This window comes from Capricornis sumatraensis, chromosome X (genome assembly GCF_032405125.1).
Source record: "Capricornis sumatraensis isolate serow.1 chromosome X, serow.2, whole genome shotgun sequence".
Taxonomy (NCBI): domain Eukaryota; kingdom Metazoa; phylum Chordata; class Mammalia; order Artiodactyla; family Bovidae; genus Capricornis; species Capricornis sumatraensis.
The window spans coordinates 13,131,269-13,203,357 of record NC_091092.1 but is presented as its reverse complement, the minus strand read 5'-3'; the positions used below and the strand labels follow the sequence as shown (position 1 = coordinate 13,203,357).

General features: G+C 39.7%; 2 protein-coding genes and 1 non-coding gene across 6 annotated transcripts; all 3 read left to right on the top strand.

Annotated features, from left to right (window-relative positions):
* Positions 1-1,850: 1,850 nt before the first annotated feature.
* On the top strand, positions 1,851-1,922 carry TRNAC-GCA (transfer RNA cysteine (anticodon GCA)). The gene has a single exon. It is a non-coding gene; the product is annotated as a tRNA-Cys (tRNA).
* Positions 1,923-30,471: 28,549 nt separating this feature from the next.
* On the top strand, positions 30,472-33,377 carry TCEAL4 (transcription elongation factor A like 4). Of its 4 annotated transcripts, none has more exons than XM_068962395.1 (3): positions 30,472-30,546; positions 31,418-31,490; positions 31,842-33,377. In XM_068962395.1, the coding sequence occupies exon 3, from the start codon at positions 31,863-31,865 to the stop codon at positions 32,616-32,618; it is 756 nt and encodes a 251-aa protein (XP_068818496.1). In that variant the 5' UTR covers positions 30,472-30,546; positions 31,418-31,490; positions 31,842-31,862; the 3' UTR covers positions 32,619-33,377. The 4 variants fall into 4 exon arrangements, with proteins under 4 accessions (XP_068818496.1, XP_068818494.1, XP_068818495.1 ...); XM_068962393.1 differs by having other exon boundaries at positions 30,475-30,546; positions 31,837-33,377; XM_068962394.1 differs by lacking the exon at positions 30,472-30,546 and adding an exon at positions 30,736-30,836.
* A 9,453-nt stretch (positions 33,378-42,830) lies between these two features.
* On the top strand, positions 42,831-44,174 carry TCEAL3 (transcription elongation factor A like 3). Its single transcript, XM_068962524.1, is given in 5 exon segments — positions 42,831-42,907; positions 43,543-43,925; positions 43,928-43,973; positions 43,975-44,041; positions 44,043-44,174. Coding segments are annotated over 5 exon segments (705 nt in total).
* Positions 44,175-72,089: the final 27,915 nt, after the last annotated feature.

The window sequence follows — 72,089 nt, the reverse complement described above, 5'->3', positions numbered from 1 at the left end:
TTTCTACAAGGATAATGGTGAGGGATTACATAATTTTAAAAATTCAACTGCAAAAACCTTGGGATAGCTGGCTCTGTCTGTACTATAGGAGAATGAAAGAACCTCTCTGGGCCTCAGTTTTCTCCTTTAAGAACTGTCTTTACCTCATGGGTTGTTGCTTTGAGAATTAATTAATACACGCAAATACTTAAGAGTGGTATGAGGCACACAATATCAGCTCAATAAATGGTACAATTTTCATAAGGACATTTGAGTTTTGATATTTTTACGAAAAGTTTCCATTTGTCGGTAATCAAGCTTGTCATTTGGACTCAACTCGAATATCACATCCTAAGAAAGAGCTTCACTGACAACTGTGTCTACAACGATCCCTGTCCTTGTAATTTTCTACTAATGGATTTTATTTTGTTGCAAGCATTTATTCCCATACAAATTAGTCCAGCTTATTGATTTGTTTCCTTGCTTATTGCCAGTTTCTCAAACTAGAGTCAAAGCTCTAGGGATACTGCCCTTTCTTATTCACTGCGTCAGAACTAGTTTCAGTGAGTGTGATGGGTTGAAATGTCAACCCAAAAAGATATGTTGAAGTCTTAATTCCCAGTGCCCCTGAACATAACCTTACTTGGAACTATGGCTGCTGCAGATGTAGTTAGTTAAGATGAGGTCATACTGGAGTAGGGTGGTCCCTAAAACAATGTGAGTAGTGTCCTTATAAGACAGCCCCATGGAGACAGAAGAACAGGGATAACACCATATGATGATGCAAGCAGAGGTTGGAGTTATACAGCGCCAAGCCAAGAAATGCAAAGATTGCCATCAGAAGCTAGGAAGAAGCTTAGACAGATTCCCCAACTGGTTTCAGAGGATGCATGGCCCTTTTAACACATTGATTTCAGGCTTCTCACCTCCAGAACTGTGAGACGATACATTTCTATTGTTTAAGCCACCCAGCTTGCGGAACTTTGTCATGGCAGCCTTGGGAAACTACTGCAGTCCCTCCCATATAAAATGCTGAATAAGCATTACTGAAAAGAAAGAAGTGTTTCCATTTTTACCCTTGTTGTTGTTCAGTTGCTCCATCATGTCCAACTCTTTGTGACCCCACGGACTGCAGCACACCAGGCTTCCCTGTCCTTCACCATCTCCAGAGTTTGCTCAAACTCATGTCCATTGAGTCGATGATGCCATCCAACCATTTTCATCCTCTGTCGCCTCTTTCTCCCCCTGACCTCAGTCTTTCCCAGCATCAGGGTCTTTTCCAATGAATCAGCTGTTTGCACCAGGTGGCCAGAGTATTGGAGCTTCAACTTCAGCATCAGTCTTTCCAATAAATATTCAGGGTTACTTTCCTTTAGGATTGACTGGTTTGATCTCTTTGCTGTCCAAGGGACTCTCAAGAGTATTATCCAGCACCACAGTTCAAAAGCATCAATTCTTCAGCACTCAGCCGTCTCACATCCATACATGACTATCGGAAAAACCATAGCTTTGAATATATGGACCTTTGTCGGACTTTTCTACCTACCAGGATCAAATGCAGATATTTAAATTTGAGTTGTAGGAGGGAGAAGTTGACACCAAAATTATACATTAAAGGATTAAAACTTGTAAAACCACCTTCTTGCAAAGCCACAGCAGTGCTTTGCCAACTTGAATATCACAACCAACAGGAGAAATTATTCAACACATACACACCCTCCCAATCCACCTCCTTAATTTAGATACAGCAGACCCAAGGTGAGCCTAGAAATTGGCTGTTTCAACAGGCACCCCTGAACAGTTTTGATGAAGTTGTCTATGGACCACCCTTGGAAAAATCCTGACCTACACATCTGACATTAGTGTACTATTCCCTGGTGGCTCAGAGGATAAAGCATCTGCCTGCAATGCAGGAGACCCAGGTTCGATCCCTGGGTTGGGAAGATCCCCTGGAGAAGGAAATGGCAACCCACTCCAGTATTCTTGTCTGGGGAATCCCATGGACAGAGGAGCCTGGTGAGCTACAGTCCACGGGGCCGCAAAGAGTCGGACATGACTGAGCGAATTCACTTCATACAAAGGTCTCTCATAGCTGGTGTGTCTCTGTTAATGTAATTGCTCAAAAAATACACTGGTCCTCCCTTCCCACCTGCAACCACAGACTGCTTTCCCACATGGGTTCACAATTAAGCTCCTTTGGATTTTTTTCTTCCTTTTGGCCATGCTGCCATGTGACTCGTGAGATTTTAGTTCCCTGACCAGGGATTGAACGTAGGCCCTCAGCAGTCAAAGTGCAGAGTCCTAACCCTGGACTGCGAGGGAATCCCCTGCTTTGGACTCCATCTACAACATCAGCTCCTCATGACTTACCAGCAGACTACCTCCAGACTTCAACTAAAACTCTTTCCTGAGTTTCCCCCATCAGACTCCGCAAACTAATGTCTCCTTAAAATAAATCTCTCTATATATATATCCTATTGGTTCTCTTTGAGAACTCTGACTAATACAGGTATTAAAAATCAAGTATCTTTTCCATCCTAGTGTAACTTGTGCTTTCAACCAAAAAGATTTCCCAGCAATAGTCAGCTACTGACACATTCAGTGAAAATGTAATACCTGGAAATTATAATAAAAAATATTCCCATGACAATATCATCAAAAAGTATTATCTACATAAAGATAACCTATATCGTACATCTGTGTCCACAAATGTGCAAGGCCTAAACTCTGAACACTATAAAACATTGCTGAGAAAATTAAAGTGGACCTAAATAAATCAAGGGATATGTCATCCTCCTGGGTCAGAGGACTCAGTATTGTGAAGATGTCTATTCTTCCCAAACTGATCTATAGATTCCTTGTAACCCCAATAAAAATCAAAGTGTTCATTTTTTTAAAAAGAAATTGACAAGATTATTCTAAATAGTAATTGAAATGCAAAGGGCTTAGTCTACAAAAAGGAACTTTGAAAACAAAAGGCTGGAGGATAAGCACTATCTTATTTCAAAACTCATAAATCTATAGTCATCAAGGCATTGTGGTATTGGGATGAAGGTAGGAATGTGTATCAAAGGAATAAAATTAAAATTCTAGAAATAGACCCATATATATATGGGCAACTGATTTTCAACAAAGCTACAAAGGCAATTCAGTAGAAAAAGGAGTCTTTTCAACAAATGGTACTGGGACAAGTATATAGCCATATGCACCATAAACTGTGATCGATGGGGCTTCCCAGGTGGCAGTAGTGGTGAAGAATCCACCTGCCAATGCAGGAGATGCAAGAGACGCGGGATAGATCCCTGTGTAGGAAAGATTCCCTGAGAGGGAAATTGGCACCCCACTCCATATCCTTGCCTGGGAAATCCCATGAACAGAGGAGCCTGGCAGGCTATGGTCCATTGGGGTCACAAAGAGATGGACATGACTGAGCATCTGAGTGTGAACTTTGATCCATATAATGCACTACATACAAAAGTTAACTCAAAAAGAATGACTGATGTAAACATTAAAGCTAAAGCTATTTTAAAACTCTAGAAAAATTACAGTAGAAAATTCTTGTGACCTTAGGTTTTGTAAAGATTTCTTATATATGACATCAAAAGCAAGTTCAAAACCATAAATGAACAAATTGATGCACTGAATTTCCACAAAATTAAAACTTATGTTCTTCTAAGAACACTGTTGAGAGAATAAAAAGACAAGCCATTGAGTGAATGAGAGAAAATATTTGTAATTCACAGATCTGTTATTCAGAATTAAAAATCTCACAGAGGTCAGTAAAAAACAGACACTTCAATAAATAAGTGGACAAAATATTTGAACAGATACTTCACCTAAGATATACACCTGTCAAACAAGCACATGAAAAGATGCTCATATCATTAGTCATTAGGAAAATATAAATGAAAACTATGAGAAATCACTATACCCCTCTGTGAAAGTCCAATCCAAAATTTAAAAGAACGACCATACCAAATACTGGTAAGGTTGTGGAGGATGGAACTCTCATATCTCATACACTGCTGGTGGCAATGAAAAATGCTCTGACTACTCAGGAAAAAAGTTTAGCAGTTTCTTATATATTTAATTTTACAACTACCATATGACCCAACCATTGCTCTTATAAGTATTTATATAGAAAGAGAAAATACATGTCCTGGGAAAGAATTATATACAAATGTTCATAGAAGGTTTATTTCCAAGAGCCCCAAATTGGAAACAACCTAAATATCCATTAACAGGTGAATGGACAGAACAAATTGTTATATATCCAAATAATGGGATAGTTCCAAATTATAGGAAAGGAAAACTAATCTACAGTGACAAAAGTCAGTGGAAGCCTATGAATGAGGTAGGTTGAAGTAGGGAGAAAGGCAGAGGAGAGCTTGGTGGGCAAGTTACCTAAGAGCACAAGAAAGCTTTTTGAGATGATAGATATGTTTATTATCTTGACTGTAGTATTAGATTCACAGGTACATGCATATATCAAAACTTAGACCATATACTTTAAATATGCACAGTATATTGCATGTTGACCATACCTCAATAAAATATTTGAAATATATTTATATATTCATAATTCTGATGCAATTAAATAAATCAGGTGAAAAATTCTTACAATTAGGCTCTTGTAGTATTAACAGATCCACATTATATCTTATCAAATTGGTCATGTTCCATATAACTAAGATAATCATGTGCAATAAAATATACCCAAATATTAGGGTAAACTAAATGTTCATTTCTTTCTGAAGTACAGAAATAAAAATAGTACATCCCAGGGAAATCATAATGATATTTAACAGGAATTGGTTATTTCAGGGAATGTGGCTGAGTATTATTATGTTAGGACAAACTCTAAAGTAAAAGTGCTTGTTTTTAAATAATAAATTCTATGGCTGACATTTTAAACTAGCACTTGGAAATTGTCTGTTTTTCTAAAAGACACGTCATTATAAAAAGGAAAAAAAAACCTATCTGCAGCAGAGAACAATCTACATTTCAATGTCAGATTATTAGAAAGTCCTAACTACTGCATATTTGCATACTGATATGAGAGACACAGGGAATCACTGATTATTGTTATTTATAATGTATATGTATTTCTTTAACTCTATTTACTACAAATGAATGGTAAAGACCAACTGCCTTCCCAGTTGGACAAACAATTGCTTTAAAGCACAAAAAAGAAAAAAAGGCTTCTCTCAGATGGGCCTCAAGGGTGACTGAAAAGCATGTAGCAGCTGATAGAATGTATTCCCACTTTCCAACTCTTTCCCATGAGATCAAAGTAGCTACTTTTAGGCTAGTTTGTGAACCTTACAGAGATATCCCACAACATACTTTTATCATAGGTATGAACTCATTTGAATCAGGTGTCATATCCAACTGAAGATGTGAAATGTTGGGGTCTCCGGAGGACCGGCTGGCCTTTAACCTGCAGTAGAAGTTTCATCAGCCACCAGGAAACTGATCTTCAGAAGCTGTCTCCTTCAGACACTTAATATCAGCAAGGCGATCAGCATGAGGGCTGCACAGGGAAGACACATCCAGCAGTCACCATGGTTTACTGGTGTAACTGTGTGCTCCTCACCATGCTAGGCACGTGCTAGGTTATGACAATGACACTGAAACCATTGGGTAGTGATCATAACAACCAGATGTTACGAGTTTCCCACCACGGACTTTTCTTCTCCTTTTCTCATCTATCCCTTAACAACAAAGTGGAAACGGAATAAAAAGTGGCCAGAATTCATAAAGACGTCCATGATCCCACAACCAGAGGGCCATCGGCTTACTCATGCGTTATCACTGAACGTTCTCAGCGATCCTGTGGGGAAAACATTCTTATCCCCATGTTACAGAGGGGAAAGCTGAGGCTCAGAGAGAGTCGCTACCTGTATCACCTCCCGCGCTCCTGCATTTAGGAGGAAAGTGGCTCCAGGACACCCCTGGCGCAGGACACCGCACTCACTGGGGCCGGGCGGGACCCCAGTGCTTTACCTATGAGACAGCGGGGCCCCGAGACCCAAAGTGGAAAGCGGCCACTTGAGTGTGGATCCCTTTGTTTCCCACACCCCGAGGCGGTCCAGCGCCCACCACAGGAACTCACTCTCCCAAATCAGTTCCAAACAACTGAAGGCGAAACCTGCTCTCCTCGCCAGGCGCTTCTGTCTCCATTAAAAAGTCGTCAAGGTCGCCTTGCTGACGTCACGTTTCTATGGTAACCGCCAGGCGCAGGGAGATCCTCCACCACCTTAAATACCAATACCCTCCCACCCTCCTGCACCCCCTTATCTTTAGCTTAAAGTAAAACGCCTCAGCTCTTCAGGCTGCAACCGAGAAAACATACTCATTAGGGCCACTAGACTGCGACCCCGGCAACTAACAAAAATCTGTCCAGTTTGGAGGGACAAAATATGTGCTTGTGGTTAGAAACTGCGTTTGCTTTAAAGAGACTGTTGCGGTTGTCCGTCTAGTTATGGTTTTTTCAGTAGTCATGTATGGATGTGAAAGTTGGACTATTAAAAAAAAAAAAAAAAAACTGAGCGCCGAAGAATTGATGCTTTTGAGCTGTGGTGTTGGAGAAGACTCTTGAGAGTCCCTTGGACTGCAAGGAGATCCAACCGGTCAATCCTAAAGGATATCAGTCCTGAATATTCATTGGAAGGGCTGATGCTGAAGCTGAAACTCCAATTCTTTGGCCACCTAATGCGAAGAACTGGCTCATTTGAAAAGACCCTGCTGCTGGGAAAGATTGGAGGCGGGAGGAGAACGGGACGACAGAGGATAAGATGGTTGAATGCCATCACCGACTCAATGGACATGAGTTTGAGCAAGTTCCGGGAGATGGTGTTGGACTGGGAGGCCTGGCGTGCTGCAGTCCATGGGATCACAAAGAGTCGGTTAAGACTGAGCGACTTAACTGAATGGAACTAAAGAGGCAGTAGGGGATTCCCTGGTGGCTCAGAAGGTAAAGAGTCGGCCCGCAATGCGAGAGACCTGGGTTCGATCCCTAGGTTGGGAAGATCCCTCGGAGAAGGAAATGGCAACCCACTCCAGTATTCTTGCCTGGGAAATCCCACGGACAGAGGAACCTGGCAGGCTACAGTCCATGGGGTCGCAAAGAATCGGAAAAGACTGAGCGACTTCAATTTCACTCTCTGCTACGATTCATGGGGTCGCAAAGAGTCTGACACGACTGAGCGACTGAACTGAACTGAACTGAAAGAGACAGTACAGGGCTTCCCAGGTGGTACAAGAATCTGCCTGCAATGTAGGAGAGAGGTGGAGGGTCTCGATTCCTGTGTCAGGAAGATCCCCTGGAGATGGACATCTACTCCAGTATTCTAGCATGGGAAATCCATGGACAAAGGAGCCTTTGGACAAATCCATGGACAAAGACAGGCTACAGACAATGGGGTCGCAAGAGTCGGATAGGACTTAGTGACTAAACCACCACCAGGGACGTATTATCAGAACAGAGAGACCCAGGAAAGTACCCTAGGGGTCTGGGAGATGAGTTACCCTCCCTCTGAGGGTGAACGTGTACTATCACAGTCCATGCTAAGCAGTTAGCCATCTGCAAAGAAATAACCTGTCTCTGGTCATGTGACTGAATGATGTAGACACATACAGAACATTTAATAGGCAGAAAACTAAGTCATTTAAACCATACATTTGTTTTTCTTGGCGAATTTTTATCCTCCATTCCTGATATTTTCTTTCACCATAGAGGAACAGGCCAGACCAAACCCATGTGACCTCTCCATACATTCACTCCTCTACCTAGAGAATCATTTCCCTGATTAGTGAGGTTGTATGAACAAACAAGTTGCACAGCGGAGGCCCTCTCCCATCAAAGCTCTTGAAGCAAGCTGCGCTTATAGAGCACATGTTTGCTCTGCCCTCAGGAGTGGCTGCTAAGTCACTTCAGTCGTGTCCAACTCTGTGTGACCCCGTAGATAGCAGCCCACCAGGCTCCCCCATCCCTGGGATTCTCCAGGCAAGAACACTGGAGTGGGTTGCCATTTCCTTCTCCAGTGCATGAAAGTAAAAAGTCAAAGTGAAGTTGCTCAGTTGTGTCCAACTCTTCGAGACCCCATGGACTACAGCCAACCAGGCTCCTCCATCCCTGGGATTTTCCAGGCAAGAGTACTGGAGTGGGGTGCTATCGCCTTCTCCATCTACAAACAAATCCACAGCTCTTCTCCTCTTTTCTGTCTCACTGACTCCCAAACTATTCCTACGATTTTGCTCCAAAATGGTTGAGTTTTTAAGAGGCCCTGAAGATACACTCTTTCATGTCTTGACTCTAAACCAATTAGGAAATATGAAAAATAAGAAAAGTACATCAACTTTGTTCCTTATAAAGCTGATAGTGTAGAATGTGCCTTAGATTTCACACAAGGCAAGTGGGCTTCATATTCATGAACCCCAGAACTGCACAGATTTATCTACCCTGCACTGATGTACCAGGACAGTCCTAAAGGACCAGGACTGCAATGCATATCTCTCTGCATTCTAGTAAAGGCATCCTATGTGTACTCAAGAAGAGTGGCTTCCTTGCAAGTCTATCCTTGTAGCAGGAGAAAGTGTTTCAGGACACCATCTTTGAGAAACTCTTCTCAAAATGGGTAAACACTGCTTGCTCTGACTGTGTACTCACAAAGCCATCTTCTGAGGACATGGCTTTCTATGCATCTCAGGGAGCAGTTTGCAACAATACCCTCTTCTTCCTTTCACAAACAGCAAAGACTTGTCTGGGCAACGGGGTTGAAAAGAATTTCTAAAATTCCAAGAGTATGATGAAAATCATACATCATGAAAATTTATCCTGGGAATCCAAAAAGGAATTGAGGAAATGTTCAAAACCTATCCCCACATATAAACCCACACACAGGCTATAGCCAAAATTATGAAATCCTACCAAACCTTCAAAGATCAGCAAATCCCTGTCTTATCCAATGGTTACAAACTGGAGAAAAAGAGAAATCACCAAAACCATATGGTTTAGATATCCATTTCTGTTTGACAAACACCACCAAAACAATAGCCATATTTGAATCTCTCAGGATACTGTGGGTGGTTTTCTGCTCCATGTGGAGTCTCACCTGCGGCTGTTGTCAGCTGGAGGCTCCACTAGGCTAGTACATCCAAGAAAGCTCATTCACGTGGGTGAGCATTGGTGCTGGCTTCTGCTGGGGACTCAGCTGGTGCTGTTGACAAGAACATCTTGGTTCTCCTCCTGATCACTCCATTTGTAGGGTTACTGGATTATACTTAAACCATTTAAATTTGAATTTGAAATAAATGACAAATATTTTTAGTGTAGATTTTTTGCATGAAATATTTCTTTGTTCATCTGAAGTTCAAGTACAACTGGGCATCCTGTGTGTTTACTTGCTAAATCTGGCAACCCTAGCAAAGGAGTGTGTGAATCTATAAGTTTAAGGACACAGCTTCTGAGGTGACTCTTCCACTGGGACTTGTCTGGGGAAAATGAAGAGATCCTATATGGAAGTAAAGACAAAAGCTGCTAATGACTGATGCTGGTAGAATGAAGGGGAAATGGACAATGCCATACACTATTGGTGCCAAATGGGCATATGTATTTCTTAAGGCCCATGTCATTATGCCTAAATAAGTTGAATGGCTTTTGATACAGAAGCCCTATTTCCACCAACAAGGGAAATTAATATGAGGGTTTAGAAAAAGATGCCCAAGGTGATTCTGACCTGCAATCTGGGTAAGGGACTCTGACTGAAGGGGCAGGTCAGGACCACATAAGTTCTCTAATCAACAAAGGAAAGAGCTACTACTATTTATGAGGCAGATTGTTTAGAGGGGCCCAGATCTGGCTTCTTCATGTTAGTGACTGGATTTCATATCACAACATCACAGGTGTCATTATCATCTCTTCGTGGATGTGTGTAACTTCAAAGCATGTGCTCCTGAGCACAGAGTAAAATGGACAAGAAGTTGCTCCCCATGCAAATTGCCAGAGCCAGGATTGGGACCTGGCAGCCAGGGCACCTTTGGTTGCTGGTGGCAGAGCTTTAGCAAAGGTATCAGGACATGTACTTCCGAATTGGTTAATCTTTGCTCTCCCTGTGTTTACCCTCCCTGCAGCAGGAAACCAGGCCTTGGACTCCTGCCCCCTGCTACATGGGAGATTTATAACAGAGCAGGAAGCAGAAGTTGTCTGAAGCCAGTGTTTCTTCTGTCCTTTGTGAAAATTTATGGAAATGACTGGGCTTCCCTGGTGGCTCAGCCAGTAATGAATCCAACTGCAATGCAAGAGACACAGGAGATGCAGGTTTGATCCCTGGGTCAGGAAGGTCCCCTGGAGGAGGCCATGGCAACCCACTCCAGTATTCTTGCTTGAATAATCCCTTCGATAGAGGAGTCCGGCAGGCTACCTAGTTGGGAGAATGGACATCTCAGGTAATAGAGAAGGAAGTGAGATGTCTCCCAGAGAGGGATGAGGTTGGAGGTCTACAGGTCCCTCCAAGTGTAGGGACTTGAGCATGGCTCCATATCAATGCTTTGAGTGGATCCATGGATGGTCCATCGAGGCCTGGTATCTGATCATGACATTTTTTGAATGTGGATTGTGGGATGGATGTAGAAGGAATGGGATTCCAGCTTTTGCCTTAATCACAATATACCATGCATTCTCAACAGATGACACTATGTCCAAGGGATCAAAGATGGGTTCTTGAGGATCAGATTTCCTAGATATTGCAATGGCTTGTGAGGTGATTCCTTGGAAGTCCAGTGGTTAAGACTTTGCCCTCTTACTGCTGAGGGCCTGGGTTCCATCCCTAGGCAGGGAACTAAAATCCCACAAACCATGTGGTGCAGACCATAAAACAAAACAAAACCCACAACGGTCTGTGAAACTCCAAAGGACCACAGCCACAGCGCACAAACAGATCAACTCCGTCTGGAGTATTAGAAATCTCACATTCTGCTGGGGAGTCGGGCTAGAGGTGATTAGGCAAAAAAAAAAAAAAAAAAGGCTCCTGATAATGGAAGAAAATTGACAAACACTACATATACACAGTGACCTCTTATGTAGGTGATAGGCCACCAGGAGTTAAGGACAGGTCTTTTTTTTTTTCCACTTTATTTATTTATTTTTTTGGAGGCTTATTACTATACAACTTGTATTGGTTTTGTCATACATTGACATGAATCCACCATGGGTGTACATGGAACCCTCCTCCCCCCTCCCTCCCCATCCCATCCCTCTGGGTCACCCCAGTGCACCAGCCCCAAGCACCTTGTATCATGCATCGAACCTGGACTGGTGATCCATTTCACATATGATAATATACAAGTTTCAATGCCATTCTCCCAAACCATCCCACTCTCACCCTCTCCCACAGAGTCCAAAAGACTGTTCTATACATCTGTGTCTCTTTTGCTGTCTCGCATACAGGGTTATCAAAGGACAGGTCATTTAAAATCCCCCATAGGACAACTGCTCTTGGTGATGGTGATGATGATGGTAATGATGATTGATAATGATGAAAGCAATGAAATCCTACCCCTAGGGTCAAGAGAATTGAGTATGGGGATTATGTGAATTAATAACAGATGTTTCCCCTATGAAACACGATATGGAGGGTAAAGAAAATTAATATTTATAAAATTAATGTAGACAAGTGGTACTCTAAATTGTATTTACTTTAAACTTAACACTTATTCAGTTACCTGTTTAATCCTATACTTCAGATAAGGGTAAGAAGTTAGGAGAGGTGAAGTAGACCAGGGAAACTGCTTTGAATGCCTGCACAGTACTTAACTTGAAATAACCCCAAAACTTGTCCCATTATATCCTGAAGCTACCAGGGTTCTAAATACTCTAATCTCGCTGAACACTGGCATTCAGTGCTGCCCAAATTATTGCTTGATTGGACATGAGTTTGAATGAACTCCGGGAGTTGGTGATGGACAGGGAGGCTTAGCGTGCTGCGATTCACAGGGTCACAAAGAGCTGGACATGACTGAGCAACTGAACTGATATTGCTTTTTAATTGAAGTATAGTTGATTTACAATGTGTTAGTTTCTAGTATAGAGCAAAGTGATTCAGTTATACATCAATTCAGCTCAGCTCAGTTGCTCAGTCGTGTCCAACTCTTTGTGACCCCATGAATCACAGTTATACATATATACACATATATCCTTTTTAATATTCTTTTTGATTATGATTTACTATAAGATATTGAATATAGTTCCCTGTGTTATACAGTAGGACCTTGTTGTATAGATGTTAGCGTGTATCTGCTAATTCCCAACTCCTAATTTGTCCCTCTCTGCTCCCCTTTCCCCCATTGGTAACTGTAAGAGTGTTTTCTAACCACGCGAGTCTGTATCTGTTTTGTAAATAAGTTCACTTGTATATTTTAGATTCCACAAATAAGTGATAGCATATGATATTTGCCTTTCTCTTTCTGACTTACTTTGCTTAGTATGATGATCTCTAGGTTCATCTATGCTGCTGCAAATGGCATTAATTTTATTCTTTTTTAAGGCCAAATAATATTCCTATCTATATATAGGAATATTACATATATCCTCTTTATCCATTCATCTGCTGATGGACATTTAGGTTGCTTCCAAGTCTTGGCTACTGTAAAAAGTGTTGCTATGAATATTGGGGTGCATGTATCTTTTCAAATTAGAGTTTTTTTCAGATATATGCCCAGGAGTGGAGTTGCTGAATAATATGACAACTCTATTATTAGTTTTTTAAAGAGATTCCAGTATGTCAGCAAATTTGGAAAACTCAGCAGTGGCCACAGGACTGGAAAATGTCAGTTTTCATTCCAATTCCAAAGAAAGGCAATGCCAAAGAATGTTCAGACTATGGCACAATTTCACTCATTTCACATGCTAGCAAGATAATGCTCAAAATACTTCAGGCTAGGCTTCAACACAACCCACTCCAGTACCCTTGCCTGGAAAATCCCATGGACGGAGGAGCCTGGAAGGTTGCAGTCCATGGGGTCGCTGAGGGTCGGATACGACTGGGCAACTTCACTTTCACTTTTCACTTTCATGCATTGGAGAAGGAAATGGCAACCCACTCCAGTGTTCTTGCCTGGAGAATCCCAGGGACAGGGGAGCCTGGTGGGCTACCATCTATGGGGTTGCACAGAGTCGGACACGACTGAAGTGACGAAGCAGCAGCAGCAGCAGCAGCAGCAGCAGCAGCAGCAGGCTTCATCAGTATGTGAACCAAGAACTTCCAGATGTACAAGCTGGATTTAGAAAAAGCAGATGAACCAGAGATCAAATTGGTAATATCCATTGGATCATAGAAATAGCAAGGGAATCCCCCTCCCCCCCAACACACACACAAACACATCTGCTTCATTGACTATGCTAAAGCCTTTGACTATGTGGCTCACAACAAAATGTGGAAAATTCTTAGAGATGGGAGTACCAGACCCCCTTATCCATCTCTTGAGAAACCTGTGTGCAGGACAAGAAGTAATAGAACCAGATATGGAATAACAGACTGTTTCCAAATTGGGAAAGGAGTACAAAAAGGCGGTATGTTGTCACCCTGCTTATTTCACTTCTATGCAGAATACATCATATGAGATGCCAGGGCTGGATGAAGCTCAAGCTGGGATGAAGATTGCTGTGAGAAATATCAACAGCCTCAGATATGCAGATAATAACACTCTAATGGCAGAAAGTGATAAGGAACTAAAGAGCCTCTTGATGAAGGTGAAAGAGGAGAATGAAAAAGCTGGTTTCAAACTCAACATTCAAAAAACGAAGATGGGACTGGCATCCAGTCCCCTCACTTCATGGCAAATAGATGGGGAAACAATGGAAACAGTGACAGAATTTATCAAAATGACTACAGATGGTGACAACAGCCATGAAATTAGAGATGCTTGCTCCTTGGAAGAAAAGCTATGACAAACCTAGACAGTATATTAAAGAGCAGAGACATCACTTTGTTGACAAAGGTCCATATCATCGAAGCTATACTTTTTTCACTAGTCATGTACGGATGTGTGAGAGTTGGACCCTGAAGTGGAAAACCACAGTGAAATATAATGTTGACTGATGGAGTTTTCAATAAATTAGCTATAGTAGATACCTATGTACATTTCAATATAGATACAATGCATAAGGCAAATATAGCATAAAGGGGGGTGGTAACAGGACATATGAAGGTGAGGTTTCTACATATCAATTGAAGTGGTAACATACTGATTCTAAATAGACTGTGAAAAGTTAAGTAGTAGTTTCTAATCCACAGAGCAACCACAAAAATGTTATACAAAGAGAGATATTCAAAATCAGAGTAAAAAAATTAAAATGAGATACTCAAAGGCATTCAAATAACGCAGAGGAAAGCAAGAAAGGGGAAAGAGGGTAGTGAAAAAGAGAGGACCAACAAAACATGGAAAATCAAGTGGTAGATCTAAATCAAAACATACCACCAATAATTAATGGTCAATGGCCTAACTGCATAACTGTATGAACTAAATTGTCAGAATGGATTTAAAAAACAACAATGTGAAACACAAATAATGCTCCAACTATATATTGTCTACAAGAAACTCACTTCAAATATAATGATAGGTAGCTTAAGAGTAAAACGATGAATAAAAATACACCATGCAAACACTGATCAGAAGAAAGCAGGAGAACCTATAGATTATATTATCAGACAATATCAACTTGAAAACATAGTTACCAGGGATAAAGAGGATCAGTCAATTCACCAGGAAGATACAATAATTATAAATATGTATTATAGCTAACAACAGCCTTAAAATACATGAAGCGAAACTGAAGGAACTGAAAGGGGAATAGACAAATCCACAAGTGTAATTGGGATCTTCAATATTCCTCTCTCACTAATAGTTAGAATTAGTAGGTAAAAAATCAGCAAAGTTATAGATGGACTGAACACCACCATCAACCAACTAGATTTAATTGACATTTATAGAGTGGTCTACCCAAAAACAGCAGAATGCACATTCTTTTCAAATGCATACAGAACACTCAGCAAGACAGACTATATCCTGAGTCAAGAACCAAATCTTAATAAATTAAAAAAAAACTGAAACCAAACAAATTGTGTTATCTGACAATAGTGGAATAAAACTCTAGAAATCAATAATAGAAAGATAACATGAAATCTCCAAGAACTGGGAAACTGAGCAATACATATTTAATTCATGGGTCAAAGAGGAAGTCTCAAGGGAAATGAAAAATACATAGAACATTATTAAAATAAAAATAAAAGCAAAAATCTAAAGCTATAAAAATTGGGGAGTCAGAAAACACATAGGTCATTTTCAGGTTAACTACAAAAAGGCACAGGAGATTTTTTTTTTGGCATAGTGGAACTCTTGTGTATCCTGATTGTGTAGTGGTTATATGATTGTATGTACCTTTCAAGGCTTACAGAACTGGACACTAAAAGGAGTGAATTTTATTTTCTCTAAATTATACCTTAATGAAAACAATTTAAAAGCACGCATCTTGCTAAGTGAAGAATGTGAGTAGCAGATCAGTGTTATTCTGTGGTTCCAATTCATATCTAACAAATTAGTAAATCAGTTGATGAGTAGACCAATGTATCTATTTATGTATGTGTATTTCAATATACATAGAAAATTGTATGCCAAGTACCAATCAAACAGTAGCAGTGGCTACCTTTGGGGAGTGGAATGCAAAGGATTTCACTTTGTCCGGCTGTAAGGCATATTAAACCACACATAAATAATTTATATTGATAATCCATCATGAAACACTATATATGGAAGATATTCTAATAAACAGTGAGAGTACTGAGGAGCATAAAAGTAATATTCAATATATACTTAAAACACATTTGCCTAACTCTTTGATCCCCTGAAATTAATGTGGGAATGATAAGTAGCTCCATATGGTTTGTAATACAAAAAGGCAAAAAATAAAATCAAGTTCAGTGACTACAGCTAAAACTTTAAATAAATGTAATCTGTGTTCCTTTAGAATTATAGTTCATTTCAACCTTGAATATTCATTGGAAGGACTGATGCTGAAGCTGAAGCTCAAATACTTTGGCCACTTGATGAAGAAGAGTGAATCATTAGAAAAGACCCTGATGCTGGGAATGATTGAAGGCAGGAGGAGAAGAGGATGATAGAGGACAAGATGGCTGGATGGCATCACCAACTCAATGAACATGAGTTTGAACATGCCCCCTGACATGGTGAAGGACAGGGAAGCCTGTTGTGCTGCAGACCATGGGGTTGCAAAGAGTGGAACATGACTGAGCAACTGAACCACAACAAATGAAAATAAGTCCTTGTGTAGAGGTAATATTTCATTGGATGAAATGCAGCACAAGAAACCCTGTTACAAAAGCTGACAAAGTTATATGTGCTTGCAATAGTTCCTGGACTATCTCAATCCATCTATTCTTCCCTGTTTTGGAAATAACTTTCTTGCCACCCTTCTGGGCAAAGATAGACTTAGAGGAATGCTCAGTTAAGAAGGACAGACCTTTACAGTATCTTGAAATGAAAAAGTAAGGCAATGGAGATCTATAGGGTCTGTTTATATATGCTGTATTTAAGTAAGGCCTTGCATACAGTTCAGTTCAGTTCAGTTCAGTCGCTCAGTCATATCCGACTCTTGCGACCCCATGAATCGCAGCACGCCAGGCCTCCCTGTCCATCACCATCTCCCGGAGTTCACTCAGACCCACGTCCATCGAGTCCGTGATGCCATCTAGCCATCTCATCCTCGGTCATCCCCTTTTCCTCCTGCCCCCAATCCCTCCCAGCATCAGAGTCTTTTCCAGTGAGTCAACTCTTCACATGAGGTGGCCAAAGTACTGGAGCTTCAGCTTTAGCATCATTCCTTCCAAAGAAATCCCAGGGTTGATCTCCTTCAGAATGGACTGGTTGGATCTCCTTGCAGTCCAAGGGACTCTCAAGAGTCTTCTCCAACACCACAGTTCAAAAACATCAATTCTTCGGTGCTCAAACTTCTTCACAGTCCAACTCTCACATCCATACATGACCACAGGAAAAACCATAGCCTTGCATTACAAGCTACGTCTAATTTCACGCAATGCAAATAAAACTTGTCAAAACGTTCTAGGGAGTTATATGTGCTTGCAATTGTTACTGTGCTATCTCTATTCATCTATCCCTGTCTGTGTTAGAAGTGGCTTTCTTGCCAGCCTTCTGGGCAAAGATAGACAGAGAGGAATGCTCAGCCGGGAAGGACAGAAATTTAGAGAATCTAGGATAGAAAGAGAAAGGCAGTGGCAAGCGTATTTTCCATATTTAATATTGTATGCAAATTAAGCCTTGTGTAAATGCAACATCTGACTGGATGAAATGAAGTACAGAAAACCAAGTCACAAAACCCTAGGGAGTTATCTGTGCTTGCGATATCTACTATACTATCTCTATGTGTTCATCATAGTCTGTTTTCAAAGTGACTTGCCATGCTCTCCTCGAGGGGATCTTCCCAACCCAGGAATCGAACCCAGGTCTCACCAACTGCAGGTGGATTCTTTACCATCTGAACCACCAGGGAAGTTCAAGGTAGCCTCAGACAACAATTTTGTCTTGCTTTTCTTTTTCTTTGGGATGTTTTGGTCACTGTCTCCTGTACAATGTTATGAACTTCCATCCATAGTTCTTTAGGCACTCTGTATCAGATAATCCCTTCAATCTATTTGTCACTTCCACTGTATAATCGTAAGGGATTAGATTTAGATCATAACTGAATGGCCTAGTGTTTTTCCTACTTTCTTCAATTTAAGTCTGAATTTTGCAATAAGGACGGTAAAGAATTTTGCAGCTCAGACGGTAAAGAATCCGCCTGCAATGTGGAAGACCCAGGTTTGATCCCTGGGTCACAAAGATCCCCTAGGGAAGGGAAACTACCCTCTCCAGTATTCTTGCCTGGAGAATTCCATAGACAGAGGAACCAGGGGGGCTACAGTCCATGGGGTCACCAAGAGTCAGAGACAACTGAGCAACTAACATCTGATTGAATGAAATGTAATGCAGGAAACCCTGTCAATAACCTAATGTAGTTATATGTGATAGTGTAGTTCTACCTGGCAAGAGCCAAATGAAAGGTATGGAATAATCAGACTATCTAAAATCTTCTGTAGCCTTCACCTAGCCCTAGAGAGCACTTTGCAGGTGCCATCTACAGCACCTAAGTTGAAAAAAATTCAGTTTCCGGGCTTTGAGAGTCTGACTTCTGTAAACCAGGTCCATAATGCCAGAGGAAGGATGCAGGCCTTGTTTGGGCCATTTGTGCACCAGCTGAGTATTTAAAAGCCTGGCTAAGCAACCCTGGCTTGAACAGTAACTCTCCAACCTAGGGAAGGAGCTCCTGGAAAATGGGACCAGTCTGGCAAGCCACTGCCTCCAATTCTGAACAAAAACCTCAGTGAATTGCAATAAAAAGGAAAACAGCAAAACCAGTTTCCAAATACAAAACACAAACAGAAGTAAACATATTTATAAAAAAGTAAAATATCCTTAAAAGTCAATCAAGATAAATGTTTTTTTCTTGACAATGCTTTAATCCCAGAAAAACAGCCTTAAATATAAACTTGGTGAATAAATATGAGAGCTGTTGCCTGGGGGGAAGAGATTACACATCTGAGTAACCTCCTTAGTGAGAAAAAAGGAATAATACAGAAAGTATTATTCTGTACAAAGGATATTTCTTTCAAGCATTTGTGATGATACATTGAAAAATTTTCTTAATTAATTTAATTTAATTTAATTAATTTAATTTAATTATTTTAATTGGAGAATTTTGAGAAACCGTGTGGCTATGTGGAAAGTATAAATCACAGAAATTAAACCTTCTCCCCTCGCCACAAAAAGACTTAAGGATTAAGGAAATGAAAGAAATTGAGGCCACCAAGGAACTGCCATCCCAAATGGCCAAGTTTCCAAATGTACTTAATGTCAGACCATTTCTTAATGGTCCAATACTTAACAAGTATTTTTGTGGTTAGGTTTCCCTGGTGGCCCACATGGTAAAGAACCACACCGCCCTCCACCACCACCAATGCAGGAGACATAAGAGATGTGGGTTCGATCCCTGGGTTGGGAAGATGCCCTGGAGGAGGGCATGGGAACCTACTCCATATTCTTGCCTGGAGAATCCCCATGGACAGAGGAGACTGGCGGGCTACACTCCGTAGGGTCACAAAGAGGGACACAACTGAAGAGACTTGGCACAGACACAAACACTTTTGTTGTTGTTAATGAAGCAGTGTCAGATAATGAAGAACATTACATTTTTATTTAAAGGAAACAGAATATGAAAGGGGCTTCCCAGGTGGCACTAGTGTTAAAGAATCTGCCTGCTGATGCAGGAAACATAAGAGACATGGGTTCAATCCCTGGGTCGGGAAGATCCCCAGGAGGAGGGCATGGCAACCCACTCCAGTATTCTTGCCTGGAGAATCCCATGGACAGAGGAGCCTGGTGGACTATGGTCCATTAGGGCTGCAAAGAGTTAGACACGACTGAAACAACTTGGCATAGCATACTATGAAAAGAGCACACTAAAAAGAGTTTTGAGTGGTCACATTTATAAATAAGGATATAAAAATTCTGTATAAATGATTAGCAATTATATCTGGTATGGGAAAAGATGAACCAAACAGACAAAATATTTCAAATTGAGTAAAATACAAATGATTCACTTTACAATGTTAAAGGGAAAAAACCTTAATTAATCTCCTTTTCTAACATGATGTTTGTTTCATGGTCAGATACGAAAATTACCATCTTTAGAGACCAGATGCACAAAAATTGACTTTCTCATCAGGAATAATTTATCATTATCTGACATATTAGAAAAACATTAGAAATATTAGAAAAATCTTATTAAAGGACTTGAAAAAAGGATTTTACTGCAAAGACCTAGACAAACTATCGCAAACTCAGCAACAAGTAAATCCACCTGGCAGGGTGGGATGCCATGTGACTGACCTACACATCAAAATAAATTTGGGAAAATGAAGGTTCTTTTCAGAGCTGTGTGTCAGGGAAAGAGCTATGGATATTTTAAAAAAAAAAAATTCACTAAGTCACTTTGTATCATGCTAATTGTTGTTGAGCCAATATTTGTCACTATGCCATATAGATGTTTTCACTAAAGTTATTGTAGCACATTGGTCTCATACATATTGTGTTAGAATGCATTTTGATATATCAAATCCATTAGGACAGTTTTATGTTTTGGCTGTTTTGCACTTGTAAATTCAGGAAATAAACAGAAGCATTAATAAAATAACATTTAAATGCCCGATAATTCAGTTGAGAGTGCAGGGTTGATTGAAACAGGTGAATCTGGTGAATAGAGAGACAAACCTGGCTTGATGTTAAAGACTGAAGGGGAGGGGATAATAAGTACATCTGACTTTTAACCTGATGGGCAAATGAGGAAAAGTCATGCTCTGATGCTGTGTTTTTGGAAAAGGCTAAATAAGGGAAGTGAAGTTGCTCAGTCATGTATGACTCTTTGTGATCCCATTGACTGTAGCCTACCAGGCTCCTCCGCCCATGGAATTTTCCAGGCAAGAGTACTGGAGAGGGTTGCCATTTCCTTCTCCAGGGGATCTTCCTGACTCAGGGATTGAACCCAGGTTTCCCGCATTGCAGGCAGATGCTTTACCCTCAGCCACCAGCTGCAACTACAGTAAATAACATATTGCAAGTGTGAATCAGGGAGAAACAGTGTTAACAGAATAAAAATGCCATAAACTTCTTTTGAATTCATTTTAATAAATAACAGCAACAAAATGCCCAGAAAGAGACAAATCAAATTTTCAAAAAATAATATCTTTGTCAAGTCTCCAAGATTCTGAAATTATATTTCATTCAGATTTGTTTTTGTTCTTTTCTGGCCTATAATCTTTCATTTTTAAAAATATAAGCCTTAATGATCTGCAATTATGTGTCATTCTGAGAATGAGAGCATCCAGTGAGAGTAGTTCATGTCCCATTCTCCACTAGCTCAGCCAGTGAAGGACCTGCCTCTTGATTATATTAATATAATGGTATTAATTATATTAATAGGTGGTAATAGAGCAAGAGAAATATGACTCTCCCCCACCATCTTTTTTGTCAAGCTATCTGAATATTAAAGTTATTTTATTTTTTTCATCACCCAGCATGTATACCTGACAAAATAAAACCCAAAATATTAACTCGACAGGATGAAAACCTCATCCGAAGACAGAGACCAGTAAGATGGGGTTGGCCCTGATTCCTAACCTATCATCGGCCTCCTCCTTTTTGATCATGACCAGTCACTCCTGAATAAGAAGATGAAATGAGTGTTGGGTGGAGGGGAAGAAAGCTTGAAAAAGTGGACATTTATGCTTTCTTCTTAATAAGAAGGACTTTAAAAGCAATCTAGGATTATTGGTGAGCATGAGCGGAGCATGAAGCTCTATAATCCCCTCTAGCAGGTTGTCAATCCAGCCCTTGCCATGCTGCCTAGCGTCCCTCTAGGGGTTGTGACTCGGCCAGTCCTGCTGCTCACCACCTCTGCTGGTGCCCTAGAATTCTTCTGAAATCTGGAAACCTGTCTATGATGTAACTAAGTCTTCCTTAAAAATGTTCCTTACACAGAGGTAAGTGTGAAAAATGTCAGCTCTTGGGAACTGGAGTTAGGTGGGGACCATATAACTGTGGGAAGACATGATGTTTGACCAGCTATTTTGTCATACACTACTGGGAATTTTGTTGTAAGAAATCATAAGACTCATAGTTATTGCTCTTGCTAAAATAATTTGACTGGCATAGTGAATTCTATCCCATTTAGGAACACAATGTCTTTTCCCAGATGGGATCTTCACAGAGAGGTAAAGGGCGTTACCCAAGGTCACATAGCTACTGGGTAAGAACCGACACCAGGACCTAGGTGATCTCCCAAATCTCACTCTAGTGTCTGGTCTATCAGACATGGTATTAGCCTTTGAGTGTTTGGACCTATCAGAAGCTTATAGAAACTGTTTCTCTGCATTAATCTGCTTGACAGGAAATAATTTAAAAGAAAAGCTATTTGTTCAGTCACTAAGTCATTTCCCACTCTTTGTGACCCCATGGACTGCAGCATGCCAGGTTCCTCTGTCTTCCACTATTTCCTGGAGTTTGCTCAAACTCATGTCCATTGCATTGGTGATGCCATCCAACCATCTTATCCTCTGTCACTCCCTTTTCCTTTTGCTTTCAATCTTTCCCAGCATCAGGGTCTTTTCTAATGAGTCAACCCTCCATATCAGGTGGCCAAAGTATTGGACCTTCAGCTTCAGCAACAGTCCTTCCAATGAATATTCAGGGTTGGTTTCCTTTAGGGTTTACTGGTTTGATCTCCTTGCAGTCCAAGGGACTCTCAAGAGTCTTCTCAAGCACCACAATTTGAAAGCGTCAATTCTTCGGTGTTCAGCCTTCTTTATGGTCCAACTTTCACATCTGTACATGACTACTGATGTAGTCTACCATAGATCTGACTATATGGACCTTTGTCGGCAAAGTGATGTCTGTGCTTTTTAATATGCTGTCTAGATTTGCCTTAACTTCCCTTCTAAGGAGCAAGCATCTTTAAATTTCATGGCTGCAGTCACCATCTGCAGTGATTTTGGAGCCCAAGAAAATAAAATCTGCCACTGTTTCCACTTTTCCCCCATCTATTTGCCATGAAGTGATGGGACTGGATGCCATGATCTTAGCTTTTTGAATGTTGAGTTTTGAGCAAGCTGTTCACTCTCCACTTTCGCCTTCATCAAAAGGCTCTTTAGTTCTTAACTTTCTGCCATTAGAGTGGTATCATCTGCATATTTGAGGTTATTGGTATTTCTCCCGGCAATCTTGATTCTAGCTTGTGCTTCATCCAGCCTGGCATTCCATGTGATGTTCTCTGCATAGAATTTAAATAAGCAGGATGACAATACACAGCCTTGTTGTACTCCTTTCCCAATTTGGAATCAGCTCGTTCTTCCAAGTCCAGTTCTAACTGTTGCTTCTTGACCCAAATACAGGTTTCTCAGGAGGCAGGTATGTGGTCTGGTATTCCCATCTCTTCAAGAATTTTCCACAGTTTGTTGTGATCCACACAGTCAAAGGCTTTAGGGTAGTCAAAGAACCAGAAGTAGATGTTTTTCTGGAATTCCTTTGCTTACTCCATGATTCAACAAATAATAAATAAAATAATAAAAATAAATAAAAGCTGATACAGTGTTAATTTCTTTGACCCATCTCAGCCTCCACTTGGGGAATTAATCCAAATTAAAATATATAAGCATAAAATGCATAATGTTTTTCCCTTAATAAACTCCAACAGCTGGGAATGTCACACATCAGGTTGAGTTCCAGGGTCTGCTTCTGCTTTTCCCTCTCCCTAAATTCTTTCTTGTGACCACAAATCTGCCCCCATTTGTGACTCCACTGATAAGTGTTTTTGTAGGCAGGAGAGAGAGAAGGATTTACAATTGAAGTATCAGTGTTATATTTGTGATGTCTACCCCATGTTGTTTGTGTTTGTAGTTTGCTTATTTTCATGTCTGTATTATAACGCATTATAGGATTATAACACTCTTTTTTGCTTGATGGACATTTGCATTGCTATAAGTTTTAAGCTTACTAATCAGTCTTCTTCATATCTTTTGGTGGACACAAGGACATATTTCTGTGGAAATATACCAAGACTGCAACTGCTGAGTCAAAATGTACATGCATGTTTAGCCTTAGTAGATGTTGTTTTCCAAAGTGGCTATATCAATTTATACTTCCACCTAGAGTACATATGTGTTTTTAAAATAATTTATCTATTTTTGGCTGTGCCGGGTCTCTTTTGCTATGAGCATGCTTTCTCCAGTTGTGACGAGCAGGGACCACTCTCTAGTTGCAGTATGAGGGCTTCTCATTGCAGTGGCCCCCCCTTTCTGTGGAAAGGACATGCAGGCTCAGTAGTTGTGGTCCACAGGCTTAGTTGCTCCAAGGTATGTGGGATCTTCCCAGACCAGGGATCAAACCTGCATCCTCTGCACTGGCAGGTGGATTCTTAACACCTAGACCACCAGGGAAGTCCACCGCCGGTCTTTTGACTGCTATCCATTCTCCCATTTGACAGATGGATGGGCAAACCAACTGGGCCTAAAATAAGTTAAATATATATATTTTTTTAAGTTCCAAGTCTGAATTCTAGGCTCTTCCTACTAGGCCATCAACTTTTACTGCATGGGTTTTCAATACTCAAGAATTAGTCATTTCAAAAATACATGGAATGATTTTTTGTAAGATTAAAATTGTGTTAAAGTTACCCTCTTAAATGAATGAAATGTTACCTGAAATTTACCCTGAAATGCATGAATATTAGTATTTAATCAACATCATATCTTAATAGTAATGGTTGTGGTGGTAGTGGAGGTTTAGTTATTCCCTTTGGTCTAGGACCTGGGTTGACAAAATTTCTTTGTAAAGGACCAAATAGTAAATATTTTAAGCTTTGTGCACTATCTATTATCAAACCTAGTATTTTCATATCCTTTATATTGTTCTGGTTACTATTGGTGCATAACAAATTACTCCAAAAATTAAAAGATTAAAATAATCATTTATATTCAGAAAGTATTCAGCTGCTAGGTTCCTTATTATTGTTATTCCACTATTATTTTCTTCCAGTTTTGCTGAGATATAATTGACATATAATACTGTATAAGTTTCAGATGGTAAAGAATCTGCCTGTAACGAAAGAGACCTGGGTTCGATCCCTGGGTCGGAAGGGAAGATCCTCTGTTGAAGGAAATGGCAATCCACTCCAGTATTCCTGCCTGGAGAATCCTGTGGACAGAGGAGCCTGGTGGGCTGCTGTCCATGGGGTCGCACAGAATCAGACACGACTGAAGCAGCTTAGCATAACATGCATCATCTTACGTAGATACAAGATCAAAGAAATAGAAAAAAAAAATTTGTGATGAGAATTCAAGATTTACTCTCTTATTATTCATGTGTAACATATGGCAGTGTTAAATATATTATCTTGTACATTACATCCCTACTACTTATTTATCTTGGGTTTCCCTGGTGGCTCAATAAAGAATTCACCTGCCAATGCAGGAGACAAGAAGCACAGGTTGGATCCCTGGGTCGGGAAGATCCCCTGGAGAAGGAAATGGCAACCCACTCCAGTATTCTTGCCAGGGAAATCCCATGGACAGAGGAGCCTGGTGGGTTACAGTCTGTGGGGTCAAAAAAAAAAAAAAGTCAGACATGACTTAGCGACTAAACAACAACAGCTTACGTATCTTATCATTGAAAGTTGTACCTTTTGTCTGCCTTCATCCAATTCTCTTTTCTTCCCCACTCTGGTAACCACAAATCTGATCTCTTTTTCTTTATTTGTTTTTGAAGTTTAATTGACCTACAACACTAAGTTAGTTCCTGTTACACAACATAGTGCTTTGGACTTTCTAAACATTTCAAAATGACCACTGCAATAAGTCAAGTCACAATATGTCACCATACCAATATATTACATAGTTGTTGATTATATTCCACACTGCATATTTCATACTGGTGACATTTATTTTGCAACATGAAGTTTGTACTTCTTTATCTCTCTCACTTCTTTCTTTCCTCCCCCAACTCCCCTCTCCTTTGGCAACCACCTGTTTGTCCTCTGTGTATGTAACTGTTTCTGTTTTGTTATGTTTATTCATTTGTTTTGGTTTTTAGATTCCACATATAAGTGAAATCATACAGCATTTGTCTTTGATTTATTTAATTCAGCATAATACCATCTAGATCAAATCATGTTGCTATAAATGGTAAGAATTCATTCTTTTTATGGCTAATATTCCATTAAATATCACATCTTCATCCATTCATCCATTGATGGGCACTTTGGTTGCCTCCCTATCTTGCCTATTGTAAAGAATGTTGCAATGAACATATGGGTGCATATATTTTTTCTAATTGATGTTTTTGTTTTCTTCAGATAAATACCCAGAAGTGGAATTGCTGGATCATATGGTAGTTCTATTTTTAATTTTTTGAGGAATCTCTATAGTGTTTTCCACAGTGGATGCATGCTCAGCTGTGTCTGACTCTTTGAGACCTCAGGGACTGTAGCCCACCAGGCTCCTCTGTCCATGGGATTTCCCAGGCAAGAGTACTGGAGGGGGTTGCCATTTCCTCCTTCACGGGATCTTCCTGACCCAGAGACTGAATCCACATCTGCATCTCTTGCATTGGCAGGCAAATTATTTACCACTGAGCCACCTGGGAAGCCCTTTTCATAGTGGCTGCACCAATTTACATCCCCACCAACAGTGCATGAGGGCTCCCTTTTCTTCACACCCTCGCCAACACTTGTTATTTGTTGTCTTTTTAATAATAGCCATTCTGACAGGTGAGATGATACCTCATTGTTGTTTTGACTTGTAATTCTCTGATGATTAGTGAGAGTAAGTATTTTTTCATGTGCCTGTTAGTATGTATCAGCTCTTTATTCCATTTTTACTGAAAAATAGCATTCCATTATTATACCACATTTTTTTAATCCATTCATCAGATCATGAACATTAGGGATATTTCCACTTTTTAATTATTATGAGTAATGCTGCCAAGGACATTTGTATATAAGTTTTTGTGTGATATTTTTCCATTTATCTTGGATCTAGAAGTAGAATTGTCAAATCATATGATAAGTTAATGTTTAACATTTTGAGAAACTGCCAGACAGCCTGTTTTCTACAGTGGTACATCATTTCCCATTCCCACCATCATTTCGTGATGGTTCTAATTTCTCCACGTATTTGCAAATGCTTGTTATTATCTGCCTTTTTATTATATCACTACTAGTGGATATGAAGTGGTATCTCATTGTGGTTTTGATTTGCCTTACCCTGGCATCTGATAATGTTGAACATCATGCTTATTGGTTTTCTATACATTTTCTTTGCTGAAATATCTATTCAGATCTTTAACCATTTTTATTCATTCATTTATTCATTGCACCATGAGGCTTATGGGATCTAAGTTCCAACCAGGGACTGAATCCATGGCCTTGGCAGTGAAAGTGCACACAGTACTAACTACTGGACAACCAGGGAATTCCTTGCCTATTTTTAATTGCATTGTAAGTTCTTTTTGTATATTCTAGATGTAAGTCCCTTATCAGGCATATTACTTTCAAAAATTTTCTCTTCTGTGGGTTGTGTTTTCACTTTATTAATTGTGTTGTTTAAATTTAAAAGTTTTCCATTTTGGTGATGCCCCATTTTTCTATATTTCTTTTATTGCTTGAACTTTTAATGTCATAGTGAAGAAATCATTGCTTAATCCAAGATCATGAAGAATTACACCTTCATTTTCTCCTAAGAGTTTAATAGTTTTAGCTTTTATATTTAGGACTTCATTTAAGTTCTGTATATGGTGTTGTGTGGGAGTCCAAATTCATTTTTTGCATCTGGATATCTAGTTGTCTCACATCATTTGTTAAAAAGACTCTTCTTTAAGCACTAAATTTTCTTGGCATTCTGGTTGAAAACCAATTGATTATAAATCTGAGGCTTTATTTCTGTATTCTCAGTTCTGTTGGTCTGTATGTCCTTCTGCCAGTGCCACACTGTCTTGATTCCTGTAGATCTATGGTAAGTTTTGAAATCTGAAAGTGTGAGACCTCAAACTTTATCCTTCTCTTTCAAGATTATTTTTGTCTATTCTGAGTTCATTGCATTTCTGTATGAATTTTGGGATCAGCTTGTCAAAATCTGCAGAGAAACCATCTGAGATTTTGATAGAGGTTGTGTTGAGTCTGCAGATCAATTTAGGAAATATCGCCCAACTCAATGATATGAAGTCTACCAGTCTATGAAACATAGGATATCTTTCCATTTATTTTCGTATTTTTTAATTTTGTTCAACAATGTTTTATAGTTTTCAGTATACAATTCTTGGACTTTCAAAATTTATCTCTAAGTATTTTATTCTTTTTGATGATATTTTAAATGGAAATGCTACTTTTCTTTCCTCTTTGAATTATTCATTGCTAGCATATAGAAACACACTCAATTTTTGTTTATTGATCTTATATTTCTGCCACATTGCTGAACTCTTTCATTCTCATAGTTCTTTAGCGAATTCCTTGGGATTTTCCATATGTGTGATCATATAATTTGTAAATAGAGATAGTTTTTACTTCTTCCCTTCCAATCTAGAAACTTTTCATTTTATTGTTCTTGCCTACTCTGAAAAGAATTTGCGTGTTTGTCAGAAAATCAGGCTCTTCATTTTCTTTAAATATTTAAATAATCATACAAATTTACTTTCCATAATTACCTATACCTTACTACTGAATAGAAATGCTTCTTTATCTTATACTAAAAACTTTATACTTGGAGATGTTTTATTCCTCTTACTATCTTTATTTCAGTACTACAGTGAGTTAAGCTTGTAGCTTTATAAATCATTCTGCTTCACTGAAGTATGAATTTTTCCATCAAGTATAAATGAAATCCACACCAGATAACATAAGGTAACAAGCACAGTGCCTGGCACATAGGTGGTATTCTCTAGAGCAAGGGTCCCCAACCCTCTGTTAGGAATGAGCCCTTACCACCCGAGTTCCACCTCCAGTTAGGTCAGTGGTGGCTGTAGATTCTCACAGGGGCGCAAACCCTACTGTGAACTGTGCATGAGAGGGATCTAGGTTGTGCCCTCCTTATGAGATTCATCCCCAAACCATCTCCAGTCAGGGTCCATGGAAAAATTATCTTCCACAAAACCAATCCCTGTTGCCAAAAAGGCTGGAGACTGCTGCTCCACAGGTCAATACCACATCCTGTGGTTATCCTTTGGGTCACACCATCCACAGTAACTTCAGGTTATGGATAGTAAATAATTATTTTTACTGCATTTTGAGCACCCAACATAAAAGGATTCTTTTTCTAACCAAATGTCCAAAGATAACCAGAGTAAACAAATATACCAAGAAGCTTATGTAACCCTGGTTTGATTCCTGGGTGGGGAAGATCCCTGGAGAAGGGATAGGCAACTATATCTGTACTGATGGACAATTGTGATGTTCCCTTTTTTCCCATTGTAAACAAAGCCTACAGAATCCCTACTGTAGCCCCAATTCCAGCATAGGACAAATGCATAATAAATAATTGGTATGGGAATTTAAAAACATATTAAAACACAAGATTCTATTTTAGCGTTTTATTATCTCCATGGGTAAATATTTGAGTTGGAATTGCTGAACCAAAATATCAAATATTTTTATTTTTAAACAATTTACAAAATTGCCCTGCAGAAAATTTTTACCAGTACACTCTACAAGAGCAGGGAGGGGTCGGGGTGGGAGGGAAGTGGGAGAGGATAGCAGCAGGAGTTTGGGGTTAGTAGATGCAAACTGATATATATAGACTGGATAAACAAGGTGCTACTGTATAGCACAGGGAACTATATTCAATACCCTGTGATAAACCATAATGGAAAAGAATATGAAGAAGAATGTGTATGTATACGTAAGTGAGTCACTTTGGTGTACAGCAACAATTAACACAACGTTTTAATGCAACTATACTTCAATAAAAAATAAATTTAAAAAAAAGAGCAGGGAGAAATGCATGTGTCCCCCGTCTCTTACGTTTTCATGTAATCAAATCCATCAGTCAAGTTCTTAATTGTTCAACTTTCAGTTATTATGTTTTTAAAGATCTTCTACGAAAAGCTTATGCAGAAGCAGAAGCTAGTTATTCAGAGCTTGTTATAACAAGGGAGTTAGCCACCCTAACTTGTGTTTGGCAGAGACTTAAACAGGCAGAGCAATGGGAAAACTTTAGAGTGAAAAAAAGAAGACCATATTTTCTCTGATTGGAAGTTGTTGGCAGTGAAACGCTGGTGAGCCAGAGGTATTTTATGTGATTGGTTTGGGGAGCATATTTAGATTTCTGTAGTTAGTGGCAGGGCAAAAATAGGAAGGCTGGTAGTCATTGATCAAGTCCAGAAGATTGCTGTAGAGGCTGTGGTTTGGCTTGTGGGGCTGCTTGCTACAGAGGTTGTGGGTTACAATTCTATTGTCATCTGGTCATTGTCCGTTCTGTATTCAGTCTCTCACTTAAAAATAAAAATCATTCTTTCATTTTGTTTCAAATATAAAATCATTTTCAGATCTAAATATTTAATTCATTAGAAAACTTATGTTTTGCATACCAGGACAAAGGGACAATTTCACTTTGACGGTAACATTTTTTCCTAAAAGTGCAATATTCTACTCTTTGTACAATATTAAAGTTCACAGTCATAGCATTTCATTTATACGTCTACGTTCTTTCAATGGAATTTAAGAGCAAAGTTAGACTCCTCCCCCAGACTGCCCAACCCATTAAAAAAAAAAAAAAAAGCCTCCGAGGTTGTTTTGTTTTGGTGGCGCCAGGCAGCGTGTAGGATCTTAGTTCTCCCACCGCGGACAGAACCCGTGCCCCCTGCAGTGGAAGCGCGGAGTGCTAACCACTGGACTGCCAGGTAAGTCCCCACCTCTGTGGTTTTCACTAAAATTCTTTGACCAACTTCTCAAGAAGAGGAAAGGGACAAAAGGGCCCAGAGAGGTTAAGAGGCACCTGCCCGAGGGAGGCGGTGGGCGGTTAGCAGACGCCGGCTGGTGGGCGGGGTGCGGGGGCGGAGCTCGGGTGACGCGACGCTCACGTGACCGCTGGGCCCAGAAGTGGGCACCGGTCCGGGTAGTGGCCCTCCCTCGGTGTTGTCGGACCCGGAGCCGTCTGCGAGCCCCTAGTTGTTGCTCCTGGTTCTTTCAGGTCAGTGTGAGGGTCCTCGTCGCTGCCTGTGGGACACCGGAATGGGGGAGGAGGAACGGGCGCGGAAAGGAGAAAGGTTGGGGATGGGGTTCTGGTCGAGGGGAGCTGGCCAGACTGTAGCTAGAGATGGCGGAGGGAAAACGGCTAAGGGGGAGCAAACGGCCGTTGGGCGGAGGGAGGGGAAGGCGGACACCCCAAGTACCCATTCCCCTTTCTCTAAACATCCTTTTCTCTGCCCTCCGTCCATTTTGGAGCCGGAGATTGTGAGCTAGGGGGCGCCCCAGCAGTGAGGCAGTGGAAATAAATCCCCTCTGCCACTCTGTGCGTAGAGTAGAAAGTTGACCTCAAGGGTGGGGAGGCGAGTTGCCTTTGGGAGAGAAGGACGCAGAGATCCAAAATTAGTTTGGAAAACATCGTGGTCTGGCGCCCGAGGCGTGAAAAGAAATGGCGGCTGGGGTGCAGGGGGCGGAGGAGGGGGTGGGGGAGGGAAATGGTGGGTGAGGAGGGCAGAGATTCTGGAAAGGGGCCCGAGTCCCTGTGCATCCACCGGTGCCCATCCCCGGTCTCCTGTCTGTCTGCAGGTCTACGTGTCTGTTGTTCCCAGCGCTCTACTGGGCTATAGAAAGAGGAGGAACCTGTCCAGAATCCCCGCAGGTCAGTGAAGGAAGAGGGCACTGGACAGGGACCCAGAGGGGTGGGGAGTGTGGAGGGACCGCCCGCGAAGAATTGGGGGCCCCACTGCCCAACACATTTACACACTGCCGCGCTGAGCAAGCATAGGGAAAAATGGCAGGGCCTGCCAGGGAAGTGTTGTCTCACGTGTGCACGAGGAATGGTGGGGTAAAGGGTGGGCAAAAGGCACTCTCGGAGGGCCAGACCAGGTCAGGAGATCCCTGACAAAGGGCAAGGAATGACTACTACTGTCCGGACCTGCATTTCCCCCCAAACCTCAGTCTCTCTTGTCTCCTCTTTGTCTTCTCTTCCCCCGCCCCACTCCCAGGACAGGAAAAGGAGGGGACGCTCAACATGGAAAAACTCTGCAGTGAAAATGAAGCGAAGCCTGAGAACCAGGGCAAGATGGAAAACAAAGAACAGCCACTGGATGCAGGAAAACCAGGAGCAGCTTGTACTAGGGAAGATGAGGAAAACTTAGAAAACCAGGGATGGACAGATCCCAAGGGAAAGACAGATGAGGAAGTATTAACAGTTGCGGAAAGGCCAGAGAGTGAGACCAAGCCAAAAGAAGGAGCCCCAGAGAGCCAAGAAAAGCCAGAGAGTGAGGAACAAGCGCAAGAAAGAAAAGCAGAGAGCGAGGGGAAGCCAGAGAGCGAGGGGAAGCCAGTGAGTGAGGAAGAAGCAAGAGAAACAAAAGCAGAGAGCGAGGGGAAGCCAGAGAGCGAGGGGAAGCCAGAGAGCGAGGGGAAGCCAAAAGAAGACAAGCCAGCCAGCGAACCAAGGGAACCGAGGGCTGGCAGAAAGCGCCCCGCTGGGGAGGATGTACCCAGGAAGGCCAAAAGAAAAACCAACAAGGGGCTGGCTCAGTGTCTCAAGGAATACAAGGAGGCCATACATGATATGCATTTGAGCAATGAAGAGATGATAAGAGAATTTGATGAGATGGCCAGGGTAGAGGATGAGGTGAAGAAAACCAGACAGAAACTGGGGGGGTTTATGTGGATGCAAAAAAGTTTACAGGACCCCTTCCACCCAAGGGGCCCAAGGGAACTCAGGGGTGGCTGCAGGGCCCCGCAAAGGGGCTTTGAAGACATTCCTTTTGTGTAGTGCCTCTGGCAGGCATTTACCAGGCCTTGTGCTTTATTAACCTTAAATGCTAATCCTATACTTTAGGTGTCGCTCTCTTTATTCAACTGCAGCCCTCTATGTTTCAGTAGCAGATTTTCATCCATTGCATGGAAAAATGTTTATGGTGCATTGTAAAATTAAAAACAAAAATAGTTTTCAGAACCATATATATGGCATCAGTCCATTTTTGTAAAACTACAAAGATACTTTACTAGTGATCCATGTACAAGAAAAACTGAAAACTATCTACTAAAAAATCAATAGCGGTTATCTGTGGGTGATTTTTTTTCTGTTTTTTGTTCATCTGTTTATATTCTCTTAAAAAACACACAGCTTACTTTTTATCATAGCAATAATGAAAGATAAAAAATAGGAAAGCAATACCAAGCAATCAAGTACTATTCAGTGAAGTGCCTTCTGAGGCAGTAGAGACACATAAAATTTGTGTTGCTAGGATGTGAACTGAGTAAAAGTCACATTACCTCTGGGACTCAAAGGTGCAAGAATCAACTTGGCAGTTATTACAGATCCATTGTTGTAAGGGAAACTCTTGGCATCAGTGAGTTGGGGATAAAACTTGCCTTCTAGGGCTGTGGAGAATATTCAATAAGATGCTGAGTATGTGAGCTGGTTCCCACCCTCTGCCCTGCACTAGCAGGGCCAGAGCCCCAGCAGATGTTTTGGAGAGGGCTGAGGAGGTTTCAGGTATGTGCAGGAGTAAGTCCAGACAGCTGTGAGGTGGGTGGCCCTCTCCAGCTGGGGTAATGTCATGACTCTTGGGGGGTATGCCTCTGTTTGTGGGTACTGTACCCTCCTAAGGCTCCCACCGCTGCTGATGGGCTAGAGATTGTGATGGTCTAAAACAACACCATGTCACAACTAAAAGTGGGAATTCTCTACAGTAGAGTTACCCTAACTCACCTGGGTAGCACCCAGTTGTCACTTGGGTCTTGCTATTTATAAAGTTCTTATAAAACATACCTTTCCAAGTATTTTTTTGTTTTGTGTGTGTTTCTGTGTACAGCCATCTGCACTGGATTTAGATACTGGAGATTGAACCGGGAGAAAAATCTGACCAGATGCTATGCTATTCTCACCTGTTAATCTCGTGTCTGCTGACGCTTTTTTCTTAGAAGAAGTTGTCTCCTAGGAAATTCCTGTTAAGCCCTGGCTTATCATTTCAGCAGACCCATCTACCTATGTGATTTTTTTCCCTCTGTCTCTTCATTAGGCTTTTATTTGCTTATAGTGTTTCTTTAAATAAACGTTTAGGCCAGTTGTAGATTTACAGAATTATTACAAAGATACAGTTTCCATATACCCCATACCTGTTATTAACATCATTGGAAAAGAGTCAGGCTGGGAGGGATTGGGGGCAGGAGGAGAAGGGGACAACAGAGGATGAGATGGCTGGATGGCATCACCGACTCAACGGACGTGAGTTTGAGTGAACTCTGGGAGTTGGTGATGGACAGGGAGGCCTGGCGTGCTGCAATTCATGGGGTCGCAAAGAGTCGGACACGACTGAGCGACTGAAGTGAACTGAACTGAACTTTTAGCTTGAAGCGTTCGTCACAATGAACCAATGTTGATAATTTATCATTAACCAAGATACATACTTTATTCAGAGTACCTCAGTTTTTCCCTAATGTCTTTTTTCTGTCCCAGGATCCCATCTAGGTTTTCATCTTAGAATTAGTCATCATGTCTCCTTAGGCTCCTCTTGGCTGTGACAATTTCTCACACTTTCCCTGTTTCTTATGCCTTGACACTCTTGAGACGCACTGGTCAGGTACTTTGATTAGTGTACCGCAGTTTCAGTTTGCTTGATTTTTCTCTTATGGTTAGTGAAGTGAAGTCGCTCAGTCGTGTCCGACTCTTTGTGACCCCGTGGACTGTAGTCTACCAGGGTCCTCTGTCCATGGGATTTTCCAGGTAATAGTCCTGGAGTGGGTTGCCATTTCCTTCTGCAGGGGATCTTCCTAACCCAGGGCTCAAACCCGGGTCTCCCACATTGTAGACAGACGCTTTACCATCTGAGCCACCAGGGAAGCCTCCCTTATGGTTAGACAGGTGTTAAGTGCTTTTTTGGGAAGAGGATCACACAGGCAAAATGGAATCATAAAGGGTACATACTATCAATATTATCACTTTATGTTAATATTGGTCACCTGGCTAAAGTAGTGTTCTCAGGATTCTACATGGTAAAGTTACTCTTATTTCTCCCTTTCTAGACTATACTCTTTGGAAGAAAATCACTCTGCACAGTCTACACTTAAAAGACTGGTGTTATGTTCAATCTTGTTGAAGATGGAGTATCTCCAACATTTATTTGGAATTCTACATATTTGATTTCTCTCCATTTTATTTAATATACTTTGGACTATACTACTACTATATATATTTTCATTGCTCAAATTTTTCCACTTTTGGCCATTGGAAGTTCTTTCAGTTGGCTCTTGCATCTATTTAACATACCCCCATCATTGTGTACGTGTGTATGTGTGTGTTTATAAAACTTTCTGGTGCTACAAAATGGTCTAGTCATATCTTGCATATTTCCTGCCCAAATCCTAGAATCAACCATTTCTCCAAGGGACCCTGGTACCTTTGGTTGGAGAACAGTACTAGAAACCAAGATTTAGGTGTTAAGTATACACCCTACCATTTGGATATCATTGCTTCTAGGCCCTTTCAGTTGATAAAGAAGATATATATGCATCTCTTTCTGTCTCTCTCCATATATATATATGTATGTACATATATATACATCTTTATATGTTTTAAAATATATATAGAGAAAATTTTTTCTTTAGTCTTAACAGACTCCACTCATTTCCAAAGTTACCTATATCAGTGCCTAGTTCTTCCATCCCTTTCAGTGAAGTTGTTTCGTGCATTTGTGATATATTTAGAGTCTTTTGTCACATTCTGTGTTGTGGGAATGTTGTTATAAATGCACTTTTAAGTATCAATTCCAGTTGTTCATTGCTGGTATATAGGAAAGCAATAAAATTTATATATTAACTTACACCCTGTGATCTTGTGACTAGGAGTTTGTCAATGCTTTGGCATTTTCTACATAGACCGTCATGTCATCTGCAAATAGGGATAGATTTATTTCCTCAGTTCTAATCTGTACACTTTTTGTTTCCTTTTTTGTCTTAATACACTAGCTAGGACTTCCAGTATGATGTTCAATAAGAGCAATGAGAAAGGACATCCTTGCCCTGTTCCTGACACTTCAGGTGAAGTGTCTCCTTTTACATCACTAAGTATCATGTTAGTTTCTTGTAGTTTTTGTTGTTCAGTTACCATGTAGATATTCTTTATCAAACTGAGGAAGTTCCCCTCTACTCCCAGGTTGAAAGCGTTTATCATGAATGGTTGTTGGAGTCTGTCAAATACTTTTTCTGTATCAAATAATATCATATAATTTTTCTTTTTTAGTCTGTTAACATGTAGTGGATTATATCGATTGATTTTCAAATGTTGAATCAACCTTGAATACCTGGAATAAATTTCAGTTGTTTGGCACATAGCTTTTTATACATTATTGGATTCAGTTTTATAATACTTTGTTGAGGATTTGTGTCTGTATCCATTAGAGATATTGGTCTGTAATTTTCCTTTCTTGTAGTATCTTTTATCTGGTTTTGGAATTAGGGTAATATTGGTCTCACAGAATGAGTCAGGTGTTCTCTACTTCAGTTTTATGGAAGAGATTGTGGAGAATTGGTATTATTTCTAACATAAACGTTTGGTAGAATTCACTGGTGATTTCTAAATGTTTACTGGTGGTCCTTAAATGTTTGGCACAAATTGGTCCTAGTGATTTCTATCTTTGGAAGGTTATTAATTATTGATTCAATTTCTTTAATAGATACAGAACTATTCAGGTTATCTTTTTCCTCTCCTGTGAGTTTTAGGAGTTTGTATTTTTTGAGTAATTAGTCCATTTCATCTTAAGTTATCTAATTTGTAGGCATAGGGTTTTTCATAGTATTACTTCATTACCTCCTTAATATCCATGGGATCAGGAATGATAACCCCACTTTGATTTCTGATATTGTTAATTTGAGTCTTTCTTGTTTTCTTGGTTACCCTCATAAGAGATTTAATAATTTTATCTTTTCAAAGAACCAACTTTTGGTTTTGTTGATTTTCTCTGTTGTTTTCCTGTTTTCACTTTCCTTTCATTTTATTTCTAGTTATTTCTTTTTTCCTATTTGCTCTAGGGTTCGATCCCTGGGTTGGCAAGATCCCCTGGAGAAGGGAAAGTCTACCCACTCCAGTATTCTGGCATGGAGAATTCCATGGACTATACGGTCCATGGGGTCGCAAAGAGTTGGACATGACTGAGCAACTTTCACTTTCACTAGGCTTAAATTACTCTTCTTTCTTTAGTTTCCTAAGAAGAAAGCATAGGTTATTGATGGGAGAACCTTCTTTTCCATATATGCGTTTAAGCTAGAAATTTCCCTTTAAGCATTGCTGTTGCTTTACCCCAGAGATTTTGATATGTTGTATTTTCATTTAGTTCAAATCATTTTTAAATTTCTGTTGAGAATTCTTCTTTGACTCGTGTTATTTAGAAATGTGTTGCTTAATTTCCAAATAGTTGGGTTCGCCATCTATCCTGTTATTGATTTCTAGTTTAATTCTACTGAGAGCATACTTTTATGATTTCTATTCTTTTAAATTTGTTAAGGTGGGTTTTATGGACTCTCTTGAGCTCATGTTCTGTATGAGCTTGAATGTTGAATGGAATGTTCTATAAATGTGAATTAAATCACCTTGATTAATAATGCTGTTCAGGTCAACTACGTATTAGGTGCTCAGTTAGGTGTCTTGACTTTTTGTGATCCCATGGACTGTAGCCCGCCAGGCTCCTCTGTTCGTGAAATTCTCCAGGCAAGAATACTGGAGTAGGTTGCCATTTCCTTCTCTGACTATATCCTTATTCATATTCTGCCTGCTTAATCTGTCAATTACTGATTGGGGGCATTAAAGTTTGTAACCATAATAATAATTTGCCTGTTTCTCCTTTCAGTTCTATCAATTTTTGCTTCATATATTTTGACACTTTTGTCATGTACATATACATGTTTAGGATTATTATATATTTTGCTCAGAATTGATCCCTTTATCATTATGTAGTGCCTCTTTTGATCTCTGATAACTTTCCTTGTTCTGCTTTGTCTGAAATTATGTAACTACTCCAGCTTTTTTTGTCCAGTTTTTTTTTTTTTTATTACTGTAGATCTTTCTCTGTTGCTTTACTTTTAACCTCTCACTCTTTATCAGGGCTTCCCTAATAGCTCAGTTGGTAAAGAATTCACCTGCAGTGCAGGAGACCCCAGTTTGATTCCTGGGTTAGGAAGATCCCCTGTAGAAGGGATAGGCTACCCACTCCAGTATTCTTGGGCTTCCTTTGTGGTTCAGCTGGTAAAGAATCCACCTGTAATGCGGGTAGACCTAGGTTCGATCCCTGGGTTGGGAAGATCCCCTGGAGAAGGGAAAGGCTACCCACTCCAGTATTCTGGCCTGGAAAATTCCATGGACTACAGTCCATGGGGTCTCAAAAGAGCTGGACACGACTGAGCAACTTTCACTTTCACTCACTGTATTTAAAGTGGGCTTCTTGTACACAGCATATAGTTGGGTTTTTTAATTCACTCTGATAGTTTCAATCTTTAATTGATGCATTTAGACCATTCATATTTAAAATGACTCAATATATTTGGATTTAGTATGAAGCATGTTTATAACTGTTTTCTATTTGTTGCCAGAGGCTTCTTTTTCTGCCTTCTCTAGTTTATTTTTGCCTGTACCAGGTCTTAGTTATGACATGTGGGATCTTTCAGTTTAGTTGCAACATGTAGGATCTAGATCCCTGATTAAGGATCAAACCCATGCCCCCTGCATTAGGAGTGTGGAGTCTTAGCCACTGGACCACCAGGGAAGTCTGCCTTCTCTAGTTTTCATTGAGTATTTTACATGATTCCACTTGTCTTCTCTTAGTGTATTGATTATATTTCTTTAAAATTTTTTCAAAAATTTTCCTTGAGTTTACATTTTTAACTAAGAACATTTTCAAATAATACTGTTCTGCTTTACTTATATGTAGTACAGGTACCTTAAGTGTTCATTTCACTCATCCATTTCCTGCAATCACTTAATACACTGTTATTTTATTACTTTAGATAAAGAGTTATCTTTTACATCAATTAAGAATAAGACAAAAAATTTCATACTTTCATTTATTGCATTTCCAATGCTCTTCCTTTATGTAGATCTGAGTTGCAGGCCTGCACCATTTTTCTGCAGAAAATCTTTTAACATTTCCTGAAGGAAAGGTTTGCTGATGCTGAATTCCATCAGTTTTTGTTTGTCTGAGAAAGTCTTTATTTCTCCTCCACATTTGAAGGATTATTTCACTGGATATAGAATTTTAGGTTAGTTTTTTTTTCTTTCAACATTTTAACTATTTACAGTTAGATAGGAGTGTTACCACTGAAATGGAAGGTATTTTTTTATTCTTGTAGTTCTGTCAGATTTATTTATTTTGTGGTCTATTTAATAAATGCATACAAATTTTAAATATCATTAAGTGATGCTTATGTCTTGTAATGCTTTTTGCTTTAAAGTATATTTTGTTATTAATTTAACTATAATGGCTTTCTTTTGGTTAGTGTTTTCATGTTATTTTTCCCTTATGCTTTTACTTTCAGTCTTTATGTATCTTTATATTTCAGATATGTCTTTTGTAAATAGTATATAGTTGGGTTTTTCCAGTCCAAAAATCTTTGTTTTTTAATTGGTTCATGTAAACCATTTACATTAATGTACTTACTGCTATTAATACTGGATATAACCATTGTACCACATTCCTTCTCTTATATCCCATCTGGTTTATGTTTGTTTTTCCTTCCTTAGGATTGATTAATTTCCTATTTTTGCCCCTCTATTAGCTTAGAAGTTTTGCTCTCTTACTCTTCTTTAATAGTTATCCGGTAATTACAGCATATAGTCTTGACTTACTAAAGGCTAACATTAATTTATACTTATACATACTCTTTGGATAATGCCAGAACTTTAAATGCTTTTACTCTAGTCCTCTTGACTCCTGTGTTGTCAGTATGAATTAACAAGATAATATTATTTTATATAATATTGATTTAAATTTAAATTTATAGATAGATATTTAGCTTTTTAATTACTTTCTTTTCCTTCCTTCATCCCCAGTCTTCCATCTGAGATCATTTTCCTGTTATCTGAAAAATGTCCCATAGAATTGAGTATTTCCTTTGGTTTCTGACTGCTGCTAGAAACTCTTTGTTTTGGTTTATTTATAAAGCTTTTATTTTGCCTTCATTTTTGAAGGGTATTTTTGCTGCTTATTTTCTTGGTTGGCATTTACTTTCTTTCAAGATACTAAAGATGTCACTTCACCATCTTTCATTATTGCTGTTGCAAAGCCAGTAATTAGCCTAAGTTTTGTTCCTTTTGAGGCATACTCTATCGTTTTGGCTATTTTTATGATTTTATCTTTGTCTTGAATTCTCTGTAAATTCACTATTATGTATTCTATGCATGGGCTTCTTTTTATTTATCCTGTTTGGGATTTGTTAGACTTCTTGGATCTATGGATCAATGTCTTTCATCAGTTTTTAAAAATCCTCCACCATTAAATCTTCAAAGAGTGTCTCTGAACAGTTCCATTTCTCTTTTCCTTTTGGAATTCCAATTGAACATGTATTAGACCTTATCCTTGTCTGTATTTTCCATCTTTTTGACCACCTGTGCAGCCTTACAGATAATTTCATCTGAATATAATTTCTAGTTATTTAATTCTCTTGAGTTGCATCTAATCTGCTGTTAAAAGCCATCCACTGAGTTTCTAATTTCAGCTTTGTTATTTTTCAGTTTTGGAGTTTTCTTTTTTCCCTACCTTTTTTTTGTTTTCTGGTTCCATGTTGAAATTTTCAAGATTGGATTTTATTTATCTGAATACACTGAGCATTGTGGTTTTGTTGTTCAGTCACTCAGTCGTGTCTGACTCTTTGAAACCCTATGGACTGCAGCATGCCAGGCTTTCCTGCCCTTTACTATCTCCCAGAGTTTGCTCAAACTCGTGTCCATTGAGTTGATGATGCCAAGCACTGTGGTTTAGTAGTCCGTATCTGATAATTTGAATAATTCAAAGCTAATGGATCTGCTTCTGTTGTCTATTGCCTATGGTGCTTCCTATCTATGATGTCTCTTCTTTGTTTTTCTGGTTATCTTTGTGTATGGACATTGTACTTAAATAGCTGTTTGTTGGAATAATTTGAGGCTGAGGATGGTGGAATCTTTTCCAAAGAAGATTTTGTTTGCACTGGTTAGGCCCATAAGGATACTTCCTGTCTAAAACCACCATAATCTATATTCAAAAATTAAACTTTACTAGTCTACCTAGATGTTGCAAAGCCAAACTAAAAGACTTTGTGAGGGCCAGTTTATTTCCAGTTTATAATTACTCTTAAAGTGAAACATTTGGAGTTCCTAGGAAACTCCTTCCCTTTTAATAAGACTTGGGCTTTGAGTTTTGCTATTCTAGTGCTTTGAGTCTTCTACAGCTTCAACTCACTTAACACTGGTTTATTCCTTAACCTTTACTCCTTAACCATAGATGCCCTTAAGACAAATACAGTTAACCTTATGAGTGCTAAAAGAAAATGGGGAATTCTTCTTTGACCTCATGTAGGAAAAGAGTTTTTAACTATGAGTCAAAAATCTAGATGCAATAAAAGACAAATCTGATAAATGTGACTACTTTTTTTTAATGTATGGCAGAAATACATCATAAAAAAGTCAAAAAGCAACTAAAAGTTGGAAGTAAATATTTGCAGCTTTTATAACAGATAAAGGCCTAATATAATGTATAAAGAGCACTTCAAAAGTGTGAAGGAGCAATAACCCAATAGAAGAATGTGGAAAAGGGAATTCCCTGGAGGTTCAATGGCTAAGACTCCACGCTCCGAATGCAGGGGGCCCAGGTTTGATCCCTGGTCAGGGAACTAGATCCCACACACCACAGCTAAAGATCCCACATGCGGCAACTAAGACATGGTGCAGCCAACTGAATAAAAATAAATTAGAAAAAAAAAAGATGTGGAAAAGACATGAACAGACAATTCACAATGATATTTAATTTGCTATTAAACAGAAATGCAAAATAAAATGCCATGGATATACTACTACTCACTTATATCAGTGAAAATTAAAAAGTATGTCACATTATGTCGAAAACGGGAAATAAGCACTCACCTTTATTTTTGGTGGGAAAGCAAAAATGAGCCTGAGATTCAGGGGAGGGAATAACCTGGATGTGTAGATTTGGGAATCTGTGTTTACAGGAAAATGGACAGAGTCAGGGAGAGAGAACACGTGGACTGAGAAGAGCTGAGGCTCAGGCACAGCTACACAAGGTGGCAGCGCGGCTCCCTGGCAGGACCAGCACCAGGACTCGAGTCAGGAGGAGCTAGTCTTGAAAGCGGGCTGTGGGGCTATGTGGTGCTTTAGGCAAAATCTGGCACCTTCCTTGTGATCAGCTGCCACAACTGGGGATAATGGGCATCTCAGAGGGATGCTGAGCGAGGACCCGAGATGCTCCAGGTAAAGCACCTGCAGTCAGGAAGCCTCTACACTCCTGCTTTATCGGTAATGCCTCCTTCTCCAACCACCACCCGCCCTGCCGGCCCCCACCTTCTGGAGCTGTCAGGTCCCTCTGGGCTGGGGGCGAGGGAGTGGGGCGGAGGACCTGGCTCAAGAGACGCGACGCTCACATGACCGGCTGGGCGCCAACGTGGGCAGCAACCCCCATGCCCGCCCTGCCCGAGCAGAACCAGTTCCAAGAGCTGCCCGGGCAAGGGGCGAGAGGGCTTAGGCGAGCCCGAGGAGGTGCAGACCTGGCCCAGGCCCCACAGGTCAGTGTGAAGGTGGCCACTGCTGGCGTCCCAGGCAGGGGTGGAAGCTGATGGGACTAGGATCCAGGAGCAGCGGGGAGAGATGGGGAGAGAGGGGGTCCCGAGATGAATGTGGAGAACGGCGAGGCGCAACGTGGGCAGGTGGCCCTGTCTCCTCCTCGACGGCCCTCCTCTGTGCCTTCCACCCATTTTTGAGCCTGAAATTGCTAGGGGAGGGGGGATGCGCCCCCGCAGTGCGACGGTGAAACGTAGACAAATTCTGAAAATAATTCCCTTTCACACTCTGATTGACCTCACGTAAAGGGGTGGGGATGCGGCGGGTTGCTTGCGCGGGAGGAAGACACAGACCCAAAATAGTTGGAAAGGATCCTGGTCTAGTGCCTGCGGCCTAAGAAGTAATGGTGGCTGGGATGCAGGAGAGGTAGGGGAAAAATTGTAGGATGAGGAGGGCCTGGATTCAGGAAAGGGACCCCAGCCCATGGACCGCGCAGTCCCTCCCTGTCTTCTGTCTGTCTGCAGGTCTGCATGTCTGTTCCCAACACTCTGCAAGGCTAGAAAAGGAGGAGAAACCTGGCCAGAATCCCTGCAAGTCAGTGAAAAATAAGAGGGCACTGGACAGGCACGGGCCTTGGGGGCACAGCTTTGGCAGCATTTTAAGGCCCCACTTAGATATATAGGGTATAAAATATATACCCTCCCTGCCACGCTAAAGGATGGTACAAGGTGGTAGGGCCCTCCAGGGAATGGTTGGCTCTCAGTGCAGGAGGAATGGTGGGGTAAAGGGTAGGCAGAAGGCACACTAGGCCGGGCCAGGTCAGGGGACCACTGATGCGGGTCAGATGCCAGTGCTGTCCAGACCTGCCTTCCACCCAAGCCCGCAGTCTCCCTTGTCTCCTCTTTGTCTCTTCTCCACCCCCACCTTCATCCCCCAGGACAGGAAGGGGAGGGGACATCTCAACATGGAAAAACTGCAATGAAAATCAAGGAAAGTTGGAAAATGAGGGAAAGCCAGAAGATGAAGTAGAGCCTGAAAATGAAAGAAAGTCAAATGAGAAAGAAAAGCCAGAAGTGGTGGGGAAGTCAGAATAGGAATGAGAGCTCCAGAATGAGGGACAGCCAGACGATGGGAGACAACCCGCACATGAGGGACAACCAGCAGATGAGGGGAAGCAAGAAAAGCAGGGCAGGTTTGAAGCTGAGGGAAACCCACTCAAGGAAAAGCCAGGGTCCCAGGCAAAGTCAGAGAGCCAGTTGCGTGCTGCCAAAAAGTGCCCTGCTGAAGATTATGTGCCCCAGAAGGCAAAAAGAAAAAAGGACAGGATTCCCCCAAGGACTATCAGGACAACTTACAGGAAAGGCATCTGGGAGGAGATACTGAGAGAATGTGGAGATCTGTCAATGGCTCAGCTTGAAGAGCTAAGGAAAAGACAGAAAATTGGGTGGATTTCATTGGATACAAAGAAATGTACAGGATCCATTCACCCCAAGGGGGCAACGGGGTGTCAAGGGAACGAGGGGAGGAGGGAGGAGCCAAAGGGGCATACATGATATCCCATATCTTTAATGCCTTGGCATTTGATTCTGATTTCTTTGATGAGAATATCACTGACACTGCTTTCCCTGGCAGGCACTTGCCAGGCTATATGCTTTATCTTCAAGCTGATACTTTGCTTTAGGTGTCACTGTCCTTACCAGCAGCCATTTGATCCAACTACAGTGCTCTGTGTTTCAGTAGGGGGTTTTCACTCACGTTCATGGAAGAGATGTTCATGGTACACTGTAAAAAGAGCAATAAAAAACACTAAGTGTATAGTATCAAACCAGTTTTGTAAAAGGGCTTCCCTAGTGGCTCAGACCGTAAAGAATTCGCCTGCAATGCCAGAGTCCTGGGTTTGATCCCTAGGTCTGGAAGATCCCCTGAAGGAGGAAATGGCTACCCACTCCAGTATTCTTGCCTGGCAAATCTCATGGACAGAGAAGCCTGGTGGGCTACAGTCCATGGGATCGCAAAGAGTCAGACATGAATGAGTGACTAATACTTTTCACTTTGTAAAAGTAGTAAATGTTTGCATAATGCATTTGTGCACAGAGAAAACCATGAAAGCTAAAAACTAGGTGATAGTTTTTTCCTGCATTGTAGCCAGAAAATAGGTCTTGCCTGTACTCAAAGATGAGTCCAGTCATCAGATGGTACCTCCATGCCATTCCTCCACAGGTATGTCCATCCCCATGTCTTCCCCTAGTTGTAACCATGTCAGTGGGCACTGGCAGCCCTTCTCCTGGGTCCTCTACCATCCTATGGCTCCTCCCAACATGTGTGATTCTTTCTCTTGTCTTTGCTCACTCATCTCTACTTTTTCTTAAATGATGTTTGTCATAATAAAAAAATTCCTAGAAATCAATACATGATAAAAAAATTGAAATGTTCAGTGAGCTTATGAGGGCAATGAAGATTCCTGTTGTCAGACTGTAAAATGATAAGTAAAACATTACATCTAGGACTCATAGCTAGAGGAATCAACCTGACAGTTACAACAGATCCAGTGCTCTAAAGGTCAGTCTTGTCATCTGTGAAATGGGACTAAAACTTGTCTTACAATCTGCTGAGTGGATCAGATGAGGTACTGGATATGTAAGCTGTGTTTGGAGAGCTCCTTTGTAGTAGTAGGACTCTGAACCTTGTCAGACACCCAGGAGAGAGCTGAGGGTAGGTCTCACCGATGCCTAGGAACAAGTCTAAGCAGACGAGAAGAGACTGCCACTCTTCTCTGGGTACTACCATATCTGCTGGGCATGCCTGCTCTTCCCGGCCCTGTACCCTCTGCTGACAGCTATTGATATGATGGAGGCCTTATGGTGACAAAGCCCCTCTGGTTCCCTTTAGTCCCCAAAGGGTCAAAGCCCCTATTTGACTTCTATAGGAATGTGGGTAAATTCCCTCTCCCAACTTCAGAGTTGTATCTACCCTGGTGGCATTGCCCCAGGGCAGTTTGGGCTCCATTATATTACATAGTTCTTAGCAAAGTAGTCATTAACATTTTAGTTCATTTTATATTTGCTTATAGTAGTTTCTTATCTCTTACAGGACTCATATATTTTGGGTCCCCTGGGGATTGTATCCTGAGACACATCTATGGATGAAACAGTAGATAGTTATTTGAACTACACACCACAGTACCTCAGGGAAGCCATATCTAAATTTATATACCATTATTAGTGTGAGTTTTCTCTCTAAAAAGTCTCCTGGTTGGTTTCCTACACAAATTCAAAGGACTTGTCTACACATAATCAGAGAGGGTTACACAACTGAATTTCAAACTGAAAATATCCCTTCCCATTCCAGACCAATTCCAACTAAAAACTGTAACAGTGCTCTTAAAAATATTAAAAACTCTCAATGTTAGGGATTTTAATTTAACCCACTAGTATGTCGCTTTTTCCAAATGAGGACTTTCTTATTCACATATTTAATAAATTATGTGATACATATTTAATAAATTATGTGATACATATACTTAATTATGAATGAATCAGAAGCCCTGAGTTAAAAAAAAGATACCCTATTCATGGATTAGAAGCCTTGATAGTGTTAATATGGTAATTCTCTCCAAAAGTTATCTATAAATGCAATGTTATATGGAAAAGCAAAGGACACAGGATAGCCTAAATATTTTGAAAATGAAGAACACATTTGAAGGACTCATTGCCTGATTTCAGGGCTAACTAAAACTACAGTAATCAAGACTAGTATGGCATAAGGATAGACATATAAATTGATGGAATAAGACACAGTCCAAAAGTAGACCCACATGTATATCATCAATTTATGTTTTAAAAAGGACCCACAGGAATTCAGTGGAGAAAGATTTTTCAACAAATGATACTGGAACAACTGTATGTTGTCTTGGTCAGTTTGGATTGCTATAACAAACATACCACAGACAGGAATTTTTCATAGTTCTGGAGTGTGGGAACCCATGATCAAGATGCTGGCAGATTTGGTATCTAGTAGGTGTCAGATTCCTGGTTCATAACCAGATGTCTTCACATGACAGAAGGGGCAAGGGAGCTTTCTGGGGTCATTTTTATAATGAAACTAATTCCTTATGAGGGCTCCACTTGCATGGCTTAATTGCCAAAGGCCCTGCTTCCAAATACCATCCAACTGGATGAATTTTGCAGTTACACAAACATTCAGTCTATAGCAGACATCAATATACAAAAAAAGTACCCTTACCTCACACCATATACAAAACATGAATTAAAAATGGCTCACAGAACAAAATGTAAAACCCCCAATTATAAAAACTTTATTTAGAGAATTCCTGGGTGATCTCAGTGGTTAGGATTCTGAGCTCTCACTGCCAAGGGCCTGGCTTCAATCCCTGGTCAGGGAACTAAAATCCCATAAAGCCACGTGATGTGGCAAATAAATAAATAAATAAATAAATAAAATTAAAATAAAAATTTCATTTAAAGATAAAAACAATATGGAATAGTTTGTTTCAGAATAAACTATTATTGTTTATTCTGAAGTAGTGTAAAGATTTTTTATTGTAATTTTTTATTTTAGGCTGCATGGGGTCTCCATTGCTGCTTGGGCTTTTCTCTAGTTGTGAGTGAAGGCTACGCTTTGTTGCAGTGCGCAGGCTTCTCACTCTGGTGGCTTCTCTTGTTGCTGAGCACAGGGTCCAGGGCACTGGGGCTTCAGTGGTTGTGGCATGTGGGCTCCAGAGCACAGGCTTAATAGTTGAGGTGCACAGGTTTAGTTGCTCCACATCATGTGGGATCTTCCCGAACCAGGGATTGAACTTGTGTCTCCTGAATTGGCAGGCGGATTCTTTACCACTGAGTCACCAGGAAAGCCCAGTTCAAAGATTTTTGAAATGAATTTTCTGCCACTATCTACTTCATAAGTTCCAGAGGTTTCTTCTACTAAGAAATGGGAAAAGGCGAATGCTAATTATAAAATATTACATGTGGACAATAAAATTTAAGATATCATTAGAAGAACAGGGAAAAGGGTAATCCTGGATTAGCATATAACATGAATTTGTGCCATATGACAATTGAAGATAATAACGACAATGAGGGTATTGACAAATTTCTGTTAAGTTCAAACAAGTCTAGAATATCTATATTAGTAACATATATCCATACATATATAACCTAAGAAAGCATAATATTTCTTATTTGACAATGTTTCCCATGTAATTTAACACACCAAAAAAACCCTAATTGTTTTAACATCTCTTTTATAAAGTGAGAGACAATTTTTTTGAGATTTTCTAAGGACCCTCTGGGAAATCTCAAAACTAGTTTGAGGTCAAAAAGACTCCATTTAGATTTTGATTTTGGGAAGTTGCCAAAAATGTCAAAAAGTTTGAACATTTGATTAAACAGGATCACAAGTCAATATGAAACAATACTTACTTATCTATTTAACCAAAGGGACAATCAAAAAAAATTTTAAGGTAAATACAGAAGGTTACAAAACTGTGAATGAAAATATAGCTCTTTTCACATTGAGAAGACTCAATTCTCCCACATAATCAAAGACCTGATAAAGACAACATGAAACACAAAAAATTCTTTTGGTAAGACAAAATCTTTGCTTTCCAGGCAGATTACCCCAAAAGTAAAGAAAAACATTTCACAATCTCTTATCAAGAGAAGACCAATAGTCCAAAAGACATTTTCTTTTTAACAGAGAGAAAACCAAACTAATTTTGTACCATTGTACCCTCCCTCCCTCCCTTTCTCCCTGCCTCCCTCCCTCCCTTCCTTCCTTTCCTTTCTTTCTTTTTTTCTTGCCATACCTCTAAGCAAGCTAGATCTCACTTCCCCGACCTAGGATCAAATCCTTTCCCCTTACAGCGGAAGCATGGAGTCTTAACCACTGGACTGCCAGTAAAGTCCTTGTACCACTGTACTTTTGAGGTTAAAGCTCATTCTTTAAAAAACTTATAAATAAACCCATTCTAATCTTAGCAAGCTTGACCACACATAAAATTCCTTTCCCAAGATTTTGTTTACTGAAACTGTCTACCCACTCAGCCACTCAGGTTTTTTTACCTGTATTTTCCTCTTCCTCATTCTAGAATACCAGTCATTTGACTTTAGAACAAAATTACTCTTTTTCCCTTAACAAAAACATGTCTTTCACACTTCTTATCCAAAACACACATCCTACTTTTTTTAACCTACTTTTCATACATAGTTGTTTCCTTTTACCCTTACTGTTTCTTGTATTTTTAATTACATATATAGATTAGCATTCTTAACCCTTAGAAACCTTAATTTCTACTGAAACTAAAAAGTAAACAATTGAGGACTGCCTGTTACTTAAGCATTCTATGATTGGCAAATTTATAAATATATTTCATAATTTCTAAAAGCATGTTCTTTCTGACAGTGAATTTTCCAATATGGCACAACACATGTTTGCTGATACATACAAATATCTTCAGTTCCTTTATAAGAAGATGCCAAAGTAGATAAACCTATGTTCAGTAGTTTGTTTCAGTATTTTATTTTATCTGAAAATGATCTAGATATTCAATGTATATCCATCATTAGTTAATATAACTTTTAAGTTTTCAAGTTATCAAAAAGATTTTTGAAACTATTTTTAAGTAGACATACCATGAAACATAATTACTGTGGAAAAGTTCATATATAAAGTTTTATCTTAATTACATCTATATAATTAAACTTTTAGATTACTCATGAAAATTTACTGAGGCATTAAATAGCTAACCATCATCTTAAATCAATTTTCTTTCTAACAAATCCTGTAACATAAATAATATGACTTTTACTAAACCTGGTAGAATAAAAGCTGTATGTTTACATCATACTTAATGCTGATAACTCTGAAGACATGCCAGTTTTAATTAAACCAACGAAGTTAGACTAACTATTATTTATGAAAGATTATCCTCAGTTCAGTTCAGTTCAGTCGCTCAGTTGTGTCCGACTCTTTGCGATCCCATGAATCGCAGCATGCCAGGCCTCCCTGTCCATCACCAACTCCCAGAGTTCACTCAGACTCACGTCCATCGAGTCAGTGATGCCATCCAGCCATCTCATCCTCTGTCGTCCCCTTCTCCTCCTGCCCCCAATCCCTCCCAGCATCAAAGTCTTTTCCAATGAGTCAACTCTTTGCATGAGGTGGCCAAAGTACTGGAGTTTCAGCTTTAGCATCATTCCTTCCAAAGAAATCCCAGGGTTGATCTCCTTCAGGATGGACTGGTTGGATCTCCTTGCAGTCCAAGGGACTCTCAAGAGTCTTCTCCAACACCACAGTTCAAAAGCATCAATTCTTCGGTGCTCAGCCTTCTTCACAGTCCAACTCTCACATCCATACATGACTACTGGAAAAACCATAGCCTTGACTAGACGGACCTTAGTCGGCAAAGTAATGTCTCTGCTTTTGAATGTGCTATCTAGGTTGGTCATAACTTTTCTTCCAAGGAGTAAGCGTCTTTTAATTTCATGGCTGCAATCACCACATGAACTTGAAAAACATTTGGGCTAATTTCTGTATTTCTGAGAGAATACTTTAAAAAAAAATTTTTACTGGATCAACGGTCCAACTTTCAATTATCCAAATTCCTATAGTAAGATTCAGGGGATTCTGAATTGCATGATTTATTAGCATAAATAAGTGTAAATTTTCTCTGCAGGAAGTTTACATCATCCTAATCCTACAGTTATTTTGGTGAATAGTCTGTCTACATAGTAAAATGTAGCCAGGTACAAAATGAGTGCAGACATGAAAAAAAAAAAAATTCAGCAGAAACAACACAAAGCAAATACAGATCTATAGGAGTTCCAGATATTGGAATTATAAGACTCAATTTAAAAATAATTTTTCTGGGAATTCCCTGGCAGTCCAGTGGTTAAGACTGCACTTCCACTGCCACTACATGGGCTGTGTTTGATCCTTGGTTGGGAAACTAAAATCCCATCTGCTGTCCAATGCAGCTAATAATAATAATAATAATAATAATAATAAATTTTCATACTAAATAGGGGATAAAAGACTGACTCATGGAAATTTCAGCCAATAACTAGAAAGTATAAAAAACATGAAATAGGCCATTCTATAACTAAAATTTTTAAATTTATTTTTCATTATAGTTGAATTACAATGTTGTCTTAACTACTGCTTACAGGGAAGTAACTTAGTTTTATATATATATATATATATATATATGTGTGTGTATATATATATATATATATACACAATATTCTTTTCATATTCTTTTCCATTATGGTTTTTCACAGGATATTGAGTATAATTCCCTGTGCTATAAGTAGGACCTTGATGTTACATGCCAGTCTGCATCTGCTGATCCCAAACTCCTAATCCAACAGTCTCCCACCATCCCCCTTGGCAACCACCAGTCTATTCTCTATGTCCCCAGTTCTGTTTCTGTTTCATAGATAGGGTCATTTCTGTCATATTTTAGATTCTACATATAAGTGATATAATATGGTGTTTGTCTTTATCTTTCTGACGTACTTCACTTGGTATGATAATCTCTAGTTGCATCCATGTTGCTGCAAATGGCATTATTTCGTTCTTTTTTATGGCTGAGTAGTATTCCACTGTATATATGTTCGACATCTTCTTTATCCATTCATCTGTCAATGGGCATTTAGGTTGTTTCCATGTCTTGGCTATTGTAAATAATGCTGCAGTGAACATTGGAGTGCATGTCTCTTTTTGAATTCCAGTTTTGTTTCTACTATCCTGATCATTTACAATATCTATAAGCACTTTTGAGACAAATAGAGCAAATTTAGGATTTGGTAAAAATGATAGATAGGCTTTAATTGCTTCTAGAGCCACAAATTGAGTTCTCTAAAAGACTCCATTTGTAAGACAAATACAATTATTTTTAATTCTTAAAAGAATTGGGTTGAAACCTGAATGATATCAAGAGGTTAACCCACCCATCCAACTATCTTCAATTTGCTTCTTTATATCAGGGAGAAGATATCCAACTAAGACAGAAATCAAAAGAATCATATGTTCTAGACTTAGAGCTGTATCGTTGGACATTATTTTCTTGGGATCCAAAATCACTGCAGATGGTGCCTGCAGCCATTGACATTAAAAGATGCTTGCTCCTTGGAAGAAAAGCTATGATCAACTTAGACAGTATGTTAAAAAGCAGAGACGTTACTTTGCTGACAAAGGTTCATCTAGTCAAAGCTATGTTTTTTCCCAGTGGTCATGTATGAATGTGAGAGTTGGACTATAAAGAAAGCTGAGAGCCGAAGAATTGATGCTTTTGAACTGTGGTGTTGGAGAAGACTCTTGAGAGTCCCTTGGACTGCAAGGACATCCAACCAGCTCATCCTAAAGGAAATCAGTCCTGAATATTCATTGGAAGGACTGAAGCTGAAGCTCCAATTCTTTGGCCACCTGATGCGAAGAACTGACTCATTGGAAAAGACCCTGATGCTGGGAAAGATTGGAGGCGGGAGGAGAAGGGGATGACAGAGGATGAGATGGTTGGTTGGCATCACTGACCCGATGGACATGAGTTTGAGCAAGCTCTGGGAGTTGGTGATAGACAGAGAAGCCTGGTATGCTGCAGTCTATGGGGTTGCAAAGAATCGGACATGACTGAGCAACTGAACTGAACTGATTTGGAATGTTTTAGTAAATCTTTCCACAAAGACTTCAGAAGGTCTCATTTTGTTTTCTGTGCTCTGGGTGTATAGTTTCATTTTAGCTTAGGGGTGGTGGTGGTGGTTTAGTCACTAAGTTGCATCCAACTCTTGTGATCCCATGGACTGTAGCCTGCTAGGCTCCTCTGTCCATGGGATTTTTCAGGCAACAATACTAGAGTGGATTGTCATTTCTTTCTCCAGGGGATGTTCCCAACCCAGGGATCAAACCTGGGTCTCCTGCATTGCAGGCAGATTCTTTACTGACTGAGCTATCAGGGAAGTTCTTGCTTAGGGGAAAAGCCTAAAAATGTTCCTATCAGGCTGTGAATATCAGCTTCCAATTTGCCAAACTTCTAACCAGAGCTTCCTTTAAAGAAAAATTTTCTCAAATATCTTATAAGGTTTTCAAAAACAGTAAATATTCCTGGCAGTATTGAGCTCTTTAATATTTTTCCCTTTACCTTTAAGTCAAGTATATACCTATCAAGTTATTTCCAACCAAAATCAATAAGCCTTTTATGATTAACCATGTACACTTCAAGCATCCCCAAAGATGGTAAAAACATGTAGTTTTCCCATGATCCAGGACCACTTGCAAAGACAACCAAAGGAAAGAAAGACTTGGACAATTCCCCTGAGAGCTAGCAACAATCAGTAAGACACTAGCTGCAAATGGAATGCAAGTCATATTTCTGTCTGGTCATATTCTTGGGGGTCCAAACCTGACAGCTGAGCTGCCTGTACATGTAAGCAGTGACAACTTGTGCTCCCCAGCAGGAAGAAACCCAAGCTAGTTCCTCAGTACACATAATGAGAGACAGACAGGAAAGTAATAGTTGTCCTTGGGGTGGAAAGGATTAATAACAAATGGGTATCCCCAAACCAAACTCACAGAAGTCTGAATTTAGAAAAGAAGGAACACCATAAATTTTTACTTAATATTCTCTCTACCATTCTGAGTATTTGGCTGATAACTGTTTTCTCATAAATAGATGAGCTCATCTAGGCTAAAAGTTTCTTACTGTGGCCACTGCAATTAAAAGATTATCTTTGGTAAAAGTAAACCATTTGTTCAGAAAAACATAGGTTTGGGGATCTTAATTTTTATCCACATTTATACTTGATATGCATAATATACATATTTACATTTATTTTTCATATATACATATAATCCCAGTTAACTGGAATCCAAGATGGAGGAGTCTCTGATTCTTTGGCCTTGAACAAACCCATTTTTTCTTTTTCTCTCTTAAAACAAAATTTATTTACTTGAAGCCTCACACTGGCCCAGTGCAGTTTAAGTCAGATCAGTCCAACTTCAGACCCAGTCTAGAAAAAGAAATGCTCAAGTGAAGTCAGCTCACTCATTATGCAAAAACAGTAGAGCTTGGATATCCAAGAGGGACTTATTCATGACCCCCAGACAGAGCAAGAAGGCAATGAGCACAATGGGATCAGCAGGTATCTGCTCTTGCTCATTGCTCCTTAGGACCATTGGTGATCTACTTTGGATACCACCAGGACATTTAAAGGGCTTCCCATGTGACTTTAGTGGTAAAGAACCCACCTGCCAATGCAGCAGACATAAGAGACATGGGTACAATCCCAGAGTCAGGAAGATCCACTGGAGAAGGAAACAGCAACCCATTCCAGTATTCTTGCCTGGAGAATCCCATGAACAGAGGAACCTGGAGGGGCTATAGTCCATAGGGTAGCAAAGAATCAGATATGACTGAGTGACTAAGCACACAGGACAATTAAAACATATACCGAAGCATATTAAACATCTTAGAGTTTATCTGGGGCTTCCCGAGTGGCTCAGTGGTAAAGTATTCACCTGCCAATGCAGGAGACACGGGTCTGATGCCTGATTCGGTAAGATCCTGCATGTCACAAGGCAGCTGAGCCTGTGCACTACAGCTACTGAGCCTGTACTCTAGAACCCAGAAGCCACAACAGTTGAGCCTATATGCTGCAACTACTGAAGCCCGCACACCTTAGAGCCTGTGCTCTGCAACAAGAGAAGGCACCACAGTATGAGAAACCCTCACACCACAACTAGAGAAGTAGCCCCCACTCACTGCAATTAGAGAAAAGTCCATGCACAGCAACAAAGACCCAGCATAGCCCAAAATAAACTAATTAAATTTTTTAAAAATTTATCTGAGCAAACATTGATGCAAACTAAGCTGTACAAAACCAGAAGTGGTTAGAAGCACTCCACCAACAGGACCTAGGGGGAAGGATTTTATAGAGAAGACACAGAAGCAAAGCAAAAAGAAAATTATTTGATCAGTTATAGCTTAAGTGGTTGCATTATTTTGGAAAGTCTAGTTGGCTGCTTGTGATCAGTTGTTCTTCTTAACCTTGAGAAACTTACAGGAATTGACTCTGGCTTACATGGACTACCAAAAGTCATTAGAGCCACCTCAGTTCAGTAGTCTCCTTGTCTGATTACTGTAAGAGTATAGTAGAGGAACACTTCCCAATTGACTCTATGAAAGCTGTATCACTCTGATATCATAACAAGACTAGGTACAACAAGAAAAGTACAGACCAATATTTTTTATGAATAAAGAGGCAAAATCCTTAACAAATTACCAGCAAGTTGAATCTAACAATATATAAAAGATTATACACAATGGCCAAGTGGAATTTATTCCAGGAATGCAAATTTGGTATAACACAGAAAAATCAGAAAATATAAACTACTGAATTAATATAATGAAGGCCCCAAACCACATGATCATCTCAAAAGATACAGGGAAAAAAAAACATAAATCCAGTACTTTTTCATGATAAAAATATCCAACAAACTAGGAATAAAAGGTGACTTCCTCAACTTGATGGAGGAAATCTACAAAAAGATGCAACTGACATCACACATAAGGATGAAACACTAAAATATTTCCTTCTAGGAACTGAAACAAGACAAGGATGACTTCTATTGCCACTTCTGGAGGTTGTACTAGAGGTTCTGGCCAAGGTAATTAGGCAAAAATAAATAGGCATCCAGTTAGGAAAGGAAGAAGTAAAAACATCTCTATTTGAAGATAACAGTCTTGTACATAGCATAACCTAAGGAATCCATGAAAAAAAAAAAAAACTATGAGAACTAATACATGAGCAGAACATGGTGGCAGGATACAATATCAACATACAAAAATCAACTGTATCTCTTTATAATAGAAATTAGCAATCTGAAAATTAACTGAAGAAAATGATTCTACTTATGATGACATCAAAAAGAAAAATATTTTAGGGATACATTTAACAAAAGAAATTTCAGGCTTATAAACTGAAAATACAGAATGTTGTTGAAAAAATTAAAGAAGACCTAAATAAATGAAAATAAATTCCATGTTTGTGGATTAAAAGACAATATTGTTCTATTGGTCATATTACCTAATTGATCTACAGATTCAATTCAATCCCTATCAAAATCCTATCTGGCTTTTATGTAGAAAATGACAAGGTGATTTAAAAAATCAAAAGATGCAGAATAGATAAAACTTAGTTTAGAAAGAATAACATAGGCTATCTTATACTTCTTAATTTCAAAACCTACTAACAAACGACAGTAATCAAGACAGGGTGGTACAGCAACTAGAGATGATCATACTAAGTGAAGTGAGTCAGAAAGAGAAAGACAAATACCATATGATATCACTTACATGTGCAATCTCAAGTATGACACAAAGGACCCTATACATGAAACAGAAACAGAATCAGGGACATAGAGACAGACTGGTGGTTGCCAAGGGGGAAGCGGGTGGGAGAGGGGAGAAGCGGGAGTTTGTGGCTAGCAGATGCAACTATTATATAATGGATAAGCAGCAAGGTCCTACTGTATAGCATAGGGAACCATATTCAGTATACTGTGATAAACCATAATGGAAAAGAATATGAAAAAGAATAAATATATATGTATTTTATGTATTAAATGTCTCAGTATATATATACTGAGACATTTAATTGTACAGTAGTGATTAACACATTGGTATTCAGCTATACTTCAATAAAAAGAAATTAAAAAAAAAGACAGAACGGCCCTGTATGCAAGACAGCAAAAGAGACACAGATGTGTAGAGTGGACTTTTGGACTCAGAGGGAGAGGGAGAGGGAGAGGGTGGGATGATTTGGGAGAATGGCATTGAAACATGTATACTATCATGTAAGAGACGAATCGCCAGTCTGTCTGATGCAGGATACAGCATGCTTGGGGCTGGTGCACGGGGATGACCCAGAGAGATGTTATGGGGAGGGACGTAGAAGGGGGGTTCATGTTTGGGAACGCATGTACACCCGTGGTGGATTCATGTCAATGTATGGCAAAACCAATACAGTATTGTAAAGTAAAATAAAGTAAAAAAAAAAAAAAAAAAAAGGCAGAATGGTACTGCCATAAAGACATATAGATAATGGAAAAGAATTTAGTCCAAAAGTAAATTATCACATATAGGGTCAATGGATTTTTGACAAATGTAACGAGACAATTCAAAGGGGGAAAGAATCATTTTAAAACTAACAGTGATGGAACAATTGGATATCCAGATGCCAAAGATTGAATTTAGATCACTACATTATAACATACACCAAAATTAGCTCAACAAGGGTGATAAATATTAATGCAAGAGCTAAAATTATAAAAACTCTTAGAAGAAAACATAGGAGTAAACCTTCATGTCCTTAGGTTTTACAGTGTTTTCTTAGATATGACAGCAAAAGCGCATGTGACAGAATATAAGATTGGAAGTCATTAAAATAAAAAAAAACAACTGTGCATCAAATGATACCACTAAGAAAGTGAAAAGACAACCCACAGAGTGGGAAAAAATACTTGTGAATCATTTATTCAATAAGGAACTAATTTCCAGAAAATACAAAGAACTCTAGAAATTCAACTATAAAAAGACAAGTAACCCAACTAAAAAATGGGCAAATGATTTGAACAGATATTTATGAAAGTCATATAGATAACCAATAACCAATAAGCACATGTAAAGAAGCTCAATGCCATTAGTTGTTGGGGAATGTAGATCAGAATCAAAAGGAGAGAACACTTCATATAAATTATGGTGGTTAAAATTAAAATGATGGAAAATGACATATTTTATTGAGGATGATGATAAACTGGAGCTTTCAGATTACATCTGAGTTTATACTAATGAGGTAACTCATGGTGAGTCCCCAGATAGCTTCAGGTTAGGGGCTGGTCACCACAAGGACCAAATAAATTATTAGACGGATATGTGGACAAAAAAAATGTTACCTGCCATTCAGGCAGACAAGATGTGGCCTACTATCAAGCCATCAGCCACTGCAAGCATCTACAGTGGTTCACCCAGAGGGGAATTCAGGATGAAGAAAAACAGAACACTGGCCCTAGGTAGTTAAGATTCGTATCAAAGGGAAAATTTCAGTGAGCCCAGACTCTTGTATTTTACCACACCTAGAAAAGCACTAAAATTATTAACTTGAGAGGTCTGCTTTTGTGATTAACAATAATTTTTGATGTTCAACTACAAGTTTGTTTTTGGTTTTGTTTTTCAATAAAAACTCCTATATATCGTGGCTCCTGCCTTATCTCTTTGGAACAGCTCCTCAGAGCTATCTGACAAGCTGTATCCTGGGCTACACTCTTCAGCAAGGCCACTGAATAAAACACAATTCTCAACTTTTAGGTTGTGCATTGTTTTTCAATCCACAGCTGAAACTTTCAGTCTTAACATCCTACCCCTCTCCCCTGACCTCTGGAGAGAGAAAGACTGAAGATTTCCTGCCGAAAATTTTGGCTCCCTGTCCACCAATGGCAAATAGAAATATGGAGACAGTATGGAGGAAATAGAAAAGAGTAGTTATATTTTTGCCTGACAAAGGGAAACACAGCAGGCTAATGCTAAGAACTGTGTACTCCTTCCTGGGGTACTGAGGATCTTATAGGTGGAACTCATAGTCCAGGGTGAGTGAAGGTTTTGTATTCTTCTTCTTCTTGCATTATTATAAAATAGTCACTGCTGGCATCAGCCAGCCTGGTATATGGGTCCATTCCTTTCTGGGTTATTGGCCTGTGACCTTCTTTCTGAAATGTAAACAGCTATAAGGGGTAATCTGCTACAAGAGAGTACAGGGAGGATAAACACCAGTGCAGGACATAATTCACACAGTATCAGGGGGTGATAGGTTAGCTTTCTGAAGAACAGATCTAGCACAGACACTACAGATTAATAATAGTGAGTGAAGGCACTCAGTCATGTCTGACTCTTTGAGACCCCATGGACTGTAGCCTACCAGGCTCTTCTGTCTATGGGATTTTCCAGGCAAGTGTACTGGAGTGGGTTGCCATTTCCTTCTACAGAGGATCTTCCCGACCCAGGGATTGAACCCAGGTCTTCCGCATTGTAGGCAGACGTTTTACCAACTGAGCCACCAGGGAAATCCAGATTAGTAATAGTTAAAACTAAAATTAGCTAGCTCTTTCAGGCCAGTTTAGGTTTCTTCTCTAGCCTGTTCACTGTTCTCTTTATTTTCCTTGTTTTTCAGGAGAGACGGAAAAAAAAAACTCATTCCTTTTTTTTTTTTTTTTTTGGCAGCAGATTGAGTTCAATCACCATTGGTTGATGATTTAATCAATCATTCCTATGTAATAAAACATCCATAAACTACCCTAAATGACAGGGTTTGGGAAGCTTCCGGGTTGAAATGTACTGGGAAAGTGGTGTGTCTAAAGACAGCAAGGAAACCCTGCCTTTCTACTTCCCCCCAGTACCTTGCCCTATGCCTCTCTTCCATTTAGCTATGCCTGAGTTGTATCATTTAAAATCAATACTAGAAACTAAAGCATTTTTCTGAGTGTTGTGGGTTGTTCTAGTAAATTATCGAAATTGAGGAGAGGGTCATTCAGTTCAGTTCAGTCGCTCAGTCGTGTCCGACTCTTTGCGACCCCATGAATCGCAGCATGCCAGGCCTCCCTGTCCATCACCGTCTCCCGGAGTTCACTCAGACTCATGTCCATCGAGTCTGTGATGCCATCCAGCCATCTCATCCTCGGTCGTCCCCTTCTCCTCCTGCCCCCAATCCCTCCCAGCATCAGAGTCTTTTCCAATGAGTCAACTCTTCACATGAGGTGGCCAAAGTACTGGAGCTTCAGCTTTAGCATCATTCCTGCCAAAGAAACCCCAGGGTTGATCTCCTTTAGAATGGACTGGTTGGATCTCCTTGCAGTCCAAAGGACTCTCAAGAGTCTTCTCCAACACCACAGTTCAAAAGCATCAATTCTTCGGCGCTCAGCCTTCTTCACAGCCCAACTCTCACATCCATACATCATGGGCATCCCCAAATTTGTAGTTGGCTGGCAGAAGTGTAGGCAGCCAGGGCACCCCATTTGTGGCTGCTGTCTGAAGTGGAGATATTCTTGTAGGACTCAATCTTTAACCAGTGATGTTAGTCTCAGAATTGAATTGACTTACAGGACACCCAGTTGAGGTTGAAGAATCAGAGAACTGGTTGGTGTTGAAAAACACACTGCCTCTGTTGTCAAAAGTGGTGTCAGATAATACCATACATGGTGAAAAGAAGCTGAGAGGACATTGATAGATTCATTGGAAATAGAAACTAAACTGCATGTCAGCTCATCTACCAGAGAAAACCTGGGAAAGAGAGAGCTGGGAGGAGACCTGGGAGCAGAACTAATTTCAGTTTGCAGAACAATTTATGCTTCAGGACATTGCTGAAAACAATAGAGCAATCAGCAGGCCAGCTGGCTCTGGAGAATCAGAAAATTGGCTGCTGCGGAAAAATGCACTGCCTTTGATATCAGAAATGGTGTCACATAACACCACACATGGTAAAAAGCAATTGAGAGGACACTGATAGATTCATTGGCAATATAAACTAAACTGTAGGTCAACTCATTTACCAGAGAAAACCTGGAAAGAGAGAGCTAAGAGGCCTGAGAGCAGAACTAATCTCAGTCTGCAGAATAATTTATGCCTCAGGGTATTGTTGAAAACAGTAATGCAATCAGCAGGCAATCAGTAGTGTTTTAGTGGCAATTAGTGGTTGCATTTGGTCAGGGACAAAGAGAGTCCTGCCAAAAGGCACTGTCATTCCAGAGTGACTGTGGGCATACCTAAAGCTGTGCACACTGAGGAGCAACAAAAGACGTTTCACACATCTTATGTGTGTGGGCACAGGCATTACTTATTTAGAGACTCGCTGGATTACCAAAAATAATCTAAATTATCTAAAATTACCTAGCTAGTCACTAAACAAATAACCTTGAAAAAAACAATAACAAGCCCCACATGGGGAGGAGGAGTTGCTATATTATCTAATATGTTGTTTTCAACAAAAATTTATGAGACATGCAAAGCAAGAGCAAAGTATGACCTATATATCAGGGGAAAAAAAAAAAACAGGCAACAGAAACTGCCTGTGGGGGGAAAAAAACTGCCTGTGAGAATGAACATATTTCAGATTTAACAAAGACTTCAAAGTAGCTGCTATATATGTAATCACAGAACGAAGAAAATACATGATTAAAGAATTAAAGGAGGATGTGATGACGATGTGAAATCAATAAAGAGAATTTAAAAGAAAACAAATAAAAATTCAGTTATGAATTCAAAGTTACAATAACTGAAAAGAAAAATTCAACAGTGGATTTAAACAGGCAGACTAATTAGTTAACTTGAAGATAAACTGATGGATATTAATCTGAACAATGGAAAGAAAGAAAGCTGACAAAAAATGTTCAGAGCCTCAGAGAAATGTGAGACACTATTAAGCTCAATATTGGTTAAAGAAATGACTCCCAATTGATACACTATGGTGATAGATTATGGATTCTTGATCTCCAAAGAACAAGATTTAGCTTTGGACCAGAGACCAGCCTTGATCACTCAAGAGCTTTTGTGTAGCAGAATTTTATTAAAGTGAACAAAGGGACAGAGAAAGCTTCTGACAGAGACAACAGAAGGGAGGCAGAGAGTGTCCCCTTTCGCTAGTGTTAGCAAGGGAGTTATATATGTTTTAAATTAGTTATTCCGTTCACTTAAGTTCAGTCGCTCAGTCGTGTCCGACTCTTTGCGACCCCATGAATCGCAGCACGCCAGGCCTCCCTGTCCATCACCAACTCCCAGAGTTCACTCAGACTCACAGCCATCGAGTCAGTGATGGCATCCAGACATCTCATCCTCTGTCGTCCCCTTCTCCTCCTGCCCCCAATCCCTCCCAGCATCAGAGTCTTTTCCAATGAGTCAACTCTTCGCATGAGGTGATCAAAGTACTGGAGTTTCAGCTTTAGCATCATTCCTTCCAAACAAATCCCAGGGCTGATCTCCTTCAGAATGGACTGGTTGGATCTCCTTGCAGTCCAAGGGACTCTCAAGAGTCTTCTCCAACACCACAGTTCAAAAGCATCAATTCTTTGGTGTTCAGCTTTCTTTATATTCCAACTCTCACATCCATACATGACTACTGGAAAAACCATAGTCTTGACTAGACGGACCTTAGTCGGCAAAGTAATGTCTCTGCTTTTGAATGTGCTATCTAGGTTGGTCATAACTTTTCTTCCAAGGAGTAAACGTCTTTTAATTTCATGGCTGCAGTCACCATCTGCAGTGATCACTCACCTAGAGCCAGACATCCTGGAGTGTGAAGTCAAGTGGACCTTAGGGAGCATCACTACGAACAAAGCTAGTGGAGGTGGTGGAATTCCAGTTGAGCTGTTTCAAATCCTGAAAGATAATGTTGTCAAAGTGCTGCACTCAATATGTCAGCAAATTTGGAAAACTCAGCAGTGGCCACAGGACTGAAAAAGGTCAGTCTTCATTCCAATCCCAAAGAAAGGCAATGCCAAAGAATGCTCAAACTACCATACAATTGCACTCATCTCACACACTAGCAAAATAATGCTCAAAATTCTACAAGCCAGGCTTCAGCAATTCATGAAATGTGAACTTTCAGATGTTCAAGCTGGTTTTAGAAAAGGCAGAGGAACCAGAGATCAAATTGCCAACATTTGCTGGATCATGGAAAAAGCAAAAGAGTTCCAGAGAAACATCTCTTTCTGCTTTATTGACTATGCCAAAGCCTTTGACTGTGTGGATCACAATAAACTGTGGAAAATTCTGAAAGAGATGGGAATACCAGACCACCTGACCTGCCTGTTGAGAAACCTGTGTGCAGGTGAGGAAACAACAGTTAGAACTAGACATGGAACAACAGACTGGTTCCAAATAGGAAAAGGAGTACCTCAAGGCTGTATCTTGTCACCCTGCTTATTTAACTTCTATGCAGGGTACATCATGCAAAGCGCTAGGCTGGATGAAGCACAAGCTGGAATCAAGATTGCCAGGGGAAATATCAATAACCTCAGATATGCAGATGACACCACCCTGATGGCAGAAAGTGAAAAGGAACTAAAGAGCCTCTTGATGAAAGTGAAAAGAGGGGAGTGAAAAAGTTGGCTTAAAGCTCAACATTCAGGAAACTAAGATCATGGCATCCAGTCCCATCACTTCATTGCAAATAGATGGGGAAACAGTGAAAACAGTGGCTGACTTTATTTTTTTTTTGGGGGGGGGGCTCAAAAATCACTGCAGATGGTGATTGCAGCCATGAAATTAAAAGATACTTACCTCTTGGAAGGAAAGTTATGACCAACCTAGATAGCATATTAAAAAGCAGGGACATTACTTTGTCAACAAAGGTCTGTCTAGTCAAGGCTATGGTTTTTCCAATAGTCATGTATGAATGTGAGATTTGGAATATAAAGAAAGCTGAGCACCGAAGAATTGATGCTTTTGAACTGTGGTGTTGGAGAAGACTCTTGAGAGTCCCTTGGACTCCAAGGAGATCCAACCAGTCCATCCTAAAGGAGATCAGTCCTGGGTGTTCATTGGAGGGACTGATGTTGAAGCTGAAACTCCAATACTTTGTTTGCCCACCTGATGCGAAGAGCTGACTCATTTGAAAAGACCGTGATGCTGGGAATGATTGAGGGCAGGAAGAGAAGGGGATTACAGAGTATGAGATGGTTGGATGGCATCACTGAATCAATGGACATGAGTTTGAGTGAACTCCGGGAATTGGTGATGGACAGAGAGGCCTGGCATGCTGTGGTTCATGGGGTCGCGAAGAGTTGGACACGACTGAGCGACTGAACTGAACTGATCTCCACTTTGAGAGCCCCAGGCCCCTTTCTCCTCCTCGGGGACCCCAGACTTCTTACCAACCTGCCTAGGAATTGACTCTCTCATAATGGTAACTCAAATCCAGAGAAGCCAAGTGAAGAGACCCAGAAATGATGCATAAGAAGGTTGATATAACAAAAGCTATGAATATATACTAGCTTTCCTTCTTTCTCTCCTAAGTTATATAAAGTAATAATTATAACAGCATATTGTTGGGTTTGAAGATATATAGGTGTCATATATATAGATATCTCATGCTCATGCTCAGTTGCTCAGTGGTACCTGACTCTTACATATATATATGTGTGTGTGTGTGTGTGTGTGTGTGTGTGTGTGTGTGTGTGTGTGTGTGTATGTTAGTCGCTCAGTCGTGCCCGACTCTTTGCGACCCCATGGACTGCAGTCCACCAGGTTCCTCGGTCCATGAGATTTTCCAGGCAAGGATACTGGAGTGGGTTGCCATTTCCTTCTCCAGGGGATCTTCCCAACCCAGGGATCGAACCCAGGTCTCCTGCACTGCAGGCAAATTCTTTACCGACTGAGCTACAAGGGAAGTATATACATATATATATATATATATAAAACAATAAAGTCTCAAAAAAGGGTAAAGCAAATAGTTACACAGGAATAATTTTTCTGTATCTCAATAGGATTAAATTAGTTATAAATCTGCAGCTCATTCTGGTAAATTAATATGTATATAGTAAATAACTAAAAAATATAGCCAAAAAGTTAATGAAATTAGAATGCAACATTAGAAAATATTCACTTAATGCAAATGAGGAATAGAGGAACAAAAAAAAAAATTATGAGCCATAGAAAACAAAAAGTAAAATGGTAGGTAGAAGTAAATCCAACTACAATATTAATAGAAAGTGTAATGGATTAAACTATGCAAAAAAGATAGAGTTGTCAGACTGGATATGAAAAAAGGCTAGGGACTTTCCTGGTGGTCCAGAGCCTAAGACTCTGCACTCCCAATGCGGGAGGGGCGGGGCCAGAACTAGATCCCACATGCTGCAACTAAGAGTTTCATGTGCTGCAGCTAAAGATTCCAGATGCCACAATGAAGATTGAAGATCCTGCATGCCACAACTAAGACCCAGCACAGCCAAATAAATAAAATAAAGATTAAAAAATAATAAAGTCTAGTAATATGCTATCTGCAAGACACACACTTCAAAGATGCAAATAGATTTAAAGGAAAAAAATAAAAAAGATATACAAGCAGCAACCATAAGAAAGTTGATGTGACTATAATAATATCAGACAAAATAGACTTTAACCCAAAAATGTTAGTAAAGAAAAAGAGAGACATTTTATAATGATAAAAGGATCAATCTATCAGAAAGATATAACAGTTATAAACACATATGCACCTAATAAGAGAACATTAGAATACATGAAGAAACATTGACAAAAATAAATGGAAAGTAGACAGTTCAACAATAGTTGGAGATTTTCAATATCTAATAATGTATAGAACACCTAAGCAGCAGACCAACAAAAAATAGAAACTTGAACATTATAAACCACCTAGAACTAATAGATATCTATAGAACTCTCCACCCAACAATAATAGGATTCTTCTCAAGTACACATGGAATGTACTCCAGAATAGACCACATGCTAGTTGACAAAACAACCATGATATATTTATCATCAACCATGATAAACTTTAAAGATTAGAAATACTATTAAGTATGTTTTCTGCTAACATGGAAACTAGAAAACAGAAAGAAATTTGGGAAAATCACAAATTCATGGAGATTAAACAGCATGCTCCTAAATAACCAATAGATCAAAGAAGAAATAAAAAAAGGAAATTCAATTATATTGAGATGAATGAAAATGAAGATGCAACATACCAAAACTTCTGGGACGCAGCTAAAGCAAGGCTTAGAAGTACAGGTGTTGCAATAAATGCCTATATTAAAAAAGAAGAAAGATCTCAAATCAATAACCTAACCTTTTACCGTAAGACCTCAGAAAACAGCAAACTAAACCTAAAGCAAACAGAAGCAAGGAAGTAATAAAGACTAGACAGAAACTATTGAAACAGAGACTAGAAAAACAGCAGAGAAAATCAAACTAAAAGCTGGTTCTCTGTAAATAGCAACAAAATTGGCAAACCTATAGACTGAAAATAAAGAAAACTCAAACTACTAGAGTCAGAAATGAAAGAGAAGACATTACTACTGACTTTACAGAAATAGAAGGATTATGAAGGAATACTAAGAATAACTGTATGCCAAAGCATTACTTAGATGAAATGAGCAAATTTTTAAAAAGACACAAACTACCAAAACTGACAAAATGGGAAATATGAACATACCTATGAAAAGTAAAGAGAATTAGTAAACAAAAAGCTACCCCAAAGGAAAAGTCTAGGCCCAGAGTGCTGCACTGGTGAATTATGCCAAACATATAAAGAATTACTACTACTCTCTCAAAAATTCTTTTAAAAAATATAAGAGGAGAGAATACTTCCTCATTCATTCTGTGAGGTCATTACTATCCTGGTATCAAAACCATACAAAGACACCACATGAAAAGAAAACTACAGATTAATATCTTTATAAATATGGATGCAAAAATCCACCACAAAAATACCAAAAAGTGAATTCAGCAACATTTAAAAAGAATTACACACCGTGAGCAACTGGGATCTATTCCAGGAGTGTGAAAAGTGAAAGTCACTCAGTCGTATCCAACTCTTTGTGACCCCATGGACTATACAGTCCATGGAATTCTCCAGGCCAGAATACTAGAATCAGTAGCCTTTCCCTTCTCCAGGGGATCTTCCCAGCCCAGGGATCAAAGCCAGGTCTCCTGCATTGCAGGCGAGTTCTTTACCATCTGAGCCACAAGGGAAGCCCAGGAGTGTGAGGTTGGCTTAACATCCAAAATTTAACCGATTTAAAATGCCATAGCCATAGAATAAAACACAGGGACTTCCCTGATGGTCCAGTGGTTAAAAGTCCACCTGTCAATGCAGGGGACATGGGTTCAATCCCTGGTCCAGAGACTAAGATCCCACATGCCGTGGGGCAACTAAGCCCACGAGCTAAGACTGCTGAGCCTCAGTGCTACAACTACTGAAGCCTGCACACCTCACAACAAGTCACCACAATGAGAAGCCCACACACCGCAACAGAGTAGCCCCCCCTCGTTGCAACTAGAGAAAGCTTGTGTCCTGCAAAGATGCAGTGCAGCCAAAAATAAAATGAATAAACAAACAAAAGACCCCACAAAAACCACATGATAATCTGAAAAGGTGCAAAAAAAGGTATTTTAAAAAATCAAACATCTTTTTGTGATAAAAACACACAACACATTAGAAATAGAAGACAACTTCCTCAACCTGGCAAATGGCACATACAAAAAATGCACAGCTAACATACTTAATGGTGAAAGACTGCATGTTTTCTCCTTAAGATTAGGAACAATACAAGGATGTCTGCTCTTCCCACCTCTATTCATCATTGCGCTAGAGGTTCTAGCTATGACAGGCAAGACAAAGAAAGAAAAGGCATCCAGATTGGAAAGGCTAGAAGTAAAACTATCTTTATTCACAGATGACATGATTTTATATACAAAATCCTGAAGGATCCACTAAAAAACTGCTGCTGCTGCTGCTGCTAAGTCGCTTCAGTCGCATCCGACTCTGTGTGACCCTATGGACAGCAGCCCACCAGGCTCCTCTGTCCACGGGATTCCCCAGGCAAGAATACTGAAGTGCATTGCCATTTCCTTCTCCACCAAAGAACTATTAAAACTAATAAATGTGTTCAACAAGGTGGCAGAATACAATTTCAGTATATAAAAATCAACTGTATTTCTATATACTTGCAATGAACAATCCAAAAAAAGTGACAATGAGAAAGCAACTCCATTTACAGTAGCATCAAAAAATAAAATACTTGGTGATAAATTTAACAAAAGTGTAAGAACTATACATTAAAAAAATTAAGAACAGGACTCCCCTGGTGGTACAGTGGAAAATAATCCACCTGCCAATGCAGGGAACAGAAGTTCGGTCCCTGGTCTGGGAACATTCCACATGCCGTGGAGCAACTAAGACTGTGCGCCATAACTACTGAGCCCGTGTGCTACAACTCCTGAAGTCTGTATGCCTAGAGCCTGTTTCCTGCAATACGAGAAGCCACCATAATAAGAAGCCTGTGCACAACAATGAAGAGTAGCCCATGCTCCCTGCAACTAGAAAAAACCCATGAGGTAACCAAGATCCAGTGCAACCAAAAGGAAAAAAATAAAAAATTTAAGAACACGGTTGAAAGAAATTAAAGCTCTAAACATGGAAAAACATCTCATCTCCATAGATCAGAAGACTTAATATTGTTAAAATGACAATAATCCCCACTTGATTTACAGATTAAATGCACTCCCTATCAGAATCCCTGTGAACATCTCTAGACACTGACAGTTCAGTTCAGTTTAGTTGCTCAGTCGTGTCCAAATCTTTGACCCCATAGACTGCAGTAAGATGACTCTAAATACACAACACAGAGCTACCATATGACGCAGTAATTCCATGCCTAGTTATACACCCAAGAGAAACAAAAACATATGTCCACACAAAAATTTGTAGATGAATGTTTAAAGCAACATTATTCATAATAGCTAAAAGGCAAAAACAATCCAAATGTCCATTAATTGATGGATGGATTTTAAAGTATGGTATATCCAGATGATGAATATTATTTGGCTATAAAAAACAATTAAGTACTGACACATGCTACATTTATGAACCTTGAAAACATTCTGCTAAGTGAAAGAAGTCAGTCACAAAAGACCACATATTATGTGACTCCATTCATATGAAAGGTCTAGAATAGGTATATCCATATAAACATGAAGTAGAAGAGTGGTTTCCTAGGTATGGGGAGAATGAGGGGGCTGATGGGTGATAGCTAAAGTGTATGGACTTTTGTTCTGAGATGATGAAAATGTTCTAATATTGACTGTGGTGATGGTGGCACATATTTGCAAATATACTAAGAACCACTGAAATGTACACTTTCAATTGTATGATATGTGAATAATACCTCAATAAAATTGTTTTTAAAAAAGAATGAAAGAGGCCATCATTACAGATACTCCAGACATTTCAAGGATAGTAAGGGGAATATTGTGAGTAGCAATTATATCAATAAACTCAAGGACATACATAAAATTGTCAAATTTCCAGAAAGATACAAATTGCCAAAGTCACTCAAAAAGAAATTGAAGGGGCTTCCCTGGTGGTTTAGTGGTTGAGAATCTGCCTGCCAGTGCAGGGGTCATGGGTTCGATCCCTGGTCCGGGAGGTTCCCACATGTCGTGGAGCAACTAAGCCCCATGTGCCACAACTACTGAGCCAGTGCTCTAGAGCCTGTGAGCCACAATTACTGAGTCCCTGTGCTGCAACTACTGAAGCCCACTGCACCTACAGCCCATGCTTTGCAACAAGAGAAGCTACCTCAATGGGAAGCCCATGCACTGCAGCGAAGAACAGCACCCACTTGCGGCAAATTAAAGAAAGCCCAAGAGCAGCAACAAAGACCCAGCACAGCCAAAAATAAATAAATAAAAATTTAAAAAAATTGAAGACCTGAACAGAAGAATGGACTTTAACCATCAGGTCTCTAGAAGAAAATAAAGTCCTTAATTTATAAGTATATCTAGCTTCTACGGTGTAAACCATGGTCCATTTCAAGCTATCAATGTGACATCACTGAATGAAGATTAAAGAGATGAAAGCAATCAGCTTTCAATTAGCTAGTACAAGCCAGCTCTAGCATGCCACTCCCTGTATCTATTAAAAAAAATAATTTGTTTTTAAAAACTTCCAGGAAAACTCCAGGCCCAGATGTCTTCACTAGTGAATTCTATCAAACATTCAAGGATGAAATAATATGAATTTTACAGACTCTTTCAAAAACTAGAGAAAGAGGTCTCCTCTTACATAATGAGGCTAGAATTACTCTGATACTAAACAAAAACATTACACAAAATCTAAGACCAATATACTTCGTGAACATAAACAAAAATTCTTTAAAAAATGTTGGCAAATTGAACCCAGCTATATATAAGAAGTATAATAAATGAGCTTTATCATGAGCTTGGTCATGACAATATAATTCAACATACTAACAGGATACAGGAGAAAAATTATTACCATTTAAATAGATATATAAAAGGCATTTGATCCAAGACAATACCCACTTACAATAAAATTTCTTTGGAAATTCTGACTAGAAAGGAAGTTCCTCAGGCTGAAATAAGTCATCTATGAAAAAACTACAGCTGACATCATACTTAATAGTGAAACACTGAACACTTTCCTCCTATTAAAGGAACAATGCAAGGATGCCTGTTTTCACCACTGCTATTCAACAATGTGGGGCTTCCCTGGTAGTTCAGTGGTAAAGAATACCCTTGCCAAGCAAGAGTTGCAGGTTCGATTCCTGGGTCAGGAAGATCCCCTGGAGAAGGAAATGGCAATCTACTCCAATATTCTTGTCTGAGAAATCCCACGGACAGAAGAGCCTGGTGGGCTCCAGTCCATGGGGCCCCAAAGAGTTGGACACAACTTAGCAACTAAATAACAGCAAGAGCAATTCAACAATGTACTGGAAATCTTAAGTAGTTCAACTAAGGCCAGGGGAAAAAGTGTGTAGATGCGGAAGGAAGTAAAACTGTCTTTATTTGCAGGAATATTATGAGTACGTATATAGAATGCCCTAAGAATCTATTTTGGACTTCCCTTGTAACTCAGTTGGTAAAAAATCTGCCTGCAATGCAGGAGACCTGGGTTCGATTCCTGGGTCAGGAAGATCACTGGAGAAGGAAATGACAATCCACTCTAGTATTCTTGCCTGGGAAATCCCATGGACAGAGGAGCCTGGCAGGCTATAGTCCATGGGGTCGCAAGAGTCAGACACAACTTAGCAACTAAATCACCAAGCCAAGAATCTATATAAAGTCATTAGAACTAATAAGTGAATTTAGCCTGGTCTTGTAGCAAAAACAGAAATGAGTCAACAGCCTTCAGCACATACCAGCCAAACAGGCCTGCAAGAGTTAAACAATCTTGGTTATTCTTTAGCTATTACTACTAACAAACATTTGCAGCTAGACTTGTCCTTCACAAAGCTAACTACTCTCTGAGTCCATATAGATTATACTCTACACATGGCATTCTCCTCCTCCAATACCCTGTTGTAGCATTCTGCATTTCAGAAAGAAGGTCCCAGGTCAATAACTTCAGGGACACCAGATCAAACAGTAAATTTTTGGTTTTTACTGTAACAGTAAAATTTCAGTTTATTTTACCAAACTGTAAAACAAAAACACTTGCTGAGTTGCCTGGTACCAGCTGTGGCTGTTTTGAAACTTTGCAAAGAAAAAAAAAAGCCAGATTTTCATTGGGATAATGAAAAAAAATCTCTCCTATCCCCTAGAGAGAGGGGACATAGTTCTTGAGGCACTAGCCTGCTGTGTATTCCTCTTTGCCAGGAAAAGATAAAGCCATTTTTCTATTTCCTCCAAACTGTCTCTGCATTTTTTAAAATTTGGTACCAGTGGACAGGGGGCCAAGATTTTGGCAACCATCTCAGGATAAAAGGTAGCTATATGTGAATCAAGTATATATCTTAAATATTGGAAATAGTCAATTAGAAGATGAAAAACTTAAATACTATTTGCAATGGTATATCAAAAAGAGTGAAGTCGGTAGGGATATATTTTAGGAAATACATGAAGACTTATACACTGAAAACTACAATATACTGCTGAGAGTAATCACAGAAGACCTAACAAATGACAAAATATACCATGTCATGTTTCAGAGAACTCAATACTGTCAAAGTGGCAATTCTCCCCAGATCTGTATACTCAGTATAATTCCAATTAAGATCCCAGCTGGCTTTTGTATATGTGTGAAAATTGACAGGCTGATCCTAAAATCTGTTAAGGAAATGCACAGAATCTGTAGCAGTCAAAGTAACCTTGAAAAAGAATATCAGAAGACTGGCAATAATTGACTTTGAGCTTTCCTATAAAGCTGTAGTAACCAAGACAGCATAGTATTGGCAAAAGGATAGGAGAGGAAATACACAGTATGTGTGTCTGTCATTCTTGCTGTTCAGTTTGCACATTGCATTCCCTGCACCCCATGAGCACCAAATTCCAATGGAGCCTTGAATGGGAGCTTAGCAAGACTCAAAGCAAGAAACTGGTAATCTGGTTACTTTTATGACTGCTGATAGCCTGGAGAGGCCACCCTCTTGATTGCACCCAGAACTTACTTGCAACACATAGTTCCATTCCAAGAAACACAAATGACCAAGAAATCCAACCATATCCTTTCTGACATACATTGTGCGTGTGTGCTTAGTGCTCAGTCGTGTCTGACTGTTTGCCACCCTTTGGACTGTAGCCTCCAGGCTCCTCTGTCTATGGGATTCTCCAGGCAAGAACACTGGAGTGGGGTGACATTTCCTCCACCAGGGGATCTTCCCGACCCAGGGACTGAACCCACATCTCCTGTGGCTACCCACTGAGCCATCAGGGACATATGTTACCGC

What these genes read in the sequence shown, in the direction of transcription:
- TCEAL4 (XM_068962395.1), top strand. Translation starts at nt 31,863, where the DNA reads ATGGAAAAACTCTGCAGTGAAAATGAAGCGAAGCCTGAGAACCAGGGC.